General features: G+C 37.3%; 3 protein-coding genes, 1 long non-coding RNA gene and 2 other non-coding genes across 9 annotated transcripts; 4 read left to right on the top strand and 2 right to left on the bottom strand.

Moving 5' to 3' along the window:
- Nucleotides 1-5139: 5139 nt before the first annotated feature.
- LOC127108323 (protein RALF-like 19) lies at nucleotides 5140-5699 on the top strand. Its single transcript, XM_051045785.1, has one exon. It carries the CDS (start codon nucleotides 5250-5252, stop codon nucleotides 5586-5588), a length of 339 nt encoding a protein of 112 aa, XP_050901742.1. The 5' UTR covers nucleotides 5140-5249; the 3' UTR covers nucleotides 5589-5699.
- Nucleotides 5700-15912: 10213 nt separating this feature from the next.
- LOC127102886 (uncharacterized) lies at nucleotides 15913-21029 on the bottom strand. Its single transcript, XM_051040207.1, has 3 exons — nucleotides 20645-21029; nucleotides 20132-20417; nucleotides 15913-16681 (listed from the first exon to the last, which is right to left on the bottom strand). Exons 1-3 carry the CDS (start codon nucleotides 21027-21029, stop codon nucleotides 15913-15915), a joined length of 1440 nt encoding a protein of 479 aa, XP_050896164.1.
- An 865-nt stretch (nucleotides 21030-21894) lies between these two features.
- LOC127108860 (small nucleolar RNA R71) lies at nucleotides 21895-22001 on the top strand. Its single transcript, XR_007796363.1, has one exon. It is a non-coding gene; the product is annotated as a small nucleolar RNA R71 (small nucleolar RNA).
- Nucleotides 22002-30903: 8902 nt separating this feature from the next.
- LOC127102885 (uncharacterized) lies at nucleotides 30904-31434 on the bottom strand. Its single transcript, XM_051040206.1, has one exon. It carries the CDS (start codon nucleotides 31432-31434, stop codon nucleotides 30904-30906), a length of 531 nt encoding a protein of 176 aa, XP_050896163.1.
- An 871-nt stretch (nucleotides 31435-32305) lies between these two features.
- On the top strand, nucleotides 32306-32412 carry LOC127108568 (small nucleolar RNA R71). Its single transcript, XR_007796098.1, has one exon. It is a non-coding gene; the product is annotated as a small nucleolar RNA R71 (small nucleolar RNA).
- Nucleotides 32413-47638: 15226 nt separating this feature from the next.
- Nucleotides 47639-50635, top strand: LOC127108321 (uncharacterized). Of its 4 annotated transcripts, XR_007796002.1 has the most exons (6): nucleotides 47639-48395; nucleotides 48563-48717; nucleotides 48949-49013; nucleotides 49115-49219; nucleotides 49367-49482; nucleotides 49628-50635. It is a non-coding gene; the product is annotated as an uncharacterized LOC127108321 (long non-coding RNA). The 4 variants fall into 4 exon arrangements; XR_007796000.1 differs by having other exon boundaries at nucleotides 49367-50635; XR_007796001.1 differs by having other exon boundaries at nucleotides 49115-49482.
- Nucleotides 50636-60948: the final 10313 nt, after the last annotated feature.

Below are 60948 nucleotides of genomic sequence, written 5' to 3'. Positions count from 1 at the left end.
TGGTTCAGAGCTTGGAAATCTTCAGAGCCAGAATCTGTTTCCAATTTTTAGCACACTCAACAAAATGGTTAGAGTACGGAATTATTCTCTACAATTAGTTATCATCAAAACTTAAGGATAGTTTTAGAATCAAACTTGTTCCAACAATAGAAGGTACCGAGGCAGATGGTTATATAGAAGAAATCTGAGCTTTAAAAATACATGATAAAGTTGTCAAATGATTAAGGGAGGGTAAATCAATTGTTCAACCATGAATTAAAAGGAAATGCCTCCAAAATATTATTAAAGTTTGTAAAGTGGATGCGTGTTTAGTTTTAGAATCAAAATCAAGGCAGTAGAAGAGCTCAGAGTTTCAACCTTATAGAGAAGCTCTCAAGTGGATTGGACAACAAAATGGGCAGTTAGGAGGTCAGGTGGTAATCTTATTTTGTGAAGGTCAGAGGAAGATATGTAATGAGTTGGTTGAGTTTAAATGTAGGAAACCTAAGGGAGAGTGGTGTATAAAGGGCGACTTCAATGCCATTAAAAACCATTGTAAGAGGAAAGGGAATTCACTATATGTAAATAGAAGTGAATTACTATAGCTTTCCCCATTTATTGAACCTTCAAGTGGTGGATTTTCCTTTGAGGGGAAACTCTTTTACCCTGATTAATTTAGAGGGGGTGTTATGATTAGATTAGATAGGTTTCTTCTATCAAAAGGTTTAGTAGACAAGTGGAAGATTGTATATCAATTGGTTGGTGAGAGGGAAGTTTCCGACCATAGACATATATGGATTAAAGAAAACAATGTAAATTAGGGGCTTAAACCGTTTAAGATCTTCAATTGTTAGTTTGACCATCCAGATTTTGAATCCTTTGTGGAGAGCGTTTGAAAATATAATCTTGTGCACGGTAAGTGTGCTTATGTGATGGAGGAAAAAATGAAAAATTCGAGATAGAAGTTTAGATGGTGTAATGTAGAGGTGTTTGGGGTGATTAACTTAAATGTGGAGGAAGATTTTAAAGAGCTCAATGTGTTAGAATTGAGGAATCTTTTCATTTTGGTGAGGATGATGGAGATAGCTTGGTTCACAAGAGAATGGAAGCGTCAAAAATATTTTGGTCTAATTGGAAAACTAAGGAGAGTATGTTAAGAAAAAACAAGGTTTAGATTAGAGAAGAAGATGCAAATATTAGGTTCTTCCATTAGTTCATGAAGCATATATTTAGGAAGAATGACATCATGTTTCTCTCTACTCCCCAGGGTATGTTAACTCAAGTTTAAGATATCAAGGAAGAAATCAAAGATCATTTCTTGGATAGATTTAAAGAATCTAGTAGCAGGTTTCAAAGTTTTGAGTGATGAAGAGGTATGTTTATTGGAAGTTCTTTTTTATGTAGAGGAAATTAAAGAAGCTATTTGGGAGAATGAGTTCGATAAGAGTCAGAGGCCCGACAAATTCAATATGGGGTTCTTCAAAGTATATTGGAATACTATCAAAGAGGATTTAGTAGCCTATGTGAATGAATTTTATTCATCACATAAGTTACCGAAAGCGATTTTAGCAAGTTTTTTAACTTTGATCCCTAAGAAGGAGAGAATCCTCAAGAAGCTGATGGTTTTTGTCCCATTTGTCTGGTATCAAGTTTGTATACAGTTGTGGTGAATATTTTAGCATCTAGACTAAAAAAGGTTATGCCTTCTTTAATTGCTAGAAATTAATCATCTTTTGTCGAGAATAGACAAACGCTCGATGGTGTGTTAGTGATTAATGAGGTGGTGGATTATGCTAAGAGGTTTAGAAAAGAGTATTTTATTCTCAAAATTGATTTTGAGAAGACCTACAATACGGTTTCTTGGAATTATCTCAGATGTATCATGGGATTGATGATGGGCTTTGGGGCTAGGTGGTTGAAGTGGATGGAGAAATGTGTGTTTAATAGTAGTTTTTAATTTTAGTTAATGGTAGTCTTACCAAAGACTTTGAAGCAAGTAGATGTTTAAGACAAGGGGATCCCTTGTGCCCTTTTTTTTATTTCTCTTGGCAGCAGAAGGTTTGATAGGTCTGATTAAGAATGCTATAAATAAGGGAGACTTTCGTCCTTTCAAAATTAATAAAGAGAGACATTTCGAGTTAGTACAATTTGGCGATGATACGCCGATTCTCGGGGAGGTTACTTGGTCTAACTTATGGAGCATCAAAGGTTTTATGAGGGGGTTTCAAATTCGTGTATGATTTGAGTGTTAATTTTCACAAAAGCAAACTTTATGGGATCAATGTAAATGGGTCCTTCTTAGAAGCAACTTCTGCCTTTCATTCTTCAAGTATAGTCTAACTCCCTTTTATGTTTTTAGGAGTTCCCGTAGGTGCCAATCCTAGGAGGAAAGATACTTGTAACACCATTTGGATCAATTTCATAGCAAGCTAGCGTTATGGAGAGAGAGAAACTTATCCATTGGGGATAGGGTAACTTTGTCGAATTCAGTTAGTTTAACAATTCACTTATTCTCATTCTTTAAGGTGCCAAGAGTGGCTATTAATGAAATCATCAAAATCCAAAGGGCTTTCTTATGGAGGGAGAAGAAGGAAAGAGGATGATTAATTGGACTAGTTGGCATAAGGTGTGTGTTGGGGGATTTTTTCACTAGAGAACATTGAACATTGTGAGAGTTCTTCTTTTTAGAGCAACACATTTGTGAGATACAAACCACATATTCATCCAAAACCTTAAGGTGATAGGTGAATGTATTTTTTTATTTATAAATGCTTAAGTCTCCACATTTCCAACCAATGTGGGACTATTATCCACACTACTCACACTTGCTACATTCTCAACACTCCCCCTCAAGTGTGAGTCCACAATGCTCCCCCTCAAGTGAAAGGTCTTCTTACTTCCACAAACTCTTGTACCGCACAAAACGTTTCTTATTCACCACCCTGATGCCGTTGACACTCTTCAACGGAATGTTTTCATACTCACCACCCTTGTGGCGTCGTTGACTTTTGATACAAGTAAGTCGATCCCTTTCGGGAACCAAAGGCTCATGATACCATTTGTTGGAGGAGTTTTTCACTTGGGAGCATTGAACATTGTGGGACTTCTTCTTTTTAGAGCAACACCTTTGTGAGAGACACATCACATATTTACCCAAAACCTTAAGATAATAGATGAGTGGGTTCTGTCACTTATAAATGCTCAAGTCTTCACATTTCCAACTAATGTGAGACTATTACTCACACTACTCAGACTTGCTACATTCTCAATAGTGTGTATGAATAAGACCAAGTGTCGGTTAGGAATCAAACATTGTGAGCTTTTTTAATTTATCTCTTTTGTCTAAATGGAAATGGAGAATCCTTAAAGAAAAGGATGCTATATGGCAAGGTTTATTTTCTTTCAAATATGGAGATATCATAGCCCAACTTAGTGAGGATATTACTAGGGTAGTAGATGTGAAAGATTCTCTGTGGTGGAGAGATTTAAAAATCCTTGGCTTGACTCATTTGGTGGTTCTTAGTTCTTTTGCTAGATGTATCAAAGAAAAATTGGGAAAAGACGAGTATATAGGATTTTCGAAAATCTAGTTGGATTGGTAGAGAGGTTCTGAGTGTTCAATTTCAAAAGTAAATTTGATCGGTGAAGTTTGGAAATGGGATTTGCAGCTGTTACATATTAATTTGGACAATCTGACTGATGCAGGGAGAACTCAGTTTTCTGAATTGGCATTAATTATTCATGGTATGTCTTTGAATAATTCGGTTGAAGATTCGTTCATGTGGTGGAGGGATCGACATGTTCAGTAAAATCTTGTTACATGTGGCTGTCCAATTAATTGAATGCAGGTACCTCAGTTCCAGGGCCGACCCAAAACATTTCGAGGCCCTGATCTAATCTTTCATGTTGAACTCTAATAAAAAAAATATTGAAAAAAAGAAACTAAAATTTTATTTAAATTGTAAATAATATTAAAAGATATAGTAAAAAATGATTATAAAAATAAAATTCAACAATAATACATCTTTAGAAAAATTATATTTCTTTTTATATAAAAAACTCGAGTCATAAATAATATTGTATGATAGTTTATCATAAAATTTTAATAATAAATGAATGAGTTATATGATTGATCTTTAATATTATCTAAAAGTTATTATTTAAAAATTTTAAAATAATTAAAATAGTGACTATTCTCTTTGTTCTGGAGTTCGTATAATGAAAAAATTTATATAATTTATTCACGATATATAACAATAAGGTATAGAGTTGAGAGCTAATAACAAAATATTTATTATATAAATTAAGGTTTCCCAATTATTCATACAGTGGAAGGTGGTGTAGTGGTTAAACTATATAATATTTTAGTTTGAATAATTATGTTCGATTCCGCTGGGCCACTACATAAACATTAAACATATGTTTAATAAACTATATATATAATAAGTATTTAATGTATTTTTAATATTTGAGGCCCCCTAATTTTTGAGGCCCTATGCGGTGGCACACCTCGCACACCCACATAGCCTGCCATGCTCAGTTCCAGCATAGATTCAACATGCTTTGGATAGGATTTGTTTCATGTTCAGTTGCAAAATTTTTGTGGAGTATTGTATTTAATTGTTTGGAGATTGAGTTGCCTGCTTCTATATAAACACTTGAGGCATTCTTTAGGTTGTTTATAAAGCTGCTAGTGCTCAAAGTCAAGACTTCTAAGGCTCAAGGTGGTTTAAGATTTCTCTCTATTTTCCTAGAAAATCATTTATTGAATCCCTCTCTTCCCTCACCGGTGATTTAAATTGTACCATACAATTTTAAATCTCACTTAAATTTATCAATTTTAATCATTAATTAACATATTTATTTTAATATTTTTAATATAATAATAATCAAATAAACTTCCTTTGATTGAATTAGATGAATGGTTTTGAAGGTGTTTTGAGCCTATATTAGTAATTGGAGTATGCCACTTTTAGAGTCAAAAGACAAATTTAGCATCTTACATTGCAAAATTAGTTATGCATTGGTAATACCATTACCACATTCACCAAATATAAGAGAAAACTTAGGAGCAATAAACGGGACATTACCCAAAATCACGTTAAATCACAAATAAAACACCAACAACAAACACTATTTTTTAACTTGTATACTATTTTATCCTCCTATTTCCCACATCTACCTAGAAGAGAAGGAACAAAGGCAATAAACACAAGAGATTTTCTCTTCTCTCTTTCTCTCAAAGAAACAAAAAAGTCATATTATCTATCATGAAAAACATAAGGCCATGGCTTGCTCTCTTCGTGCTAGCCATGGCGATCACCATGGTAGCCGCTGAAGCTTCTAAAGTTCACGAATTTAGCTTTCACCACGGCGTCAGCGTGGGTGACCTCATCGGCGAAGACAACGAGATGATGATGGATTCTGAGTCAAATCGTCGATCCCTTGCCGGGAGGAAAAAATACATTAGCTATGGTGCACTAAGGGCTAACCGAATCCCATGTGGTCGTCGTGGACAATCTTACTATGATTGCCAGAAGAGACAACGGGCAAACCCTTATCGTCGTGGTTGCAATAGAATCACACATTGTGCCAGAAACACTGGTTAACTGATGCCAAACAAATCATGGAACATATATATGCATTTATTGGTACAATATATAATAATAATTATATAATAATATTATGGCTATTTCATTTTTTTTCAAGGATGAGTTGATTCTTGAAGAATAATAATAATAACATATTTCTTGCTACATTTTCTTAAGTATCCATTCAACAAAACTTACAGTTTTCATATGGTTTTTTTATTTTATTTTATTTGTTGAAATGTTGCACAATAATTTGTGATAATTTCATGGGATGTCAATGTATTAAGGGAACACAATGGTTTGTTCTCGTTTATATATGTGTGTAATTTAATATTAAGTATATAATTATTTCCCTTCTTTTTGTTATGTATATGAAAGAGTGAAAATGGAAAAGCTCCTATTTTTCTCTTTGTTTTCTGTTTATTCGTTCCATGTTATACATGTACATTCTGCGCATTAGTTATAGATTCGTGCAATACATCGTAAATCCTTGGCTTGACTCATTTGGTGGTTCTTAGTTCTTTTGCTAGATGTATCAAAGAAAAATTGGGAAAAGACGAGTATATAGGATTTTTAAAAATCTAGTTGGATTGGTAGAGAGGTTCTGAGTGTTCAATTTCAAAAGTAAATTTGATCGGTGAAGTTTGGAAATGGGATTTGCAGCTGTTACATATTAATTTGGACAATCTGACTGATGCAGGGAGAACTCAGTTTTCTGAATTGGCATTAATTATTCATGGTATGTCTTTGAGTAATTCGGTTGAAGATTCGTTCGTGTGGTGGAGGGATCAACATGGTTTTTCAGTAAAATCTTGTTACATGTGGTTGTCCAATTAATTGAATGCAGGTACCTCAGTTCCAGGGCCGACCCAAAACATTTCGAGGCCCTGATCTAATCTTTCATGTTGAACTCTAATAAAAAAAATATTGAAAAAAAGAAACTAAAATTTTATTTAAATTGTAAATAATATTAAAAGATATAGTAAAAAATGATTATAAAAATAAAATTCAACAATAATACATCTTTAGAAAAATTATATTTCTTTTTATATAAAAAACTCGAGTCATAAATAATATTGTATGATAGTTTATCATAAAAATTTAATAATAAATGAATGAGTTATATGATTGATCTTTAATATTATCTAAAAGTTATTATTTAAAAATTTTAAAATAATTAAAATAGTGACTATTCTCTTTGTTCTAGAGTTCATATAATGAAAAAATTTATATCATTTATTCACGATATATAACAATAAGGTATAGAGTTGAGAGTTAATAACAAAATATTTATTATATAAATTAAGGTTTCCCAATTATGCATACAGTGGAAGGTGGTGTAGTGGTTAAACTATATAATATTTTAGTTTGAATAACGATATTTGATTCCGCTGGGCCACTACATAAAGATTAAACATATGTTTAATAAACTATATATATAATAAGTATTTAATGTATTTTTAATATTTGAGGCCCCCTAATTTTTGAGGCCCTGTGCGGTGTCACACCTCGCACACCCACATAGCCAGCCATGCTCAGTTCCAGCATAGATTCAGCATGCTTTGGAAAGGATTTGTTTCATGTTCAGTTGCAAAATCTTTGTGGAGTATTGTATTTAATTGTTTGGAGATTGAGTTGCCTGCTTCTATATAAACACTTGAGGCATTCTTTAGGTTGTTTACAAAGCTGCTAGTGCTCAAAGTCAAGACTCCTAAGGCTCAAGATGGTTTAAGATTTCTCTCTATTTTTCTAGAAAATCATTTATTGAATCCCTCTCTTCCCTCACCGGTGATTTGAGTTGTACCATACAATTTTAAATCTCACTTAAATTATCAATTTTAATCATTAATTAACATATTTATTTTAATATTTTTAATATAATAATAATCAAATAAACTTCCTTTGATTGAATTAGATGAATGGTTTTGAAGGTGTTTTGAGCCTATATTAGTAATTGGAGTATGCCACTTTTAGAGTCGAAAGACAAATTTACATTGCAAAATTAGTTATGCATTGGTAATACCATTATCACATTCACCAAATATAAGAGAAAACTTAGGAGCAATAAACGGGACATTACCCAAAATCACGTTAAATCACAAATAAAATACCAACAACAAACACTATTTTTTAACTTGTATACTATTTTATCCTCCTATTTCCCATATCTACCTAGAAGAGAAGGAACAAAGGCTATAAACACAAGAGATTTTCTCTTCTCTCTTTCTCTTTAAGAAACAAAAAACTCATATTATCTATCATGAGAAACATAAGGCCATCGCTTGCTCTCTTCGTGCTAGCCATGGCGATCACCATGGTAGCCGCTGAAGCTTCTAAAGTTCACCAATTTAGTTTTCACCACGGCGTCAGCGTGGGTGACCTCATCGGCGAGGACAACGAGATGATGATGGATTCTGAGTCAAATCGTCGATCCCTTGCCGGGAGGAAAAAATACATTAGCTATGGTGCACTAAGGGCTAACCAAATCCCATGTGGTCGTCGTGGACAATCTTACTATGATTGCCAGAAGAGACAGCGGGCAAACCCTTATCATCGTGGTTGCAATAGAATCACACATTGTGCTAGAAACACTGGTTAACTAATGTCATACAAATCATGGAACATATATATGCATTTATTGGTACAATATATAATAATAATTATATAATAATAATTATATAATAATATTATGGCTATTTCCTTTTTTTTTTCAAGGATGAGTTGATTCTTGAAGAATAATAATAATAACATATTTCTTGCCACATTTTCTGAAGTATCCATTCAACAAAACTTACAGTTTTCATATGGTTTTTTTATTTTATTTTATTTGTTGAAATGTTGTATAATAAATTGTGATAATTTCATGGGATGTCAATGCATTAAGGGAACACAATGGTTTGTTCTCGTTTATATATGTGTGTAATTTAATATTAAGTATATAATTATTTCCCTTCTTTTTGTTATGTATATGAAAGAGTGAAAATGGAAAAGTTCCTATTTTTCTCTTTGTTTTCTGTTTATTCGTTCCATGTTATACATGTACATTCTGCGCATTAGTTATAGATTCGTGCAATACATCGTAATATTGGATTTGGATTGTTATTAACGTAAATCAAATGCTAGATTTTACAACGCTATGGACATAGTTCCTAACGTAGTTTGATTCCACTTCAATCTTTGTGAAGCAACAATCTATGGCAAGGATTATTGCATACAACATCGCACTAGCCTCAGCAACGATGGCATTATTGAACTTGAAACCAAGGATCTTCTCAATTGCCGCTACAACCACAAAGTCATCTACATCTCTAATCACCGTGCCTAGAGGCAGATCCATGGATTGATGATTTTTTTTGAAAGACAAACAGAAAAATGATATAAATAAAGGAGAGACGTTAAGGGCAAAATTACAAGAAAGTTCTAGGAAAAGGTATAAGGAGTACCAAAACCCAAACAAAAAGCAACAATAGCAAAGAATAGAAAGAAAATACCTCAAGCAAACAACAACCTCCACCATCTCAAAAAGATCAACTACGAGCAAAGAGAAAAACCCATCAAAACACAAGGTTAGAGCTAATCAATACAAGAGTACTTGAAGTACCAACAAGCCACAAAAGGAGCTAACAAGAACACAATTGATAGAGGTCGAAACCGCTCACCCCTATTAATTAAGAAACATGATAGGATTCTCCACTCAGGTTAAGAAAACACAAAAGTTGTTTGCTGACCTACTAAGATACCATTTTCGAGCCAAGAAGATGCACATATCCTCCCCTTCTTTATGAGTTACCGAAGATCCAGAAAAAACTATAGCGTTTAGGAATTTCCAAATCGACCAAACCACGACATGCCAAACCATCGTCAACCTCCCTATAATCCTAAGGACACTAAAAGAAGAGATAAACATCTAAAAAAGAGTGAGGAGATGACCAGGCAAAACGACACACCACACCCTAACCAACTAAAGATCTTATACCATACGGAATACGCAAACTCACAAGTCACAAAAAGATGAGAGGCAGACTCAATATGCAAGGAACACAATGGACATGAAATAGTCCCGGAGATCAGTGGGGCACCCCTCTTAAGTAAATTAACTATGGTTGGAATACGGTCCTAAAGTCGTTTACATCTCTAATCACCGTGCCCAGAGGCAGATACATGGATTGGTGATTTTTTTTGAAAGACAAACAGAAAAATGATATAAATAAAGGAGATACGTTAAGGCCAAAACTACAAGAAAGTTCTAGAAAAAGGCATAAGGAGTACCAAAACCCAAACAAAAAGCGACAATAGCAAAGAATAGAAAGAAAATATCTCAAGCAAATAGAAACCCCCACCATTTCAAAAAGATCAACTACGAGGAAAAAAGCAACCAAAAAAATCCATCAAAACACAAGGTTAGAACTAATCAATATAAGAGCATTTGAAGTACCAACAAGCCACAAAAGGAGTTAACAAGAACACAACTGATAGAGGTCGAAACCGCTCACCCCTATTAATTAAGAAACATGATAGGATTCTCCAGTTAGACCAAAAAAACACAAAAGTTGTCTGATGACCTACTAAGATACCATTTTCAAACCAAGAAGATGCACATATCCTTAACTTCTTTATGAGTTACTGAAGATCCAGAAAAACTATAGCGTTCAGGAATTTCTAAATCGACCAAACTACGATATGCCAAACCATCGTCAACCTCTCTGTAATCCTAAGGACACCAAAAGAAGAGCTAAACATCTGAAAAAGAGTGAGGAGATGACCAGGAAAAACGACACACCACCCTAACCACCTAAAGATCTTATACCATACAGAAAATGCAAACTCACAAGTTACAAAAAGATGAGAGGAAAATCAATTATACCAAAATGACGGTCAGGGAGGAAAGCACGAACTAGAAGGCGAGAATAAGCCCAATAAAAGTAAATAACACTTCAACATGGTATTAAACATAAACATGCATTTCATGGTAATGAAAGTTAACATCAACATTGCAAGCAAATAAATTTCAAAAAAATAGAAATAAATTAAAGCAATTATATAAAGAACCTGAAAAACTGGAATTAATGCGGAAATAACTTCGAGTATAAAGAACGGGACGAAAAATAACTTCTAATGCCGACACGATTACTTTGATCCAAGCTTACAATAAAAATCTTAAGAACTATGGTGTGATAGTCCTCCAGTGCAAGAGCTCTATCACTTTTGAATGTAATTTCTGCTGAAAACTAAGAATAAAACTTATGCGTAACAACTCCAACCCAAAATCTGATGAAAGCTACCAATATATAGTCATATGCTATTGGAAAATATCCATAAGCCGTGTGTAAATCGTGAAGAAAAAGTAGGGAAGTTGGTGGAGACTGAGCAAGTTGGTTTCCTTATTTTTCTGAACTACGCGTTCATGGCGAACGCCATGGTCTTACAAAGTGGAATAAGTGACTGATGAGATGCATGACAAACGCCATGCACCAAAATATGATGATTTATGTGCTTTTTCTTCATTTCTTTCTCTTTTTCCCAGTTTTCTTGTACGGGCTTCGATAAATACATGAAACAATTAAATAATACCGGCATAATACTAAAAAAGCATATGAAAATGACACTAAATTGCATGCGAATTGAGTCGAAATATGTATGAACTTTCACGTTATCAAACTCCCACAGACTTAAACATTTGCTTGTTCTCAAGCAATCAAACAACACAATAAACAGAATTAAGTCTGGTTTAAAACAATGGCACAATAAGACTTTTAATCATACACGGCTTCTTTGCTAATGTTAGATCAATAGGTACTAATTATCAATACCAAGGATATAGTAAAGATACAATTCCGTATTTCACGGTCAAAAACTCCCTCCTTATGCAACCCAGTCTGAATCATGCCATTATAACTTAACTTAGATCTCTTGTTCCTTTTCACCCCATTTCATTCTAGCGCAATTACATTAAGCTTGTTATCCGTATATACTCATGGTAAGTAAGCCTGTTATCCATACATACTCATGGTAAGTAAGCCTATTAGTGAATATGATCTCATCGTTATTTTATTTTTCTTTTCTTGGCGAATTGGCTTAAGTATCAATTGAGCTTTAAAGAGTTTGCACAGTTGGGCTAAGTGATCGGGCGAGGATCACCTAACTTAGAAGGAACATTTCTTTTAGTTCACTTTTTCTTCTTAATTTTTCATTTTAAGCCTGAGATCATACACTTATTTGCATCGGCCTCTTACTTAGTGTGTGCTAGATGGTGTTGACTGCTTAAATAAACTACTTAGGGGTTACTTTAAAAACTGAAGTTAAGGTTTTGGCATAATGGATACTCAAATTGATTTGCATATTTAGGGGGTTTAGGGTGTCGGGACGGAATTGATTTTATTAAAACTTTCCCAAGTCTCTCTAACATAGCCTAAATTGCAATAACTTATATACTTTCAGAGTGTTCTGCCATGAATCAAAAAGATTTTTTTTATTGGGGGTCCAATTTTTAGGAAAATCCAATAATCAACTGAAAATCATGCATAAAGACTCGACAACACATGCAATGACTCGACTAAACACTAGAAACAGATAAAACCCTAAAAACATGAAATAAACTAGAAAGTAATAAATATACCTAGAAAGTGATGAATGGAAGCGATAAAGTTCCTCCCCCATACTTAAACCAAACATTGTCCCCAATATTTTGGTAAAAGGTGGAAAATGAAAAAATAGAACCTGTGCGGAGAGCTCTGTAATTGCCACGAGCTCGTTCTCGTCCATATCCACCCCTACCATATTGAGGGGGTTGCACACCCATATATTGCATATACTCTAGCAGATCATCCATCCCTACTTGCAATCCTGTCATTTGTTCACTTAGGTCCGTTATGCCAAGATCGATACGTCCTGCGTAATCGTGTTGCTGCTTCTGTATCTTCCGGATGTGGGTCATCATGTCGATATGCTATCTCCGCATATCTCTAAATAGATGGTCACGCTCAGCATGTATATCATTACGGTGTCGTAGTTTGCAAAGGACATCATCAAGTAAGCTCCTAATACCATCATAGTCATATTCCTCTCGGGACTGGTGTCCGGAAGATGTACCTGCAAAAGTGTTAGAAGGATCAGGTGTGGTGTTTGCACGTGTAACAGGTTCAGAAAAACCGGAAGCATCATGCTCCATCTGATCATACTCATCATGAATCAGACCACCCTCATTATCCTGACAGGTATGTCAGTAGGGGCAGGGTGACCAGGCTCTGGGGCAGTCAGATCATAAATCCAATTGTTCTTGTATTTCACATAAGTATATGCAGAACAAGGCAAAATAATACTTATAACTGCACGGTTTCTAGTCATTAATTAATACCTATCATCTTGCCTAGCTCTAACCAGGCGCATGTTACAGCAAGCATCCATATCAAGGAAAGGTATATCAAGGGGCTGAAGGGTTGATATTTCATTATTTAAGCCCAATTCATGAGCTATGAAGGTCATTAGTCCTCCAATGCAAATGGGACCAGTTCCTCGGGTGCAAAAAGATTTCATGTGTGCAAGCATAAATGGAGTCGCATTTACTCGTGTCTGTGTGAGTGCACTGCACAAAAAGAATAACTTCTTAGAGTTCACTCTTCCATTGTTCACCTGACCAAAAATGGTGTTTGCTAAAATACAGTGTAAGTATCTAATAGCCAGGTTATGGATAAATGCAAATTTCAGGCCTTCCCAATCAGATGTGGCCTCACCAGTTAGTAGTTCCCAAAAGTGGAACGCTTCAATTTTCCATTCTCCTTCTAAGGGACCTTCCCAAGTTATACCTTCCCCATGGGGAAAGTGCAGCAGGCCAACAATGTGATTCTGGCTAAATTCATATTCCCTGTTGAACATCGTAAATTTCACTGTGCCTACGGTGTTGCGACTTACCATCGGCGTGTAGTAACTGAAAGAGCTAAAAAATTAAAGAGTTAGATTAACATACGTAGGATCACTCAAGGCATAAAAATGAATTAGTTCTAACTTATTTAACATCCAACACACTTTACTAAGTAGGACTAAACTACGTAAACAAGATTCATCGGCATACCTAGTTAGAATGACCAAACGGTTGACCAACTTGACTTATTTACTCCCCTGCCTCGGGACATCTTCTCCCTCTCTGAAAATGATGTTCATGTAATCCACTTATGCTCTTACTTCTCTTGGAGACATTATGAGAGTATTGGAAAGGAATGAGGTTTTTGGTTGAATGAAAAAAATGGAATTGAGGGATGAATGAGAGGTGAAAAGGATTTTAATAGAGTAATATGGTGGTGGAGTGGAAGTTTGAAAGCTTGGGTTGTGGATTGGAGAGGTTAAGAGAGTTAATGGAGATAATGACTTTGGGTAGTGGGAGAAAATGAAAATTCGTATGGAAAATAAAAACGTTCAGGGTCACGTTTTTGCCTTTGATATGCCCATGGAAAACGCCATGGACCTTAGTGCTCGTTTTGTATCTGATATGGCCATGGAGAACGCCATGGGCCTTATGGAGAACGCCAACAACATTTGACACATGATTTTTATACTTCAGGGCTAGAAAATGAATGTTTTATGTCTTTAAGTGATTTTCAAGGCCAACTTTTTGTGCAAGTAGATCGTTTAAGTGCTTGGCCTTAAAATAATCAATCAAGTTTGTGAATTAAATAAAATGAAATGCAAAATAAATCAAAATTAAATTGGAATAAAAATTGAAAGACAAAAATTGAAATGACATTAGAAAAATCAAAATTATGGGTTGCCTCCCACACAGTACTATGTTTTACGTCGATAGCTCAACAAATTTTTTAAAAACTAATCATAAACTAAAAAGCATAACAAATGCTGATTAAAAAATGGGGAAATCCTAAACTAGAAAAATCAGAAATAATATCCTCCCCCACACTTAAATGAAGTAGTGTCCTCACTGTTCAAATGGAAGGTAGGAATACAGTAATACTCAAACAAAGAATCAACCACTTTGTCCAACATTGGGATGTAAGAATTCACGGATAGAGTAGATCTCATGATAAATATGATCGAACTTCTCATGTGTCACATCCATAAAATCGTGGAAATCCAGGTGAATGTTAGCAATATCATCTCGAAAAGTATCAACATCAGTCCTAAGGGCGTCGAGTACACTAGCATGATTGACGGGAGGAATGGTACAAGTAACAGAGGCATGCGAAGGAGCGTCAGAGAGGGGGGTTAGATGGTATTCATAGGTAGGAGGGGTCTTAGGAGGAATGGGTGATTCATTATGACCTTCTAAATCATATATCCAATTATCTCGATTGTGCACACCGATCCTCTCATGGTTAGGCAAAGTAAAATGGCGTACCACCTCATTTCTAATCAGAAACTCATGCTCATTGGGTCATAGGTTTCTTATAAGCCCGTGGTTAAAATATAATACCATGTTGGAGTCCATGTAAAAATATATGATAGATGGGTTGTAGACACTGTTGGAGTCCATGGAGTTGGGTTCATGATGTGAGTTCTCAGAGATGCTACCCCAAAATTAATCATGTTCATTGTCCATAAGCTTATCCTCTCGTTCTTCAGTAAAAACGTCAGGGCCACTAGGGAATCCTAAAAGGTCAGCCATCTCACGGTGGTTAAAGAGGTAGGTACATTCGAACAACCTAAAAGTGGTTAAGCCTATATTAAATCCCATCCCATGATTTGGATCATAGAAGAAGGAACTCAAAAACTCAAGGGTTAGTTTGTGGTAGGTACAAAATCTCCTCGTTACAACAAAATTGTCCCAACCAATTTGGCTAAGCATAAAACAGACACTCTCTCTAATACCTAGGGTTAACATAGTCAGGCCATCAGGGTACTTAGTTAGTGCCATTTCTCTCTGAAATAGAACCTCATAACGCTGCCTCTGGGCCTTGTTTATGAAAGTTATCTCCATATTATCGATGTTTTACATCTCTAAAAGTTAGTAGGAAAATTAGATTGGCATGAATGTAGCCTGAAAGGAGACATGAGTCAAGTTAGTATTGATCAATAAAATATACCGCTTATTATATCAGGGAAAAAATAAGATTCAAAAACCGTGGGTTGCCTCCCACACAGTGCTTCATTTAATGTTGGTTGCTCGACACAATTTCGAAATGACTAATTTTGTGAAAGAGCGGGCATCTCTTTTAGCTGTAAACAAGTATAGTAACCTCTGTTATCGACACAATGATAGTTTTAAAGTCTCTTCCCATTCACAATTAATGCCTAATTAGATTTATCTATTATCTCAATAACTCCATTTTGGAAAACTTTGATAACCTCAAAAGGTTCAGACCATCTAGAACTGAGTTTTCCTGGAAAAAAAATTTAATCAAGAGTTGAAAAGAAGAACTAATTCACCCTTTTTGAACTCTCTCCTCGCTATACGCTTGTCATGCCACTTTTTAGTTCGGTCCTTATAGATTTGGGTATTCTCATAGGCATTTAATCTTAATTCTTCTAATTCATGGATGTATAATATTCGCTTTTCGCCTGCGGCATCGTAGTCCATGTTTAAGGCCTTAATGACCCAATAGGCTTTATGCTCTAGCTCGATCGGCAGATGGCAGGATTTATGATATACTAACTTAAAGGGTGTGATTCCTATGGGATTTTTGTAAGCCGTTCTATAGGCCCATAGAGCATCGTGAAGTTTAGAAGACCAATCTTTCCTAGATGTTGCAACAGTCTTCTCTAATATTTTCTTTATTTCCCTGTTATAATTTTCAACTTGACCACTTATTTGTGGGTGGTAAGGTGTTGTTATTCGGTGTCGGACTCCGTATTTAAGCAATAGTTTTTCAAAGATTTTTGAAATGAAATAAGATCCACTGTCACTAATGACGAGTCTAGGCACACCGAATCTAGGGAAGATAATGTTGTTGAAAAGTTTAACCACGACTTGTGTGTCAGTTGTAGGAGAAGATATAGCCTCGATCCGTTTCGACACATAGTCAATCATAACGAGTATAAATTTGTTTCCTAATGAGGATGGGAAAAGGCCCATAAAATCAATACCCCACACGTCGAAGATTTCCACTTCTAATATGTTTTTTAATGGCATTTTGTCGCGTCTAGAAATGTTTCCAGTGCATTGGCACCTGTCACATTTGATAGTTGAGGTATGGACATCCTTCCATAGGCTAGGCCATTAGAGGCCAGATTGTAGGAGCTTTGCACAGGTCTTGGACGTGCTTGTGTGCCCTTCATATGGTGCAACATGGTAATGGGTTATAATATTATATATCTCTTCTTCAGGGACACATCGACAGAAAATACCATCGGCGCCTCTGTTGAATATGAGGGGTTCATCCCAATAATATTGTGTTAGGTCTTGGAAAAACTTTTTCTTTTGTTGGTAAGTTAATTCAGATGGAAGTATTATGGCCGCTAGGCAGTTGACAAAGTCAACATACCAAAGGCTTTTGGATTGAGCAAATACGACTTTCACGACTTCTTTATTTTCAATTCTGGAGTTTCCTTTTTCGCAAGGATTATATTTTTAAGAGAATTGAGATGTGTTACTTTCTAACTGGGAGATAAGTTGGTCATATGGGAAGTCATCATTGATGGGCACTTGGTCAACTTTTACATTATCGAGTCTAGAGAGGTGATCTGCTACAATGTTTCAGTTCCTTTCTTATCTTTGATTTATAAATCAAACTCTTGTAGCAGCATAATCCATCTTAACAACCTTGGTTTAGCATCCCTTTTACTTAATAAGTATCGAATAAAGACATGGTCAGTATAGATAATTATTTTAGCTTCCATTAGGTAAGAGCATAATTTATCTAATGCAAACACTACAACTAAGAGTTCCTTTTCTGTGGTGGCATAATTCATTTTATCCTCATCCAAGGTTTTACTCGCATAATAAATGACATGGAGCTTCTTATCTTTTAGTTGCCCCAAGACATCACCTACGACGTAATCACTTGCATCACACATTATTTCAAAGGGTTCATTCCAATCTGGAGGTTGTATAACGGGTGCAGAGATCAAAGATGGTTTGAGTAGTTGAAATGCTTCTAAGTATTTGTCATTGAAGATTAATTCAACTTCTTTCATCAATAGACCAGTTAAGGGTTTAGTTATTTTAGAGAAGTCCTTGATGAAACGTCGGTAAAAGCCGACATGTTCTAAGAAACTTCGTATTTCTCTAACAGTTTTGGGTGGTTGAAGGTTTTCTATTACTTCTTTCTTACCTTATCAATTTCAATCCCCTTGTCTGACGCTATGTGTCCAAGTACGATTCCCTCTTGAACCATGAAGTAGCATTTTTCCCAGTTGAGTACAAGGTTGACTTTTACACACCTTTCTAGTACCATTTCCAAGTTCACAAGACATTCTTCAAAACTTTGCCCACAATTTGATAAGTCATCCATAAACATTTCCATGATGTTATCCAGAAAATCTACAAAGATTGCCATCATGCATCGTTGAACTGTTCCGGGAGCATTACATAATCCTAACGATATTCGTCGATAGGAGAATGTGCCATAGGGACATGTGAAAGTGGTCTTCTCTTGGTCATCAGGGTGAATTGGGATTTGGAAAAATCTTGAGTAGCCATCCAAATGACAGAAGTGAGAATGCATAGCCAGTTGATAAAGGGTAAAGGGAAATGATCTTTCAGATGGCTTTGTTCAATCTTATCTAGTCTATGCATATTCTCCACCCTGTCTCAACAAACTTTTCTACAACTTCGCCTTTGTCATTCTTGACTACTGCAACACCTCCCTTTTTAGGTACCACATGTACTGGGATGACCCACTTACTGTCGGATATTGGGTATATAATCCATTTCTCTAGTAGCTTTAGTACCTCCCTCTTAACTACATCACTCATAATGGGGTTTATTCTCCTCTGGTGTTCTCTTGAGGTTTTTGAGTCTTCCTTTAAGATAATTCGATGCATGTACACAGAGGGACTGATCCCTTTGATATCAGAGATGTTGTATCCTAGGTATGTAGGATACTTCCTTAAAACATCCAATAACTGCTCAGTTTCTTTTTGACCTAAGTCGACATTGACTATTACTGGACTTCAAACTCTTTATCTAGGAATTCATACCTTAAGTTTTTGGGAAGCGTCTTAATTTCTACAAAAGGTTTCTTTAGGCACGACATCGGATTGGCAGTTAGTATGAGGCATTATCTCAATCTGGCATCTACATATGGTATACGTCATTCATCATCTTCTAATATAGGAGGTGTTGGTGTAAGCCCTATAGGCCAATACTTTTGGTACTTGTATCGAATTATTTATTAATAATAAAAGGCTTTTTCTTTATTATGTTTGTCTAATAAAGTCCCTAGAATAGATAGTCCGTTTAATGTATCAAGTGTGACTTAATCATGAGATCACATTAAACATAATGACACTATTCTTAAAGTATCCATAGTCGAGCTTTATTGTGAAGTGGGATAACATTAAAGTATTAAGACTATTATGTATATAGATTGATGATCACATCTCATGGATCATGGATAAGGAGTTATCAAGTCTTAAACATAGGTATGAATATTAAGAGTAATATTTATATTGGATTGACCCACTATGAGAATACTATATAGAATGTTATGCAAAGTGTCATAAGTTATTCTCATGGTGATAATGGTGTATACCACCCTTCGACCTTAAACCACTATGGACCCTAGATGTAGAGTTGAGTGCCTTATTGCTGATCAAACATTGTCCGTAACTGGATGACCATAAAGACAGTTGATGGGTACTCCACGAAGCGTGCTAAGGGACATGAGTGACCTAAATGGAATTTGCCCATCCTGCATAACAGGATAAATGTCTATGGGCCCAATATTGAACTGGACAAGGATGACACGGTCTATGCCTTGTGTTCAATATAGACATAAGGTAAAAAGGGTAATTGTACATATAAGTATTATCACAAAAGGATTTGTCAGATCACATGATATTTTCGTGTCTTGGGTAGCAGTGATGTGTTGCTAGATACCGCTCACTGTTTATTATGTTACATACGTGATTTAATATAATTGCCAATGCCGCGAAAACCTACAGGGTCACACACAAAAGGACAAATTGATGAGAGATAGAGTAACTAAGGAATACCGTAATGTACGGTGCCCTTAAGTGAATTATAGAACATCGTAAGGTACGGTGTACTTAAGTAGAATACGAAATATGGTAAGGTACCACGCGCTTAAGTGATTTTGGCATATTATAAGATATGGGCCACATACACTTGAGTGGGCTTTTTAGCTTGCAGCCCACACAAGTGGTTCTATAAATAGAACCCTTGTGTAGAAGCATGTGTGTAGTTGCAATTTCGTTTCTCTCTCTCTCTCTCACTCACTCAAAGTCTTCATTCGTAGCAGCTAGCACTAAGATTGAAGGAATCCGTTTGTGTGGATTGAGTAGAGACGTTGTCATCGTTCAACATTCGTGATCGCTCCGTAGATATGCATCAAGGGTTACAATCGCCACAAGAGATAACAATTCTATCACTGATCATGCCCATTCGTGAGGATCACTAAAGGAGAAATTTTAAATTCCGCTGCATTTTGGATCGCCCTTCTCCAACAGGAGGTGCTGGAATTTTTAGGACTTCAATATCCTTATATGGTTCCATCTTTATTTCCTTAATACATTCTTCAATGATGTCTATGAAACAACAAGTATCATCTATAGTAGGTGCCTTTTGGAATTGTGAAAGAATGAATTCGATTTTCTCCTCACCGACCTTAAAGGTTAGTTTTCCTCGTTTCACATTTATAATGGCACCTGCAATGGCCAAAAAGGGTCCTCCTAATATGATTGGAATGTTGGAATCTTCCTTTATGTCCATTATTATGAAGTCTGTGGGAATGTAAAATTGATCAAGTCATATAGGAATGTTTTCTAGCACACCTACAAGAAATTTAAAAGAGCGGTGGCTAGTTAGAGAGACATTCTCATAGGTCTTAGTTCGCCTAATTTGAGTTTTTCACAAATCGAAAGGGGAATTAAACTGACACTAGCTCCTAAGTCCCAAAGATCTCTGTCTATGACAAATTTTCCGATTACACAAGATATGGAAAAACTACCTGGGTCCTTTAACTTAGGAGGCATGTTATTTTGAAAGAGGGCACTACATTTTGTAGTAAGCATCAATGTCTCATTATCCTCAAGTTTCTTCTTATTAGATAGGATCTCTTTAAGGAATTTGGCATAGGAAGACATTTGTGTAATATGTTTTGTAAAGGGTATTGTAATATTAAGTTTTTTCAGAAGCTCTACAAATTTCTTAAACTGACCTTCGGTTTTGGATTTAGCCAGTCTTTGAGGATAAGGAATGAGTGGCTTATATATTGGTGAAGGCACGTACCATTTCTCTTTCTCGACTACCTTTTTGGTTTCATTATCCCTCCCATCTTCATTTGGTTCATTGTTTGTTACCTTTTTGGTTTCTTTTCCATTTTGTTGAGACATGGGCGAATTTTGAATTTTTGGATCCACTGGCCAATCTAATTTTATCCCACTTCGTAGTGTGATAGCATTAGCATGACCATTCGGGTTAGGTTATGGTTGCGCAGAAAATATTCCAGCCGAGGCTGCTATTGCTTCTTGTTGTTGGGCTACTTGATAAATTTGGGTTTCTAGCATTTTATTATGGGTGACCATAGAGTCAACCTTACTCGCCAATTGCTTAATTAACTCACTCGTGTGAATGTTCTGGTTAGTAAACTCTTTGTTATGTTGGCTTTGGGCCGCGATAAAGTTCTCCATCATTAGTTTGAGGTTTTACTTTTTAGGTGTTTGAGGACCAGTGTGGGCTCCTTTTTGATAACCTAGAGGAACAACAGGTGTTGGGGTTGGAGCAAACAACATCTTGTTGCTCTTATAGGAAATATTTTGATGGTTTCTCCAGCCAAGGTTATAAGTATTGGAGTATGGGTTCCCTTGGGAATAGTTTACTTGGTAGAATTGCAACCAATACGTGGTATTCGAGAGTGTTGTGTCAAGGGGTTCCACATAACTCGCAATTAGATGTTTCAGCAGCTATGGTAGTTGCTGGAGTTATAGTCAAACTCTCGATCTTCTTAGTGAAGGCGTCCACTTTAGCATTGTCATGGTCTATTCCATTAACTTCGTACATTCAACACTTTATCCGTGGTTTCTCTGCAGAAATTCACTCACCTCCCCATTGATAGTGGGTTTGCACCATATTTTCTATGAGTTGATAGGCATTTTCGTAGGGTGTATCCATTAGAGCGCTGCCAGCTGCAACATCAAGGTTAGGTTGGTGTTGTACAAGATACCATTATAGAAATTATGTATAATCATCCATGGCACAAGTCCATGATGTGGGCAAAACCTTAAAATATCCTTGTATCTCTCTCATGCTTCAAAAATAGATTCTTTGTCTTTTCTCCTAAATATGTTGATTTGGCTTCTTAGCATAGTCGTTTTGCTAGGTGGAAAGTATCGTGCTAAGAAAACTTTCTTCAATTTGTTCCATTTAGTTATGGAATTACATGGTAGATATTGGATCCAAGCTTTGGCTCTATCTCTCAAAGAAAAGGGAAAGAAATGTAATCTTATGGCTTCAAGATGGACACCATTAGCTTTCAACGTATCTACGTACTTCACAAACACTGACAAATAGAGGTTCGGGTCTTCTATAGGGCTACCAGATTAATGGTTATGTTGCACAGCTTGCAACAGTTAAGGTTTTAACTCGAAATTATTTGTCTAAATGGCAGAAGATGCAATCTCGAGTGTGGCTCTTCCTCAAACGGAGCAGCATAGTCATGGAGAGGACGGTTTTGATTTGTATCCATATAAGGAGTTGGGATATTATATTCTAAATGAAGTTGTCTAACTCGGCGTCTTAGAGTTGGGAACCCCCTTCCCGCTGATCGGGCAGCGGACCTCCGAAATTTAATTTGGTTTTAATTAATTAAAAGAATTAAAATTAATAATAATAATGTGTTTATTATTATTGTCTTGTGGTGATCGGTTATGGCCTTAGTTTTCCTTTATTTTGTTTTGGGTTTTTAAAATACGACCTGCGTGTCGTGCCTCTCTTTTAATCTCTTAATGTAACTTCTTTTCTCATCTCACTCCCTCGTATGTAAAACGAGTTTCTTTTATGTAATTTAATGTTATGAAGAAAGAGAATAATTCAATATCAAAGGAGGACAACCTTGAAGATCTTGCTTGGAGAAGCTTAGATCGTTATTAGGTTAGCTTAGGTTCTCTCATTGGCTTGGGAGAACAATTGTGCTAGGGGCCATAACTGTTTCATTATGTATGTTGATGCATGTGAATGTATGTTGATGCATGTGAGAGACGATTTATATGATAAATAAGCCGGTGAGATCAGAATAATTGCAAATTCCCTCATATTAAATATTAAGTTTATGCTTTCCAAGTTTTAACACTCATCAAGACTAGTATCGGATAATGTAGGTTTCGCCTACGCGAGGTGCATGTTCTATATTAGTAAGGTGCGATGGGATAATTGTAATATCCAATTGCTAAAACAATGGGTCAAACTTAACTAAACAAATTATAATAAGATTATATATGTTTAGAAGCAAGAGTTGGAAATGATCCATCTGATGGATTGGAATAAGGAGTTATTCACCCAACTAAAATATTCGAGAGTTGTATTAGATACAATTGCAGGAGTTCCTGTAACACCCCGAATAAAATAAGAGAATTATTTAAATTAAGTTAATAATATATTTATTAATTTAATTAAATAAATTGAATTATTGGATTATTATTATTATTATTATTTGGAATAATAATTAGTGGAAAATATATAAGTTGGAATAAGAGAAAAGGGTTTTCATTTTGGTAAAGAGTTTTCACGTGAAACAGAGAAGCGGCTGAAAAGTGGAAAGTGGAGAAAGGGCAAAGAGGAAGAGCTAGAGAGCAAAGGTTGAAGAACGGAAAAGCTTGAAGCTTAGAGATTGCCGGATTATCTCAGGTAAGGGGGGTTTATCGTCGTTTAATGGGTATTATAGATTAACATGTCATGGGTAGTGATAAACCGTTGAAGTGACCCTAATTGGGATGTTGAATGCTGAAATATTGTGATGAATAAGTTGTATTAAAGCTGTAATTGAGTCCGTAATTGTGTGAGTCGCGTTCCCCCGAACGTATAGCTTTTTACGGAAATTGAATCGGAGGTCCGGAAGTCCTCCAACGGCGGAAAATGCGGAGAACTCTGCATTCTGCCTTGTGTTAGCGCAGGAACTGCTGTTTTGTCTGCGTTAACCGGTTAACCCAGGGCGTTAACCGGTTAACACTGTTATATTTTGTGAAAATGTGCTGTTTTGCCTGCGTTAACCGGTTAACCCAGGGCGTTAACCGGTTAACACTGTTGCGTTTTGCCAGAAAGTGTGTTTTGTCCTGCGTTAACCGGTTAACCCAGGGCGTTAACCGGTTAACACTGTTGGAAATTTGAAAAATTGATATTTTTAATGTTGTGAACCTAATTGGTGATTGGCCTATTATAGTTAATTGTGATGAGTAATTTTGTTGGATTTATGTTATGAAGTGTTGATACAAGTATGTTGCTGAGTTGTTCCGTGTACGGAAAGTTGTTGAAAATACTGAGTTGTAGGCTAGGTGAGCCAAAGTTGATTATAAGTTGATGTTGTTGAAAACATTGTTGTATTGCTATTATTATTATGTTGTCGACAGTTTAAAGTCGTGTATGCCATGTACATTCATATGCATTAAGTCGGAGCTTTGCTCACACCACGTTGGCCTGGATTGGCAAATTTTAAGTTGAAAGTTGAAGGCTTATGCCTTGATGCCCAATAAAATGGCAATGATTTTAAGTTGGGAGTTTTACTCCGAATGGTACCACATGCATGACGAGTCGAGTCTCATTAGAGTTGCATTTTGTTGGCTTGTTGTATGGATATTTAATTTAATTGAGGAGTGGAATTGTGTTGATATTAAGTATGATGTTTGAGTTGATGTGCCGTTACTGGATGTATGTTACGATTAGGGTGATGAAATGTGTGGATTTACTTAGCATTACATGATGATTTATAATGCTTATTATATCGATTGAGGAACTCACCCTTACAACTATTTTTCAGGTAACGAACAAATGAGTTGAGTGGAAGCTAGTGCTTGGAGTCTAGTGTAGTCTACTTAGAGGGTCGTGCTCTGATAGATGTAACATCGGGACGGGATGTTTTAATTGTTTTATTGTTGGTTGTTGAACCTTTTTACCTGTAATATGTTATATGTTTTGAATGGTTAGTTGATTTCTATCCGCTGCGAATTATGCAAGAAAATGTTTATTTTGATTAAATGAAGAGCATGACAGTTATTATGGTGTGAAGTAGTTGTGTGACACCCTTGGTGCATAATTACTCTGATATATATTTGTTGTTTTTATTAAATAATTGGGGTATTTTAGAAGGGTGTTACAGTTCCTACCTAAATAACATGGTTTTGTGTAATCCGCCTACGCGGACTTAAAACAAAGTGAAATGTGGATCTCGACCCACTAGAAAATCTTCCAACGGAATTTTTCGAATCAAATGGTGAGGGTCATTTGTTTTGAGTAAAATAGTGGGAACATATTTAATTAAAAGCCTAATTAAAAATGTTATTGATACTTATATTTTCATTATTTTCATGTAGATTACCATGAAAACAAACACCTCTAACAACATTTTGCGATCAATCCTTGACAAGGAAATATTGTCTGGGACAAATTTTCTGGATTGGCACCGAAATCTGAGGATTGTCCTCAAACATGATAGAAAGCTGTATGTCTTGGAGAAACCTGTTCCTGAAGAGGAACCTCCTAGTTCTGCACCTAAGGCAGAAAGAGATGTTTATAAGAAGCATGTCGATGAAGCCAATGAAACTGCTTGTCTCATGCTAGCTACCATGAACTTAGAGTTGCAAAAGCAACATGAGAATATGGCAGCGTTCGATATGATCGAACACCTGAAGATGCTCTATCAAGAGCAAGCAAGGCATGAAAGGTTTGAAGTTTCAAAATCCTTTTTTCAAGGCAAGTTAGCTGAGGGAGCCCCTGTAGGTCCCCATGTGCTCAATATGATTGGGTATATGGAGAACCTTGAGAGGTTGGGTTTTCCCCTCGGAAAGGAACTTGCGACTGATTTAATCTTGCAATCGTTGCCAGATAGATTCAGTCAATTTGCCCTAAATTTCAATATGAATGATATGGAAAAATCTCTTCCTGAACTTCTAGCCATGTTAAGAACTGCTGAGCAGAATCTGAAGACAAAAGGGAAGTCCATTCTGATGATCGGAAATGGAAAGAGACAGAACAAAAGACCCATCAAGCAGGGTGATAAAGGGAAAGGCAAGGAAGTTGCCAAACCCAAACCCACTGTTGCTGCTTTGAAGCCTAGTGGAGGCATAACAAAGGAAGGCACCTGCTTCCATTGCGGTAAGACCGGACACTGGAAGAGAAACTGCCAAAAGTACCTGGAAGATAAGAAGAATGGAATAAAGACTTCAACTTCAGGTATTTTTGTTATTGAAATTAATTTATCTACTTCTGCATCATGGGTATTAGATACTGGATGCGGTTCTCACATTTGTACCAATGTGCAAGGGCTAAAAAGGAGTAGAGATTTTGCAAAAGGTGAAGTTGACCTACGAGTTGGCAATGGAGCAAAGGTTGCTGCTTTAGCCGTAGGAACTTATGTATTGACTTTACCTAGTGGTTTAATAATTCAGTTAGAGAACTGTTATTATGTACCTGTAATTAGCAGGAATATTATTTCCGTTTCTTGTTTGGACAAGTTTGGTTTTTCATTTATAATAAAGAACAATTGTTGCTCAATTTATTTGAATGATATACTCTATGCTACTACACAAATGAACAATGGATTATATGTCCTTGATCTTGAAATGCCTATTTATAACATTAATACTAAAATGATGAAATCTAATGAGTTAAATCCAACTTACCTTTGGCATTGTCGATTAGGCCACATAAATGAGAAACACATTTCCAAACTCCATAAAGATGGACTCTTGGACTCTTTTGATTTTGAATCATATGAGACATGCAGATCTTGTTTAATTGGAAAGATGACAAAGTCTCCATTCATTGGAAAAGGTGAAAGAGCTAATGATCTTTTGGCCTTCATACATACTGATGTATGTGGACCACTGAACATACCAGCCATAGGAGGTTTTCAGTACTTTATCATATTTACTGATGATTTCAGTAGATATGGTTATGTGTATTTAATGAAACACAAATCAGAATCCTTTGAAAAGTTCAAGGAATTCAAGAATGAAGTACAAAACCAACTAGGTAAGAATATTAAAACTCTTCGATCAGATCGAGGTCGTGAGTATTTAAGCCTAGAGTTTGATGACCATCTGAAAGAGTGTGGGATCCTATCCCAACTTACTCCTCCTGGAACACCCCAATGGAATGGTGTATCTGAGAGAAGAAATCGAACCCTGTTAGACATGGTCCGATCCATGATGAGTCACGCCGATCTTCCAAACTCCTTTTGGGGACATGCACTATTGACAACAACTTACACACTTAACCATGTTCCATCCAAAAAGGTTGAGAAGACACCATATGAGATATGGAGCGGTAAGAAACCACATATGTCTTACATGAAGATTTGGGGTTGCGAAGTTTATGTGAAACGAAAAATTTCAACTAAGCTTGAGCCCAAATCTGACAAATGCTTATTTATGGGGTATCCTAAAGAAATAAGAGGGTATTACTTCTACAATCCTTCTGAGGGCAAAGTGTTTGTCGCTCGAACTGGAGTTTTCCTAGAAAGGGATTTTATTTCCAAAGGAATCAGTGGGAGGAAAGTAGAGCTTGAAGAAATTCAAGAATCACAAAGCATCGATACACCTATGGAGGAATTAGAGCAGGAAACACAAGTAGTCGTGGAAGAGCAACCTGCTCAAGTAGAACAAGACCAACGTAGGTCAATCAGGATACGTCACCAACCTGAGAGATATGGATATCTCATAATTGATCAAGGTGATGTATTACTCATGGATCAAGATGAGCCTGTGACCTACCAAGAGGCCATAACTGGTCCCGAGTATGAGAAGTGGCTAGAAGCCATGAAATCTAAAATGGACTCCATGTACACAAACCAAGTTTGGACCTTGGTAGAGCCTCTTGTAGGAGTTAACCCTATAGGAGGCAAGTGGGTCTTCAAAAAGAAGACTGACATGGATGGTAAGGTACATACCTATAAGACAAGACTGGTTGCAAAAGGATATAAACAAATTCATGGGGTTGACTATGATGAAACCTTTTCACCAGTTGCAATGCTTAAATCTGTTCGGATTTTACTTGCTATCGCTGCATATCATGATTATGAAATATGGCAGATGGATGTCAAAACTGCTTTCCTTAATGGGAATCTTCTTGAGGATGTGTACATGACACAGCCTGAAGGATTTGACATACCAGAAGAAGCCCAAAAGATATGTAAGTTACAAAGATTAATCTATGGATTTAAGCAAGCTTCCAGAAGCTGGAATCTTCGTTTTGATGAAACGGTAAAACAATATGGATTCATCAAGAACGAAGATAAGCCTTGTGTCTACAAGAAGGTTAGTGGGAGCATGATCGTTTTCCTGGTATTATATGTAGATGACATATTACTCATTGGAAACAATGTCCCTACCCTGCAACAAGTAAAGTCTTGGTTGGGGAAATGATTTTCTATGAAGGACCTAGGTGAAGCAGCCTATATATTAGGAATCAGAATCTATAGAGATAGATCACAAAAATTGCTTGGCCTAAGTCAGAGTACGTACATAGACAAAGTGTTGAGATGCTTTAATATGCATGATTCCAAGAAAGGATTCATACCTATGCAACATGGTCTGTGTCTATCAAAAACACAATCCCCTTCAACTAAGGAAGAAAGGGATCGCATGAATAAGATTCCATATGCATCTGCAATAGGATCTATCATGTATGCCATGTTATGTACTCGACCAGATGTCTCGTATGCTTTAAGTGCAACGAGTAGGTACCAATCTGATCCCGGTGATGCTCATTGGGTAGCTGTCAAGAATATACTTAAGTATTTGAGAAGGACTAAGGACTCATTCTTGATATATGGAGGTCAGGAAGAGCTAGTTGTAATTGGATACACCGATGCTAGTTTCCAGATTAATAAGGATGACTTTAGATCGCAATCTGGTTATGTATTTTGCTTAAACGGTGGCCCTGTGAGCTAGAAAAGTTCAAAGCAAGACACAGTTGCTGATTCTACAACCGAGGCCGAGTATATTGTTGCCTCAAATGCAGTAAAGGAATTTGTTTGGATCAAAAAGTTCATTAGTGAACTTGGCATAGTTCCTAGCATTATGGATCCCATTAGTCTCTATTGTGATAACAATGGTGCCATCTTACAAGCTAAGGAGCCTAGATCTCACCAACGATCCAAACACATACTTAGGCGTTATAACCTTATTCGAGAGATAATAGATAAAGGAGATGTGAAAATATGCAGAGTACCTACACTTGACAATATTGCTGACCCACTAACAAAGCCTCTTGCACAGCAGAAGCATGATGGCCATACTAGATCTATGGGCATTAGGGGTATGCCTGATTGGCTCTAGTTCTAGTGGGAGATTGTTGGTGTAAGCCCTAGAGGCCAATACTTTTGGTACTTGTATCGAATTATTTATTAATAATAAAAGGCTTTTTCTTTATTATGTTTGTCTAATAAAGTCCCTAGAATAGATAGTCCGTTTAATGTATCAGTGTGACTTAATCATGAGATCACATTAAACATAAGGAAATTATTCTTAAAGTATCCATAGTCGAGCTTTATTATGAAGTGGGATAATATTAAAGCATTAAGACTATTATGTATATAGACTGATGATCACATCTCATGGATCATAGATAAGGAGTTATCAAGTCTTAAACATAGGTATGAATATTAAGAGTAATACTTATACTGGATTGACCCGCTATGAGAATACTATATAGAATATTATGCAAAGTGTCATAAGTTATTCTCGTGGTGATAATGGTGTATACCACCCTTCGACCTGAAACCACTATGGACCCTAGATATAAAGTCGAGTGCCTTATTGCTGATCAAACATTGTTCGTAACTGGATGACCATAAAGACAGTTGATGGGTACTCCACGAAGCATGCTAAGGGACATGAGTGACCTATATGGAATTTGCCCATCCTGCGTAACATGATAAATGTCTATGGGCCCAATATTGAACTAGACAAGGATGACACGGTCTATGCCTTGTGTTCAGTATAGACATAAGGGCAAAAGAGTAATTGTACATATAAGTATTATCACAAGGATTTTTCAGATCACATGACATTTTCGTATCTTGGGTAGCAGTGATGTGTTGCTAGATACCGCTCACTTTTTATTATGATAAATACGTGATTTAATATAATTGCCAATGCCGCGAAAACCTATAGGCTCACGCGCAAAAGGACGGATTGATAAGAGATAGAGTAACTAAGGAATATCGTAATGTACGATGCCCTTAAGTGAATTGTAGAATATCGTAAGGTACAGTGTACTTAAGTAGAATACGAAATATGGTAAGGTACCACACGCTTAAGTGATTTTGGCATATTATAAGATATGGGCCACATACACTTGAGTGGGCTTTTTAGCTTGCAGCCCACACAAGTGGTTCTATAAATAGAACCCTTGTGTAGAAGCATGTGTGTAGTTGCAATTTCATTTCTCTCTCTCTCTCTCTCTGACTCACTCAAAGCCTTCATTCGTAGCAGCTAGCACTGAGATTGAAGGAATCCATTCGTGTGGATTGAGTAGAGGCGTTGTCATCGTTCAACGGTCGTGATCGGTCCGTAGATATGCATCAAAACTTACAATCGCCAGAAGAGGTAACAATTCTATCACTGATCATGCCCATTCGTGAGGATCACTAAAGGAGAAATTTTAAATTTCGCTGCGTTTTGGATCGCCCTTCTCCAATAGGAGGTGCTGGAATTTTTAGGACTTCAATATCCTTATATGGTTCCATCTTCATTTCCTTAATACATTCGTCGATGATGTCTATGAAACAACAAGTATCATCTATAGTAGGTGCCTTTAGGAATTGTGAAAGAATGAATTCGATTTTCTCCTCACCGACCTTAAAGGTTAGTTTTCCTCGTTTCACATTTATAATGACACCTGCAATGGCCAAAAAGGGTCCTCCTAATATGATTGGAATGTTGGAATCTTCCTTTATGTCCATTATTATGAAGTCTGTGGGAATGTAAAATTGATCAAGTCATATAGGAATGTTTTCTAGCACACCTACAAGAAATTTAACAGAGTGGTGGCTAGTTAGAGAGACATTCTCATAGGTCTTAGTTCGCCTAATTTGAGTTTTTCACAAATCGAAAGGGGAATTAAACTGACACTAGCTCCTAAGTCACAAAGATCTCTGTCTATGACAAATTTTCCGATTACACAAGATATGGAAAAACTACCTGGGTCCTTTAACTTAGGAGGCATGTTATTTTGAAAGAGGGCACTACATTTTGTAGTAAGCATCAATGTCTCATTATCCTCAAGTTTCTTCTTATTAGATAGGATCTCTTTAAGGAATTTGGCATAGGAAGACATTTGTGTAATATGTTTTGTAAAGGGTATTGTAATATTAAGTTTTTTCAGAAGCTCTACAAATTTCTTAAACTGACCTTCGGTTTTGGATTTAGCCAGTCTTTGAGGATAAGGATTGAGTGGCTTATATATTGGTGAAGGCACGTACCATTTCTCTTTCTCGACTACCTCTTTGGTTTCATTATCCCGCCCATCGTCATTTGGTTCATTGTTTGTTACCTTTTCGGTTTCTTTTCCATTTTGTTGAGACATGGGCGAATTTTGAATTTTTGGATCCACTGGCCCATCTAATTTTATCCCACTTCGTAGTGTGATAGCATTACCATGACCTTTCGGGTTAGGTTATGGTTGCGCAGAAAATATTCCAGCCGAGGCTGCTATTGCTGCTTGTTGTTGGGCTACTTGATAAATTTGGGTTTCTAGCATTTTATTATTGGTGACCATAGAGTCAACCTTACTCGCCAATTGCTTAATCGACTCACTCGTGTGAATGTTCCAGTTAGTAAACTCTTTGTTATGTTGGCTTTGGGTCGCGATAAAGTTCTCCATCATTAGTTTGAGGTTTGACTTTTTAGGTGTTTAAGGACCAGCGTGGGCTCCTTTTTGATAACCTAGAGGAACAACAGGTGTTGGGGTTGGAGCAAACAACATCTTGTTGCTCTTATAGGAAATATTTTGATGGTTTCTCTAGCCAAGGTTATAAGTATTGGAGTATGGGTTCCCTTGGGAATAGTTTACTTGGTCGGACGGAATTACAACCAATACGTGGTATTCGAGAGTGTTGTGTCAAGGGGTTCCACATAACTCGCAATTAGATGTTGCAGCAGCTATGGTAGTTGCTGGAGTTACAATCAAACTCTCGATCTTCTTAGTGAAGGCGTCCACTTTAGCATTGTCATGGTCTATTCCATTAACTTCGTACATTCCACACTTTATCCGTGGTTTCTCTGTAGAAATTCACTCACCTCCCCATTGATAGTGGGTTTGCACCATATTTTCTATGAGTTGATAGGCATCTTCGTAGGGTTTATCCATTAGAGCGCTGCCAGCTGCAACATCTAAGGTTAGTTTGGTGTTGTACAAGATACCATTATAGAAATTATGTATAATCATCCATGGCATAAGTCCATGATGTGGGCAAAACCTTAAAATATCCTTGTATCTCTCTCATGCTTCAAAAATAGATTCTTTGTCTTTTTTCCTAAATATGTTGATTTGGCTTCTTAGCATAGTCGTTTTGCTAGGTGGAAAGTATCGTGCTAAGAAAACTTTCTTCAATTTGTTCCATTTAGTTATGGAATTACATGGTAGAGATTGGAGCCAAGCTCTGGCTCTATCTCTCAAAGAAAAGGGAAAGAAATGTAATCTTATGGCTTCAGGATCGACACCATTAGCTTTCAACGTATCTACGTACTTCACAAACACTGACAAATAAAGGTTCGGGTCTTCTATAGGGCTACCAGATAAATGGTTATGTTGCACAACTTGCAACAGTTAAGGTTTTAACTCGAAATTATTTGTCTCAATGGAAGAAGATGCAATCTCGAGTGTGGCTCTTCCTCAAACGGAGCAGCATAGTCCTTGAGAGGACGGTTTTGATTTGTATCCATATAAGTGTCGCATTACGCGAAAAAACCGGCAGGAAACAAGAACAACAGAGCCGCCACCGTGCGTTATTTATCCCAAAAGAGGGAAAGGAAACGCTCAGAGTAAACCTGGAAAAGACATGGTCTCGCGATCAAAGAGAATGGGATCGGGAGTCGGTTATGCGAAGGGAAGGTATTAGCACCCCTACGCATCCGTCGTACTCGACGGGATCCACGCACAAAAGGAAGGAAAATGGTTGCTAAAACACTGCTCAAATAAACATCAAACGCAGGCTGAAAGAGACACAAGAATACAAACGAAACTGACTCGGCAGGATATCGCATCCTGGGCCTACTTAGTCTATCAGGCATAGACATCAGAGTCGAAGTAGTTCGGACCGGGGAAAACATGCTCGCTAGGATATCGCATCCTATGCATACGTATCTTCTTGGACAAAGAAGAATCAGAGCATCCGTAGCTCGGCTCACGCACACAAACAAAACAGACACAGGCAAACGTGGAATCCGAATGCCAATCACTGGACTTACATCAGATTCCGGACCAAAACACACCCACACTAGAAACCAGATGCCACTTAATGGACTTATATCGGACTCCAAGCACACAACAAGAAGAAGGGGTCTCGATTGCAACTAAGGCAAGAGAAAGGGAAGGTCTCAATCGCAACGAGGGCGAGAGAAAAGAAGTTAGTGTTAGTTGTCAGTCAAACTCGACAAGATATCGCATCTCGTGCCTACGTATCTCATCTGGACATGAGAATCAGAGTTGCCATAGTTCGGCTAAACTATTCATGTTGGTTTGTATTTTTTAAGTGGACAACGTCACTACGCAATCTACCGGATGCTCGACCTTTGGAGACTTACTCACCTGTAGTAGAAGGAGTTGACGTGTCCTTAAGAGGGGATAATGTCTGTTTGTGTTTTAGGAAAGCTCAAGCAAGAAAGGAAGTCCTATACGAAGGAACCGTGCTACCTTAATTGACATGCAAACGAGACTACGCAGAGTCTAGCAAACCTAGGGGATACAATCACACCGCACAAACACATACAGCATGAAGTAAACACACCAACAAGGGGCTCAAACATCAAGGCTAGGCTTTAGTCGAGGGGTCATGTCAACCTCGACAAACAAGCCTCTGTATCAGGGTGAGGTTAGCTCTTAACCCTAACATTGAGAGTTAGGGTGAAGCTGATGAAAGGTGAGTGAAGATGAGACTTCACAGCTCTTATCCCTGGCCTGGGAGAGCTTTCAGACAAATAAAGTGTGGGTTCAGAAAGTGGGAACCCTTCTACACTTATGACACTGACTCAACTGTACAACTGTACAAGGATCTTGGGTTAATGTCCACAATGCATCAACACTAGTTGTGTGAGCAAAGGGACGACTCAACAGAATAGCAGGAGATGGATTGCACATCTCTTGTGTCTGCCAATTGCCTTATCAAAGGTCTTTACCTACTTTGGGGACAAAAATAAATAAGCACAAACGTTGCCTCTTAAGGAGGACTTCAGACAGGTGCCTGGCCAAGTAACAGGCCAGGTCTTCCAGACTACATGGAGAAGAGATCATTATACCTCAATGCTCAAGCTAGCCAGCAAAGCAAACACAAGTTCACAGGGGAACTATAGCAACTAAGGTACCTGAAATCAATCCAACATAATCAGTATACCAGACAACCAAAAAGCAAACAGACAATTACAAGTCCACAGCACAAACAGATAACAAGCATCAGTGCACAAAAGTGCAAGCCACAAGGCATAAGCACAAGTCTCAATGCCTACAAAACAAACTCAAGGTTAGTCATAAACAATCAATAAGCCAACTCCAATTGAGTGCACATCATCAAGCATAAGAAATTGTGCTCTTAACCTGAAACAAAGCTCAAATGTGAGAGCACAAACCACTAGTACAAGACTAGGGTCAAAATGAGAGCAAAAAGTCAAAACAGAACATGAAACTTATCAAAAATCAAGATCAATCAAATAAGAAACAAATCCAAGTGGTTTCACATTCATATCATCAACCATTATCATTTCATGAAGCAAAGAGTACAAAACATGCAATTTGAAGCTCATAGAACCAAACAGAAAGATTCAACTCAAATCAACTCACAAACATTTCAATAAATCCTCAAAATATTCATGGTCAAACAACATTCATAACATGACAATCATACCAAATTTCAACTCATTTGGACCAAGGGAAGCAAGTCAATTAAATTCAACAAGTCAACACAAGTTCAAACAAGCTCATACAAGGCATCAAAACATGCATCAACTTCAAGCAAGCATAAAACAGAGACCAAGCATGATAAATGAATGAAATCAAAGCCATGGCAAACTTCAAGATGTCTATAATATACATGCCAAATTTCAAGTCCATCCAATAAACCACAAGAATTTCACAAATCATATAAAATCATGTCTCACAAGAAGTCTACAATTGGTCAAACAGGGGAGAAAATCTCAATCAAATTGGAAATGTACTCAAAAAATCCACAAAAATTCACATTCAAACTTAACATCCAGAAGATTCCACATGCAAAAATTCAGGTCATTTAGAGTTCATATGGCATGGTAACAAAAATCATGAAGTTGCACAAGAAATGGTGTGACACAAATTGTCACACCTCTAATGATCATAGCATATCTCACAATCCAGGAACTCAAAAATCACAAACCACATATCAAAATGCTCCCCAAGGTGTCTAGAATATGCATACAAAATTTCAGGAATTTCCAATTAAGCATCATCATTTCATGATCAAAATGGTAAACAAGGTGTAACAAATGGCATGTGAAAACAAACCCTAGGCAATTATTTTTTCCAACCGTGCACAAATTTATTAAAAATCATCAGAAAAAAGTAGACATCTTAATGATCATGGCATAAAAAACCTCATGTTGATTGGATTATTATTGAGAGAGTTGTGATTTCTTGAATGTGGAAAGAAAATAAAAAATGTGAATCAAGGCAAGGTGAATCATGGAAGAATATGAAGAAAATAATGCAAAGCCAAAAGAGAAAATGCTATCAGGCGGAATCGAACCACATCAAACTTCAAATCTGGCGCGCGCTGTTTGAAACGCCGCGTTTCAATAAATGACGTGGCGAGTTTTTACTGGCTTCATGGTTCATAAACAAGAAAAGCATGCAAAAACACACGGGCAATGGATCTACACGAGTTCTGGGCAAAGTTCTTGAGCGCCTTCAACATGTTCTTCACCAGAAATCACTCAAGAACAAATGTTCATGAAAACTTGCAAACTATACATCATTGAACTCGTCTCACTTCATAGATCACTAATCTAACAAAGATTTAGCCTAATTATAACCACATGAAGCGAATCGATCAAAATAAGTTTTTGCATCAAAGATTCAAATCCAGATATCTTCCTCAAATCTCAATGAAACTTCGTGATTCAAGTTGCAGTGTGATCTATGAACTAAGATCTACCAGAACCACATCATAAACGCAAGAATTGGCATAGTCGAATTTTACCTCTTTGAAGATGCAAATCTTGATTTTGTTGGATTCAAGGCTTGGACATGTGAAACAGATCTCCTACAACACTTGTATAGCTGAATGGATGCTGCAGAATAGCTCAATCGTGCTTCCTTGCTCCAGAAATTTCAAATGCCATGGATGCTCATCAACTTCAACAGCTGCAAATCTCAATGATTCTTCCACAATTCTTCTTCAACAGATCTTCAACAACCTCTGCAGATGAAGATTAGCACAAGAGAAAACCAAAAGAATGATGAAATTTGATGAAAGAAAGTGAAAAAAGTTTGAGCAAATTTGAGAGAATTTGAGAGATTTCAATTTTGGATCTGAGATTGTGATTGTTGATCATGAATTCTGTTACAATTAGGTTTAAATACCCCTTGTTAATCAGCATTGTTAATCATGATTAGCAAAAATGAATTGGATTAGTGAATTGCACATGTTATGTAAAAATGCCAAAATGCCCTTTTTCAAATAGAACCAATGGAACAGTAAAAATTCATTTGAGGCAAGTCACAAATTCTGTTTAGAAGCAATTGCAATTGGTTTGGCATGAAAATTGTATGTAGTTTTCAAAATGACCTTTTTTCCCACCAAAATTCAAATGAAGTCAAGTGAAAAATGGACTTTTTATGTGATGATTTTTGATGAAATGTAATGATGGATTATGATAAAGCATGTCAAATGGAGTTTGCTCAAAAAAGAATCACATGAATTGGCCTTTCGGTTCAAGAGTTATGCCTCCTTGAAGTTCAACTTTTCTTGACAATGATTTGATCACAACTTGCCAACCACACATGAGAAATGAATGTTCTTGGACTTTTTGGAAAGGTGAGAGCAAGATCTTCAACTTTCATGTTGGACAAAATTCCATTTGAAGCTTGTATGATGATGTAAATTTGAGGAGAAGACCTTTCCATTTTTGGCAGTTTGAAATTAGAGGTCACTTACTATTTTTGGAAACTTTTCATCTGACCTCAAATTCTTCAATCTTGATCTTTGAAATGTCAAATGAGACTTGTATGGACATGAATGAGGCCTTTCAAACCATCTCCCACCTTCAAATCCATGATTTCAAGCACATTTGACCACAGTTGACTTTCTAGGGTTTCAGATGAAATTCAGCTTGACTGTTGAGCTTTGATCATCCAATCCTTGGCCAAATCACTCCAAAATGATCCTTGAATCATGTGAACTCGTTGAACCAACCCTAGGGCTTTGTCTCAATAGGAATTGCACATGCTTGCTTGCTCAACTGATCCTCCTAACCAGTCTTGACCTAATCTTGTCTGATGACTTGCACTTGGGCAAAGGACAATGCAATGCTATGCAGTGGACTATGTAATGTTAATGACCTAATATGAAGATGAATGTACAAAACAGGAGGTGCAAATTTGAGGTGCTACAATAAGGAGTTGGGATATTATATTCTAAATGAAGTTGTCTAACTCGGCGTCTTAGAATAAAATGCTCGATTTCGTTCATGGGTCGTATTAGCTTGTCCCCCGAGGAACGAGTGTTTGGCATGCAACCGATGAATAAAAGGGAAAATAGATGCCTTAGTCTATACTGCGTAACAATGGAGTTACAATATTGACTAAATTGGTCCCCGGTGTGCATCTCAAAAAATACGATTCCTCATGATGGTCGCGAAAAAAATTTAGTTCGAACAGAGTCGCCACCGAACTTTATTTATCCCAATGAAGGAATAGGAAAATATCGATAAAACCTTTTAAAACAGAATAATGGCCGTCGCAACCATATTCGGGTTCGGGAGTCGATTACGCAAGGGGAAGGTATTAGCACCCTTCACGTCCATTTTATCCATCGGGAACCTTTTAATTAAATTTGCGATTTGAATGTTAGCTAATGATGTCGGTTTTCTTTGAGTAATAAAAATATCGAAAAGAGATGGGTGGAAACCTTAGAAGGCGGAAAAGGGAGGTTTTTTATTAGTGTGCTCGTGAAGATCTAGCAATCTCCTGCCTACGTATCCTTATGGTGCAATAAGGAAATCAGAGCATTTGTAGTTCGGGGAACTACGATTTGTTGGTGTCTTTTAGTGAACGAGTGTTTAGATCGTGTTCTAAAGGTTAGACGCGGGCTTGTATACTCTTGACGGAGGCTTAAGCATTAGTTTGTTGTGCACATTAGAAAAGATTAAACAATGTTCTTTCTGAAAAGAGTTTTGTTACTGGTCGCACGGGGCGAGGAATTAAGTTTAATGTGTTTAGTATTTTTTAGAAGAACGATAAAAGATTGAGCAATGTGGCGCACACCAATCGTTCAATTCTTTCGAAGAATAAAAAGGTGAACACCTTCTACTCCCTTTTCATTTAAGTTATTATTAAAAGCTATTTGCAGAAATTGAATATGCACGGTAGTGAGGCGTGCGCCTCCCACTTGCTCATTCAAGGAACGATGAGGCGTGCACCCCCATTCCTTTATCCAAGTTCATTTAGTGTATTTTCGGCAGACGGAAAAATTGAGCAATATGGCGAGCGCCAATCATTCAATTATTCGAGAGATGGTGAGGCGAACGCCTCCCATTCTTTTTCATCCACAGTGTAAATTATAAAAGAGAGTCTTTACGGGTTTATATTGATTTAGAGAAAATAATTTGGATTTGTACGATTGAAGTTTTAGTCGGGTGACAAGAATTCGAGCAATGTGGCGTGCACCAATCATTCAAATACTCGAGAGATAGCGAGGCGAATGCCTCCTATACATTTTTCATCCCAAGTTTAAATATTTTATAAATATTATATTAATTTAAAAAAATGATTCGAATCTTGTAAATTAAGGTCTTAATTTAGACAACGAGAATTCGAGCAATATGGCGAACGCCAATTATTTGAACACTCGAGAGATAGTGAAGCGTGCACTTACTATACTTTTTTTCGTCCAAAATTTAAATGAAATTCTGGTATCAGATATAAGATGTCGAAGGTAATGTCACGACACTAATATCTGTTAACACACAATGGATAAAGATACAGAATGGTAAAGCAAATAACACAAGCAATTGTTAACCCAGTTCGGTGCAACTCACCTACGTCTGGGGGCTACCAAGCCAGGAAGGAAATTCACTAAAATAGAATTAGTTCAAAGACTCTCCGTACACTTCAACAAGTTACAGTCTTTCTCACCTAATCTCTACCCGTGCAATTTCTACCTAAGCACTCTTAGATATGAGAACCCACTCACTTCCCTACAATCACACACCAGTGATTTTAAACAACAATCCCTTGAGAAAAGAAAATACTTTTCTATTACACACTCTTGATTTTACTTCACAGTTTCAATCAAGAAGACACACTCTTGATCTTGCTTCACAACTTTGATCAAGAAGACACACACTCTTGCTTAACAGCTTTAGAGTGACAAATTACAAACACAAATCAGTCCAATTCAATCATCAATGGATGACTTTAATGACCTACAAGTCTCACGACTAAATAGACACAAACCCTAGCTCTCTCTCTATATTTCGCTCAGTATTGGTTGTGTGTTCAAACAGGTTTTCTAAGTCCCTTTTTATAGAAGCATCCAGCTGGGCTTGGACATCTTGAAAACCCTAAATCTATCTTCCAATCAAATCTTTTTATAACAGCTGGTTAGATCTCCTTGGAAAATAAGTAAATCTGGTTGTAATCCATGATTGAATGCGCCAGCTAATCAGATCTTCAATCATACAAAGATTGCCATTAATTGTGCAATCATAAAACACCAGACATTCACACTGAATGTTCTGTGTACAGGATGTCATGACATCGGGTCTGACATCCTGGAAAAATCCTGCATAATCCAATAATTCCTTTTATAACTTCCAGCAGGTACAACCATATCAGATTCCATGACCTTATGTATGTCATCTGAAACAATCCTGCATGAACATGTCTTTCATTTAAGCTCCAGCAGGTACATCCAATATCAGAAGCCATGACATTGTATGTGGCATTCTGAAACAATCCTGCATGAACATGTTCTTGAACTCCAGCAGGTACATATGATATCTCATGTTAAGACATCACACATAACATCTTGTGAACACTCTTTGTTTTACCAAAATTGCTGCCAACACTTAGAATCAACAAAACAATTACTAGTTATGGCTACTAGTAATGCACACATGCACAAGGGTACTTCTCCTCCCCCTAAATTTGTGCAACAAAAATAGTCTCCATGAACATAACAGTTACTATAACTCCAGCACCTGTACCAGCTAGAATGTCATTCTGACATCTGCTTCAACACCACCACCTGTGCACCATGTCAGACATCCTCTTTGACATCTATAAACAGAACAACATTCTGTTTTAACACTTGTGCACTTCCTTTAATAATAGCTGTCCTCCAGCTATATACATCTCACAACTTCCACAACAACTTCCATATCAGCACTTCTCCCCCTTTTTAGTCAAAATTGACCAAAGGTGACCAATCAGACAAAATAAATGTCTATTAGCCTAGCAGAGAAAGTTAGATCAAATGTTATAACATTAAGCATGTTAAAACATAATATTCAGGAAGTACAAACCATCATTATACACAGCTGTGGTAGCTGAGATAATGAACAAATCCAAGGAACTCTTTAAGAGCCCTAAATATTAAACAACAAGCATCAATGCGGACTGCCACAAAATACATTTTCCAAAAAAACAATAAAAACATCAGCCTTCCAAACAGCAGACCGGCTTCCATCAATCTTTCCAGCACACCTCACAGAATTCACCTTACCAGTCTTCAACACAGGCAGGAACCATTAATCAGAAGAAGAAGTATCACTTTCACCTTCACCTGTATCTTCACCTTCACCTTCAGAGTCTTCAGAGCTTCCAGAGCTGCCACTGGATTGGGATTTTGATCTAGCATTTGAATCCTTACCAGCCTTCTCCACTTCTTCCTTTTCCAGGATACAAATAAGAACTTCTAAAGCTTCTTTTCTAGCCTTGGCCACCCTTATACCATTATCCAATTCCTTGCAGGTTTCTTTTAGTTGATCAACCAAGCTCCCTTGAGATGTAGGCCCCCTTTTGGCAGATGTCATGGCATCATTGACATGATTTCCCTCAAACAACTTATAATGAATGGATAGAGGGGACTTTCTCCTGCTTGGAATGTCACTTGTACTCAGGATGCCTGGTTATTGGCTCAGGATAATGCCACAAATAAGGGAGGGGAAGGCAATGGGTAACTTCACAGCATTTGTAGAAGCATGTCTGATGGTTTGATCAAATATGAACTTGCCAAAATCATAGTTAACCCTTGTCCCAATTGCATGAATGATTCTTCCAAGACTAATGGAGATGGTAAAGACATGATTAGTAGGCACCCAATTAGCTGAACCAATCTTGTGTAAGATGGCATATTTAACAGTGAGCTTCCCAGCTGATAAGTGATTCCTACTAGGCCATTCCTTAACTTGGCCAGCTGTGATAACCCTACAGACCTCATTGTCTGTAGTCTCTAGGTCCACTCCTCCATCAGTTCCTCTTCCTAGGAACTTGTTGATAATACTTGGTGAGAATTTCACACATTTCCCCCTTACAAACACCTTGCAGAACTCCCTGCTGCTCTTTTCATAAATATCCTTAGGGATATTAACAATAAACTCTTTTACCAACCTCTCATAACATTGGGGTAGAGCTACCACAGTCTTCATTAGTCCAACATTTTTGATCAAATCGATTACTTCCTTTACCTCTACAGCCTCTTTTCCAAGCTCTCTTTCAATAGCTACTCTCCTCTAAATGATAAATTTCCATTTTGCTGCACCATCCTCTAAATGAAAGGAGATATTGTCTAGGTGCACAGCAACAGCCTTGCCAGGAGACTTCTGAACAGCCTACCTTTTTGCAGGGGAGATGTCTGGGACATCGTCTTTGACATCTTCCTCAGAGTCATAGCTATCTCTTTCTTTCCATTTCCTAACCTCAACTTTGCTCCAAGATTTTGAGGGTCCTATACCAGCAGTCTTTTTCACTCTTCCTGTTCTCATTTTAGCCACACTTTTCCCTTTCCTAGTTCTCAGTTTCTCAGCTACACTAGGTTTTACAAGATTAACCAAAGGATCATCCTCTTCTTCAGAGCTTTCTTTCTCTAGGTCAATAACCTTCTCCTGAGACATATTCGCTGGTTTCGTGCTAGGTAGGGTTTTACCTAGAGAGCATAGCCCTTCAGCAGCAACTTCCTTTTCTGATCTAGATGAGTCATCATCTTTACCAGCATGAGGTTCCTCCTCAGAAGAGGGGTCCCTTCTGGACAGAGGAGTAGAAACCCCTTTGACTTCATGCCCTTCACTTAGAATCCCAGTGACTAGGTTCCTTATGGCACGATCAACATAATACATGTCTTTTGGAAGAGAGGAGTTACCAGAGGTATTACCTTGCTTATCTCCAGCCTTGGAGGAGGGACCTGGGGTGTCGCCTGGTATCATGCAAAGTGGAGTAACGTCCATCACGTCTTCATCTACAAACTCCATGGAGGGAGTCTTTGCATGGTGAGAGGATTTTGAACCAGATGATGATGGATGTTGAGACATGTTGTAGAACTTTTGAGAAAAGTTTCTTTGCCCTAGCTGAGCTTCTCTAAGAAGTTGAATGGAAATGGAGGTTGCTGTGTTTAGGTAGCGTGTGCTAAGGGAATAGATACTATTTTCAATGCTAGGGAATGATTTGTCATTAATGTGGCTCTTTCTTTTAAAAGGGCAGACACTATTTTAATTTCTTTTATTTTTCCATTTTAATTGCCATAATTTCACAAGAGTCCTAATCCCTAATTTTCCTCCGTCATATTTAATTTGAATTTCACCTAACTTCCTTGCAACCCTGTCTGCTAGTTCCAGTCCATGCTTTAGACCTCTGAATTTGTCTTCCATGAATTTTCTAATGAAGTGATAATGGCAAAAATAGTACTTTGTCCATCTGTGCTGAGTCTGATTTTTGGACCTAGTTTCAACATTCAGGTTGTCATAATACAATGTCATAACATCGTGTGTGACACTGTATGCAATCATCAATAGTTTCATCCAACCCAGTTGAGCCCAACTACTTCCATCTTCTATACCTTTCATATGTGTAGAAGCAGGTGTAATTCCAATCTTCTCCACATTGTTCTTGGCCTTTTTGTTTCTAGATAAACATAAAGTCCCCTGTGGCCTAGTCCCAGCAGTTCCATTCTGCCTATGACTGGTCATATGTCCACCTATTTGATCTAACCTCTCATTTTTTTGAGCCATCATAACCTTTTCACCTCTGAGCTTCTGGTGTGACATCTTTGTCTGACATTTCCCACAGACTTGTTTTTCATCACTCTTGAGAGCATCTATACTCATCCAATACTTTAAGGGATAATCCATTTGAGAGCTCCACCTATAGCAGTTGTCTTTGGTCCTGATTCCTTTCATAATCACTTCACTATTTTTGTTAAAGATTAGAAATTCAGTTTTGGTGAAGTTAACATTCAGACCTTGATCACATAGTTGACTGATGCTTATTAGATTTGCAGTCAAGCCCTTAACTAGTAGAACCTTGTCAAGTTTAGGAACTCCAAGACAATCAAGCTTACTTGTTCCCTTGATTTCACCTTTTGCTCCATCTCCAAAGGTTACATGGCTTATGGTATGATGATGAAGATCAGTTAGCAGGTCTTAGTTTCCAGTCATGTGTCTGGAACATCCACTATCAAAGTACCATTCTTCTTTGGATGAGATTCTGAGGGGAATGTGAGCTATCAGACTAGTAACATTAGTCTTAGGAATCCATTGTTTCTTAATTATAGGTCTGTGTTGTTTGGGTCTAGGTTGATAGTGATTCTGATGATGAGTATGCCTAGGATAACCATACAGTTAATAGCAGAACGACTTCAGATGACCAAACTTCCCACAGTGATGGCATCTCCATCTCTGGTGTTTCCCTTTCTGTTGTTTTCTCCTCTGATGTTGGAACATATGATGTGACATCACATGTTTACTTTTATTATGGATGCACTTAGGTTTGGCTTGAGATTTGGCACCAGTGTAACTGCTCTCAGGTTTTGAGTCGTTATACCCAATTCCAGATTTGTCTCCTATTACTTGTCCAGTTTGGAGAATCTTGTCTAAGGAGTCAGATCCATTGCTTAACATCCTTACATACTTGGTCATCTCTTCTAGTTTAGAATTTAGAAACATGACTTCAGTTTTAAACTTAGAGATGGTTTTCACATGGTCTGCCTTCTTTCTTTCCAGATGTGTTATCTTCTGACTTTCAGCTTGTGGATTTTCAACTAGCTTGGCATTCAGACCCACTCCTTCTGTTTGTAACTTGGAGATGGTTTCCAAGTATTCTACCTTCTCATTCTCAAGTTGAGTTATTTCTTTCTTCTGGTTTAAAACCTGTTTGCTCAGCTCTACACTTTTATGACACAACTCTCTATAGGTAGAGGCCAATTCTTCAAAGGTTACTTCCCCATCACTTGAGTCTTCATCAGATCCCCATCTTCCTGTCAAAACAGTCATAAGATTTGCAACCTCCTCTGTATCACTCTCATCTGACCAGGTGGCAGCAAGACTCATCTTCTGCTTCTTGAGGTAGGTTCCACATTCAGTTCTAATGTGTCCATACCCATCACATTCATAGCACTTTACTTCTTTTCCTTCTTTGGGCTTCTCCTCTGACCTTACTCTTCTTCTATTGCTGATGTCAGGTGAGATGTTCTTGACATTTGCCTTGGATCTTACATCCATTTTCTTTAACAATCTGTTGAACTGTCTCCCCAACATTGCAACTTCATTGGCCCACTCTTCATCCACATCTTGACTGTTTTCCTCTTCTGTGTTTGATATGAAGGCAATGCTTTTGGTTTTCTTTTCAGCTACATCATTCAAACCCATCCTAAAGGTTTGGAGGGAACCAATTAGCTCATCTACCCTCATGTTGGAAATGTCTTGAGACTCTTCTATGGCAGTCACCTTCATTGCAAATCTCTTAGGAAGTGACCTGAGTATTTTCCTTACCAGTTTTTCATCTGTCATCTTCTCTCCTAGGGCTCCTGAAGCATTAGCAATTTCAAGGATACTCATGTGAAATTCATGAATGTTTTCATCTTCTTTCATTCTTAAGTTTTCAAACTTGGAGGTAAGCAGCTGAAGTCTAGACATCTTTACCCTAGAGGTGCCTTCATGAGTGGTCTTGAGAATGTCCCAAGCATCTTTGGCCACTTCAAAGTTGTTTACCAGCCTAAAAATATTCTTGTCTACCCTATTGAATATTGCATTCAATGCTTTATAGTTTCCAAGAGCAAGATCATCCTCTTCCTTGGACCATTGTTCTTCAGGCTTCTTCTCAGTAGTGGCTTCTCCTTCTTTAGTAATGATAGGATGTACCCAACCTGTTAACACAACTTTCCAAGCCTTGTTATCAAGGGATTTCAGAAACGCTACCATTCGAGGTTTCCAATAGTCATAGTTAGAACCATCCAAAATTGGTGGCCTATGAACAGGTCCTCCATCTCTCTCCATTGTACCAGAAAGTATTGTCCCTAGATCTCACCCAGAACCAGAGCAGGATGCCTGCTCTAATACCAATTGAAATTTTGGTATCAGATATAATATGTCGAAGGTAATGTCACGACACTAATATCTGTTAACACACAATGGATAAAGATACAGAATGGTAAAGCAAATAACACAAGTAATTGTTAACCCAGTTCGGTGCAACTCACCTACGTCTGGGGGATACCAAGCCAGGAAGGAAATTCACTAAAATAGAATTAGTTCAAACACTCTCTGTACACTTCAACAAGTTACAGTCTTTCTCACCTAATCTCTACCCGTGCAATTTCTACCTAAGCATTCTTAGATATGAGAACCCACTCACTTCCCTACAATCACACACCAGTGATTTTAAACAACAATCCCTTGAGAAAAGAAAATACTTTTCAATTACACACTCTTGATTTTACTTCACAGTTTCAATCAAGAAGACACACTCTTGATCTTGCTTCACAGCTTTGATCAAGAAGACACATACTCTTGCTTAACAGCTTTAGAGTGACAAATTACAACCATAAATCAGTCTAATTCAATCATCAATGGATGACTTGAATGACCTACAAGTCTCACGACTAAACAGACACAAACCCTAGCTCTCTCTCTATATTTCGCTCAGTATTGGTTGTGTGTTCAAACAGGTTTTCTAAGTCCCTTTTTATAGAAGCATCCAGCTGGGCTTGGACATCTTGAAAACCCTAAATCTATTTTCCAATCAAATCTTTTTATAACAGCTGGTTAGATCTCCTTGGAAAATAAGTAAATCTGGTTGTAATCCATGATTGAATGCGCCAACTAATCAGATCTTCAATCATACAAAGATTGCCATTGATTGTGCAATCACAAAACACCAGACATTCACACTGAATGTTCTCTGTACAGGATGTCATGACATTGGGTCTGACATCCTGGAAAAATCCTGCATAATCCAATAATTCCTTTTATAACTTCCAGCAGGTACAGCCATATCAGATGCCATGATCTTATGTATGTCATCTGAAACAATCCTGCATGAACATGTCTTTCATTTAAGCTCCAGCAGGTACATCCAATAGTAGAAGCCATGGCATTGTATGTGGCATTCTGAAACAATCCTGCATGAACATGTTCTTGAACTCCAGCAGGTACATAGGATATCTCATGTTAAGACATCACACATAACATCTTGTGAACACTCTTTGTTTTACCAAAATTGCTTCCAACACTTATAATCAACATTAAATTATAAAAATAAAGCGTTTAGATATTATACCTAATTTGGGAAAGTGATTTGAATTTATGCGGGTTAGGGTTTTAATTGGACGACGAGAATTTGAGCAATATGGCGAACGCCAATTATTCGAATACTCGAGAGATAATGAAACAGACGCTTACCATACTCCTTTTCATCCAAAGTTATAAGAAGGTTTTCAGAAGTGTACCAAAAAAATTCAAATTTTAATTCATTAGAATTAATCATGTTTAGATAGAAATACTTGGTGTTGGATCAAAGTCGAATTAATTTTAGAAACAAAAACAAATTATTTGTTGGTATTAATAGTTAACCCACTATTTAATTAATTGTAATGTTCCAAATTTGATTGAAAATAATAATCAAAATTAAGCTAATAAATATTTCTACTTTTATTAATTAGTTATAGTTGTCTTGATATTAAAGTATTTGAATTAACATAACAAATGAAATAAGAAGCTGTATGGAAAGTAAAAAGGAGGTGAATCCCCAAAATGTTTATCCAAAAGGCCCAAAAGGAGGCTCTTAAACAAATAAGAATTTGTAATGGGCCCTAAGGCCCAAAACCCTACTTCATCCAAGTGTGGTCCAAAAATTGTTAAAAGGTTGGGGTGGGCCTTAGGCCCGAACCCTTATGTGTCCGGTCACTAGCGAAATCGCAGGCAGCTGTACAGCTGCCCCACACCCACGTTTCCCTAAGTGGCCCTTGGCCTTCCCCAAAGCGTAACTTGTAATATGACAAGTTCGAGGCGTCGCTTATGGACTTTGTACCATCCAAATGCCAACGGTAGCATTGGATAACACAATGGTTTTAAAGATAACCCCTTTCCCATTAAAGCTAATTAAATGCTATCTTAATTAAAACGTAAAGAAACAAACAAATTTTAAAACGCTTTTTTTAAGGCCAAAGCAAAGCAAACACACACACCTTTCTTCTTCTCCATCTAAACTCTCAGCTCACCAAATTTATTAAAACAGGACGAATTTAGCAGTGTTTAATAAGAGGATTTGAGGAACATTCGATGGTATGCGTCTACTGAAACCAAAAGGAAACTACAAATCGATATTCAATCTGCACTAAGGAGTTCGAGTGGAAGCGTGTAGTCTAGATCTCGCATCAAACTTGGAGCAACAGGCCTCAAACGCTCACATAACTAACGTGTCATGTGTTAAGTTCAATCACTATCTAACTACAACAAATCATACAACCTGTACGAGATTTTTCTCACTGAGTAGAAATGGAGAAAGAAAATAAACCCTTGGAGTGAAGACGAAGATGCTTCGCGAGAACCTCAGGAATTCGGCAACGACTTTGGCAACGGTAGCGACTTCGGGTATTTATCTCTTCCTTGTTTTTGCGTCTGCTCTTCTCGTCCTAGGCTTCACGTCAAAAATCTTAAACATTGGTCTAGTTCAACTAACCCAACTTTCCAATGAGGAATTCTGGGTAGCTTTCAATAGTATTGACTTCTGGTGAATGGTTTGGTGTATGTTTCGACAGGGTAACGACGCAATCCCCTTTTCATACGACTCAAGCCACTTATTTATAGGGTCTCCTTTTGATATCTCCAAATCATGAGCTGGAAAATCTAAGAGGAATCATTCCGTTAGGGAGAAAAATCCTTTTGGATTTGGTGGGGACCGATTTCCATACAGGTTGGTTAGGGAAAAATTCGTCTTTTGTCTGTAGTGAGCAAAAGGTCCTCTTTTACGTTTCTTTGTGGTCCCATTAATCTATGTGATCTCACTGTGTTTTTATCACTGTAAACTATGAATCTTGTTGCTGGTGAAAAAAATGGTTACTGCTGTGAAATTTAGCTGTACCTGATGTATGATTTCAATTCTTTTTTTGATTCAAAATATTTCCTTATGACCTGCTTTTAACAGGTTGTGATTGGCATTCCATTTACAAGGATGATACAAAGGATTTTTGGTATTTTGGTTGCTTTGAGGTGAGCCACATAAATGAATTAATTCCTTTGAATTCTAATGAGTTTCTACACTTTTGTAGCAGAACATATTTAGCTTTCACCAATGTTTTGACTTTCTGTAGGGCTTTCTCAAGAAGAAGAGTGAGTTGTATGTCGAATTGACATCAACTGCGGTTGCTTGAAATGAGCAGGGGCCTATAAGGAAGCGTCCATGGCAAGGTGTTTTGGTAAGATGTTTGTGATTCTATTGTGGAAAGATTCTGCAACAGGTTTTCTGCTTTATGGAATTGAACCATGTATCATTCAATTCATACTTCATTTAATGTAACTTTTGATGGTGGTTGGCATTCTGGCTTGTAATTCCATCTTGGCAGGTTCATTCATCATGGAATTGTCCAATATTATTGGTGATGGCTATGTGCACGACAACAATGTCTCTACTTGACAATGGTTTGTCTTGCTACTAGTGAACTGGCTTCCTTCAAGAAGAGTAAGATGAATCAACTATTGCCCTTCTAGTTTTAAATGGAAAAGTGTTCAACATAAGAGTTGTTCCTCTTGATCTATGCTTTCCAAAGAGTCATAATTCAATCATTTTGGACAAAGTTTAATGGGTTTGCGCATGGCTTAAACAGGTCTGTATCAGTTGGTAAGATTCATGATTCAAATGTTCAAACAACTTTGCCTTGCCATCCAAGCTTCATGCAGACCTCATTTCAGTTGATTGTGGACCTAATTGGAATGCCTCATGGGCCTACACACGCCCATGCAAGCATGTGCATTGCATTGCCATTTTTGGATAATTTTTCAAGTGTGTAAATAACACTTCTCATTGCTATAAATAGAGGTCCAATGCCTCAGTTCAAAGGACCTTATGCGCCAACTTTGCCCCCAACCTTCCAAACCCTCTCAATTCAAAAGAAAACCTGAGAAATTTCAATTGAAATTTGAGTTTGAATCTCACAGTTTGGAGATTCAAAAACTCCAGGATCCAAAGCTTTGCATTACTCTTAAGCCACTTCCACAAGCTCCATAAGCAAGATCAAGCACGAATTGAAGTAAGAGAGAACCAGTTCTGCACAACATTGAAGGTATTTTTCCAGATTTTTCTTCTCTTCGATTCTCTCTCAATTCTCATCAATTCTCTTGGATCCTTGGTTGTCTGAAGTCCTACCAATGTAGGCAAGAAGATTGAGTTGCTTTGAGGTCAAATCGAAGCAACTCAGTTGACACACCTTAAAATTCAACTCCACGTATCTCTATATATTTGGAGTTAGTTAAAATTGAGGTGATATTCGTGATCTACGCCATTTTTTCTTTAAGATCATGTCCTCTTTTTTCATTTATGATATGGTGATGATTGAACCATTCCGGCCAGGGTCATCGGAGAAGATGACCGACCTTTGGCTCCGGCGATGCGTTGGAAGTGTTCAGAGCCATTAGATGAGTTTAAAATGTTTTAATCAGGAGCGTACATTATGATTACCCAGCGTGTGATCAGTTGACTCAAGCGCATCATGGAACACGCGCTCTCCACCACTTGATATGCCATCTCAATTAATGAGGGAGATCAAGCAGTCCATGTTTTTTTGATTATCTGATTTTTATTTTTATTCCTTTGATTTTCATTAATTCATATTAATTTTAATATTGATCCAAAAAATATGAGAGTTTCACCAATTTTTTAAAAATAAAATCCTCTTTCATTTTCTGAATTTAAATTATTTTTTGGATCATTATTAATATTTTTCATGATTTAATTGATTTTGTGATTATTTTTAATTGTTTAAAAATACTTTTAAGTTTTCAAAAATTCTAAATTTTTTCTCCAAGGTCCTTTGACCTTGTTTGACCTATGATAAATCTCATGGCCATTTCTTTGGTGTTTTGATGAGGTTTTAGCAATTTTTCCAACCATATTTAATTTAATGCATTATTTTTAATATTTTTAATTGTTTAAACGCCAAATTAATTGTGTTGAGCCATTTTAATTGACTTCGTGAGTTTAACTTGTATTGTTGGGCCTTGGTCAAGGTTGATTTGACTTTGTTAGGTTAAGATCATTGGATTTAGGGGATTGATGGAATGTACATTCCATCTCCCAAAATGAATGAATGATCTTAACTTGGTAAAAGTCTTCCTTTGTCCAATTTGAGTTTGATCCATTTCCCCTCCCTCTTCATCTCATTCCCCTTCTTTATGCATTCATGTCATGGACCTATAATATCTCTATATCCTAAGGCTAGTTGATTGCAAAATCAACATAAGTATGGATGAGATTAGGTTCCCCACTTTGCATATTCTTTTTGTGTGTGCTATGTTTCATGAGCATAGTTCATCATACTATGTCTCTAACATGCATTAACACCAAAATTCTATTGTTCGGCCTCAAATAGTTGTGACTTCTACATAAGTCCAATTACGGTTGCTTAACATAGCGCTAAGTTTTGACCCAAAAGGCATATCATTCTAGTTAGTGAGATTGTAAGTCTCCCCTCTTTCATGGTATTGTGTGGAAACTTGGCCTTTTTTCCTTTCTTTGGAAGATGTTTTGGTTCAAGGATCCATGCTTGTGATAAGTGGGTTGAGTGTTCTCCAAAGAATGACTTAAACAAAAGAAAAGCAAAAGCAATACTAACTTCTAACTCATTAACAACTAACATTTAATTTCAAGTCATTTACTTTTAATGCAATTTAACTTTTGAGCTTTATTCATTTGCCATTATTCATATCATTCTAATTGTTTATGTTAATGTCATTTTCACTTTGTCCATTTGGACCATATTTTTGTGATATATTTTATTTGTGTATTGTTTTTGTGGTCTTTGACCATTAATGTACATAATAAGAACAAATACCCTAAAAAAATATCTTGTGTGGATTGTTGGTTGATCTGAGACAACTGGACTTAGAATTTAGGCAACATTCCCTTTGCAAAGGACTTGGCCAATGCCAACTTTCATGTAACCAAGTGCTTGTAATTTGAAGCTTCATCTGATACATCATTGAAGATCCATTTGAGTTCATCTGCAACATGATCATTGTGAAGCTGTTATTTTAAACCTGTAATTTATGCATTATGGAATTCATCTGCTACATGGGCAAATTTGAAGAAGATCATGGAGTTGCTAAGCTTGGATGTGGATATATTTATTTGATGCCTTGCTCTTCAAGTTGATATTTTGTGCATTGTTTGTTGCTTGATTCTAAAAGTCCAAGGGAATTTGGGTTTCTATATGTCATTCTTGTCTATTGGATTGCAATCCACTAGTCAGATCTTTTCAACTCTTAACTTTTAATTTTGTGCTTAGGATTGGTCTCTTCATCTCTTCCCCACTTCTTTAATTTCAAAATCTCTCCCTCCTTTCAAAAATCTTCTTTGCTTGTGTTTGTTGATTTTTAAACTTTGACCACTTTGGCAAATTAGAAACTTTGGCCTTATGCCATTGCATTTTCAAACTCATTTTCTTAATCAAACTTGTAAATAAACTTAACTATACTTGACTTAAAATTTCAAAAGACAAAAAGAATTAACTCATTCAAACCATTTTTAGGCCTTTGTGCCTTTCAAACTAAATTTTTGTTAAAAACAATGCATCCACTTTGAAATTGATACCACGAACTACGAGGTTTTGATCCCTCACTTTTATGTTGGTACGTAGGCACAAGTCCGAAGGTCTTGTCAAACACAAAAATATAATTAATGAATTCTTTTCTCATCCCCCAATTCTATTTGTTTGCAAACATCATTTGTACAAAAACACTTATGCACACAAAAAAGGGCTCCCTAGGAGTACCTAGGACACTTTGGGTGTTAACACCTTCCCTCTGTGTAACCAACCCCCTTACCTTTAATCTCTGGCATTTTATTAGTTTTGATTTGAAAACTTCTTATTTTTGGGTTTTATTCGTACTTTTCCCTTTTCCCTTGGAAACAATAAAAGCGCGGTGGCGACTCTTGTTTATTTGATGTCTAGCTTATCCATAGCTTGATGATCATGAATTTACATCTGCAGAAATTAAGTGGCGACTCTGCTGGGGAGTAGTCTCTAGTGGATTTAGCCTACTTTTGTGTGTGTATATAACTGTATATCTGATGTATGTATATTTGTTTGTGTGATATACACTGCTTGTTATGCTTGGTGATCTCTAAGTGGTGAGATAAGTTCTAACCTTAAATTGAGTGCAATTAAGATAGGAGGATGGTATAGTGATGTTCGACTTGTGTGGAGTAGTCCTTAACAAGTTGGCTTGAGACCTATCTGCTCAATGGAGACTCTTTTGGATTTGGAAATGTCACACAAGTATTTATGGTTAGACATTACTATCTCTGATTTGGGGTCCGAGAAGCTGAGGACCGTAGAACATTTAACCCCTCTTGGCCTATTTAGGACGTAGTGCGGAGACTGTTCAACTGTAGACTTGATAACAGTTGTTACACGATACTACACTTAGACGAATTTCTCTTGAGAATATTATGGGTTGATGAGTCAATCATCCTAACCTGTAATATCCGGTAGATGGAATTAAGACTATGGGAACTTTTTAGAACATGATCTACAGGTTTTTATCCATCGTTCACTCCTTTGGGATGGTTCTTACCCAGACTCCATGCTCGTGACTCACAACAAACCCTTGATTCTGTAGCGGTAAATTCATGATCATCAAGCTATGGATAAGCTAGAGATCAAATAATAAGAGTCGCCACCGCGCTTTTATTGTTTCCAAGGGAAAAGGGAAAAAGTACGAACAAAACCCAAAAGTAAGAAGTTTTCAAATCAAAACTAATAAAATGCCATAGATTACAGGTAAGGGGGTTGGTTACACAGAGGGAAGGTGTTAGCACCCAAAGTGTCCTAGGTACTCCTAGGGGGTCCTTTTTGTGTGCATATGTACTTGGTATAAAGTGATGTTTACAAACAAATAAAATGGGGGGGATGAGAAAAGAATTCCTTAATTATATTTTTGTGTTTGGCAAGACCTTCGGTCTTGTGCCTACGTACCAACATAAAAATGAGGGATCAAAACCTCGTAGTTCGGGATACATATATCAAAGTGGATGCATTGCTTTTAACAAAAATTTAGTTTAAAAGGCACAAGGGCCCAGAAGTGGTTTGAATGAGTTAGTTCTTTTTGGCTTTTTGAAAGTTTAAGTCAAGTATAGTTAAGGTTTATTTACAAGTTTGATTTAAGAAAAGAAGTTTGAAAATGCAATGGCGTAAGGCCAAAGTTTCTATCCTTTTTTGCAAAAGTGGTCAAAGTTTAGAACAAAATAAGTTCAATCAAAGAAGGTTTTGAAAAAGAGAGGGAGAGATTTTGAAATTAAAGAAATGGGGAGAAGATGAAGAGACTATCCTATGTACAAAATTAAAAGTTTAGAGTTGAAAAGATCTGACCAAATGGGTAGCAATCCAATAGACAAGAATGTCAATAGAAACCCAGAATTACCTTGGTCTTTTAGAATCAAGCAACACACAAATGCATAATTATATTATCTTGAAGAGCAAGGTATCAAATAAAGATAGCCACATCCAAGCTTATCCATTCCACGATCTTCCTCAAAGTAGCCCATGTAACAAATGAATTTCATAAGTCACAAGTTCAAAATAACAACTTCACAATGATCATGTTGCAGATGAACTCAGAGATATCTTGAATGATGTATCAGATGAAGTTTCAAATTGCAAACACTAGGTCTCTCAATAAGTTGGCATTTGCCATATCCTTTAGCATAGGAATGTTGCCTAAATTCTAAGTCCATTTGTCCAAGATCAAGCCAATAGTCTACATAAAAGTTTTTTAGGGTTTTTTGTTGTTGTTATGTACATTAATGGTCAAAGACCACATAAACAAGCAAAGCATACACAAACAAAATATATCACACAATATGGTCCAAGTGGACAAAGTGAAAATTGCATTAACATAAACAATTAGAATGATATGAACAATGGAAAATGTATAAAAGCTAGAATTAAATGACATTAAAGTAAAGGGCTTGAAATTAAAAGTTAGTAGTTAATAGGTTAAAAAATAGTATAATTTTGCTTTTGCTTTTCATTTTTAGACATTCTTTGGAGAACACTCAATCCACTTATCACAAGCATGGATCCTTGAACCAAGACATCTTCCAAAGGAAGGAAAAAAGACCAAGTTTCCACATAATACCATGAAAGAGGGGAGACTTACAATCTCACTAACTAGAATGCTATGCCTTTTGTATCACAAATTTAGAGCTATGTTAAGAAATCGTAATTGGACTTATGTAGAAGTCACAACTATTTGAGGTCGGGCAATAGAATTTCGGTGTTAATGCATGTTAGAGATATAGTATTATGGACTATGCTCATGAAACATACCACACACAAAAAGAATATGCAAAAGGTGTGGCCTAATCTCATCCATACTCATGTTAATTTTTCAATCAACTAGCATTAGGACTTTGAGATATCATAGGCCAAATGAGATGAATGTATAAAGAAAGGGGAATGAGATGATGAGGGATGGGAATGGATCAAAACTCAAATTGATCAAAGGAGGACTTTTACCAAATTAATATCATTCATTCATTTTGGAAGATGGAATATTGTCATACCCCAAAATTTGCCCGTTAATATTACAAGGCATTTCTAAGGCACTCCAATTTATTTTTCAAGGCGTTGATCTTAAAAGAACAAAGACCCAGCACACAGATGGCCAAATCCAGAAAATGGCCTAAACTGGCTTGCTCGCTAGGCGAGCTACTCCTTCGCCTAGCGAACCCTTCGCTACGCCATTCGCCTAGCGAAGCTTGCAAATACCAGAAAATTCTGGGCTTCATTCTGAGCCCATTAGGTCATAAAAAGAGCATTATAAATATCACAACTTCAGTCAGAAAAAGGGAGGACGAAAAGGGAACGAAAACAGGAGATAGAAAGAAGGCACAGCAAACCCTGGAGGCTAACCCAGAGAATTCAGAGCAACCCTAAAGGAAACCCTGAGGGAAACTCATCTGCACCAAGGTTACCTCCGCCCAACTCAATCCGACTTGCCAATTCAAGGTTGCAAGTAAATTGCAAACAGGTTTGCATTACTATTACCGCTTTATGTTCTTAACTTGTATGTGGCATTACGATTGAATTTATAAAAATATCTTAAGTTTTGCATGTGAATTTAAGTATCATGAATATCTTGAATGTTTAACCATGTAATCTCTGTAATGGATGCCATAGGGTGTGAAGCTTGCTGAAATTATACTGTTATCAAAACCAGAACCCGCAGCCGCTCGCTAGCCCATCGCTAAGCGAGCATGTAGCGAGTATTCGCTAAGCCTTCGCTAGGTGAGGCAGGAGCGAACGTGACAGTCGCTGACTTTTCTGTTCTGATTTTTGCTCATCTGACATGTTTTATCATAGCCATGCATTGTTTACCTGACCCTATTACTGTTGTGATTTATTTTGTGGTGTAATTCTCGATTGCACCCTGATTTGGTATTCTGACCTGTTTGCTGAATTTTTTAAGGGTTCATATACTCCCGGAAAAGGGCAGCTTGCTAGGTATTCCACTTTATTTGTGGGATACCCTTGTGGAGATTCATCCTAATTACTTAATCGATTTTAATGTGGAGATTCATCCTAATTATTTAATTGATTATAATATGGACCTAATTACCTAATTGATTACAACTACCTAATTGATTGTAAAATATTGCCTTTGAATATGTGATCTTGGACCTCTCTTTGTTGCCTTACGATATTACGGTATTACGGTCATGTCCCGCGAATGTGGGGATACACTTAGCAAAGACCCTTCGATTAAATCACCATGTCCCTATAAAATAAATCATTGTCCCTCGGATGTTGCCTTCGAATATATGATTTTGTCCCTCGATGACCCTTCGTTGTAGCCTACGGTTAAATGATGATCGTCCCTTCGAATGCTAAGGTATCCTTACAAATGTTGCCTTCAATGACCAATCGCTGACCCTACGATGACCCTTTTACATCCAAAGGGATAAAACTACTTACTTCTCAATAGTAAGGACAGTTTTACCCTCATAAGGATAGGAAATGCCCATAAAAACCTTGGATAGGTATAACTCTTAATTGCTGGCTCACCTAAAATATTTTTCATACCTCACACTTTGCAAATACTAGAAAATCACCACTTGGTATACATTCGTACTAGAATCATTGCCAAGTTATATTTTTCTAAACCGATTTCAAAATTAAACGAGATAAATACTTTGTATACATTCGCACAAGAACCATTACAAAGTTAAACTCTCTTTTCAAAACATTTTTTAAGCAATTCACAAACACTTTTTCAGACAAACATAAGTGATCCAGCAATTAAGAGCCCATGGATAACCATGGATACAAAGGGTGCTAACACCTTCCCTTTGTATAATGTACCTCCCGAACCCAAAATCTAATTAAGGTCTTTCCTGTTCTTTTCCACCTTTCCTTATTGGATAAAAGAAAAGTCGGTGGCGACTCTTGCTATCCGCGACATTTGCTTTCCAAAGCAAAACACACAAAGTCAGTTCACCGTATGACAGAACTGGCGACTCTGCTGGGGACTTAAAAAGAGAGGTTACCTTAAAAAACAAGATCACTTATTCAAATTGTCTGATTTACTTTTAAGGGGTTGCTTGGGTATTTTATGCTTGAGTGAAAGATCCTACACCCGGATCTAGTGTACCTTAGGTAAGTAGCAATAGATCATCGCGACTATCCGGCGTATACTGGAATGGTCAAAATGATGGCTACGGTTAATGTGACACTTTGGATGTCCTGATGTTCCTCATGTTTACTTGAGGAAAAATTTGGCTTCCGCGTGGTGTCATCAAAGCATTAACCAGACCTTTAGAACCCTAATTGACTCATCCTAGCCATTAGAAAGTAGTGAGATAACTGACTTCGGTTCCGACTGAGGTTGGTTGAGACTCGATACTACACTCTTTGAGATTGGACTTTAGGGAAGCTTCGGTCAACCACTTGGTGTTGCACTGAGGTGGACTTAAAGGAAGGTCAATGATTTGAGATCCTTCTAGAACCCGGTTACTATTCTAGGACAGGTTGAACCAACCAAACTTCAGTGGGGAGGGTACTTACCTATGGAACGCATGCAAGCCTTAAAACCTAAGAATGATTGTTGTGTGACTTGTTTGTGCTTGTTACTTATTTAACATCATAACATCATAACATCATAACATCATAACATCATAACATCATAACATCATGGCATTGTACTAACCATTTCAAGGACTTTAAACATTGAAAACATTTCATACATTGCATAGCATAACATAACATTGCATAACAGGTATTCTAAGGGATCAATGTTCTCACGGTTTTCCTGCAAACAGAAAAATGGACCTCGAACAAACTGTCAAAGATCTCCAGGCTCAGAATGCTCAATTCCAGGAGATGATCTTGAACTTATCCAAGGGGCAGGAGGAACTGAAGGCTCTCTTGCTCGAGAAAAAGAAAGACAAGAAACCTGTGAGTTACATCAACCCGGGAAGAAGGCTCAAATGACAGGCTGCAGGAGTCAAGATTAGGATTCCGAAGGATCGAGAAGAGGGGACAGAAAATGATTCGGAAGATGAGAATGCTGATCCTCTCAACCAGGAGGACGACGATGAAGATTATGAAGATGAACAGTACTCTCCAAAAGAGGATAAGTATAAGTTGCTGGAAGAACGTATGCTAGCTATGGAGGGTCAGAAGGCACCCAGTCTGGATTTCGAAAGCTTGGGTCTGGTCTCTGATGTGATCATTCCCCGCAAATTCAAGGTCCCCGCTTTCACTAAGTATGATGGGGCATCTTGTCCTCAGATGCATCTGAGAGCTTACGTGAGAAAGATTCAGCCGTATACCACTGATAGGAAGCTATGGATCCATTTCTTCCAAGAGAGTCTGTCTGGCACACAGTTGGAGTGGTATTATCAGCTCGAGAGCTCTAACATCCACACCTGGACTGACTTAGCGACAACTTTCTACAAGCACTACCAGTATAATTCTGAATTGGCGCCTACTCGGCTACAGTTGCAGAATATGACTATGGGATCTAAAGAAAGCTTCAAAGAATATGCTCAAATATGGAGAGATTTGGCTGGCAGAGTCAAACCCCCATGACTGATTGAGAATTAGTGGACATGTTCATGAGCACATTGACTGGCCCATTCTACAGCCATCTATTGGGAAGTTCATCATCGGGTTTCACTAAACTTATATTAACAGGTGAGCATGTTGAACGCGGCATTCGAAGTGGAAAGATACAGGCGGCTACCTCTGATCCTCCGGAGACTCCTAATGACATCACTGCCCCTCTGCCTAACCATGACGAGACTGTCAATGTTGTGGAAGATGCTGATAACAATTGGTGACGGACTCAATAATTGGAAGGCTGAAGACACTATCCTGATTTCCTTTAGTCAGGAGTAATTGTTATTGCTTATTTTAATGTATTAAATTTTGTTAAAGGTTTTGTCATTTTTATAAGCATATTCACATTCAATAAATCAATGGACCTTTTTGCATTCAAATATTGCGCTCTTTATCTTTCCTGTCATCTTTCAAATAAGTTATGTTTTCTTGCACACACTCACGTAACAATTTGCCGATCCATATCCACTCTGGATCCTGTTGGTAATAACTTTGCTACTGTTCATTATGACTTTGAAATTCCGATCTACCAAGCCAAGGATGGAAGTGAGGAAGATTGTGAAGTACCTGAGAACTTGCCAGACTGTTACTGCAAGAAGAAAAGACCATACAGCCGCAGGAATAATCAATTGAAACTGTGAATCTGGGTACTGAAGTAGACAAGAACATTACTGAGGAAAAATCAAGAGACAATATGGAATGATGAATGTCAAGAAGCTTTTGACAAAATCAAGAAGTATCTCCAAGAACCTCCAATTCTGATGCCACCAGTTGAAGGAAGACCTCTAATCATGTATTTGACCGTGTTAGAAAATTCAATGGGGTGTGTTGGGGCAACATGACGAGTCTGGTCGAAAAGAGCATGCAATATACTACCTTAGCAAAAGGTACCGACTGTGAAACAAGATACTCACAGCTCGAGAAAGCTTGCTGTGCTTTGGCTTAGGCTGCTCGCCGACTAAGACAGTATATGTTGAATCATACCACTTTATTGATTTCTAAGATGGATCTTATCAAATATACATTTGGAAAACCTGCTCTCTCCAATTCGAACAACAAAATGATTACTGAACTCTGCACGCAGTTCAAAATAAAACACCATAACTCTTCTCCGTACCGGCCAAAGATGAATGGCGCCGTAGAAGCTGCTAATAAGAATATTAAGAAGGTCATACAAAAGATGACAGTAACATACAAAGACTGGCATGAGATGTTATCGTTTGATCTTCATGGTTATCGCACTTCAGTACGAACTTCGACAGGGGCAACTCCTTTCTCTTTAGTCTACGGAATGGAAGCCGTCTTACCGGTGGAAGTTCAGATTCCCTCGCTAAGAATCATGAAAGAGACAGGTTTAGACGAGGATGAATGGATTCAGACTCGACTTGATCAGATAAATTTGATTGATGAAAAGAGACTTGCGGCTGTTTGTCATGGGCAGATATATCAGAAGCGCATGACCTAGGCATTCAATAAAAAGGTCAAGAGACGGGTGTATCAAATCGGCGACTTGGTGATCAAGCGTATCATTCTGCCACAAAGTGATCCCAGGGGAAAATGGACTCCCACATACGAAGGGCCATTTGTAGTTAAGAAAGTATTCTCTGGTGGAGGCATGATACTTGCTACGATGGATGGCGAAGACTTCCCACACCCCGTGAACGCAGACATAGTCAAAAAATACTACGCATAAAAGAGACCTGCTAGGTCGACGTACCTAGGCAAAAGTAAGGGCATCCCGGCGAACCAAAAGGGTTCGGGCAAAAATTAGGGATAAACATATAAAAATGTACACCCGACAAGTCGAA

The sequence above is a fragment of the Lathyrus oleraceus genome, chromosome 7 (genome assembly GCF_024323335.1).
Source record: "Lathyrus oleraceus cultivar Zhongwan6 chromosome 7, CAAS_Psat_ZW6_1.0, whole genome shotgun sequence".
Taxonomy (NCBI): Eukaryota; Viridiplantae; Streptophyta; class Magnoliopsida; order Fabales; family Fabaceae; genus Lathyrus; species Lathyrus oleraceus.
This window is presented reverse-complemented; position numbering and strand designations above follow the sequence as displayed.

Bases quoted from the DNA above. Each gene is read 5' to 3' on its own strand.
- LOC127102886 (XM_051040207.1), bottom strand. From the start codon at position 21,029: ATGTCTCAACAAAATGGAAAAGAAACCAAAAAGGTAACAAACAATGAA. The intron at 20,418-20,644 runs GTAGTTTTTCCA...ACATTCCCACAG, and splicing joins TCCTAAGTTAAAGGACCCAG to ACTTCATAATAATGGACATA. The intron at 16,682-20,131 runs GCGATCCAAAAT...CAAATGTGACAG, and splicing joins GCACCTCCTGTTGGAGAAGG to GTGCCAATGCACTGGAAACA.
- LOC127108323 (XM_051045785.1), top strand. From the start codon at position 5,250: ATGAAAAACATAAGGCCATGGCTTGCTCTCTTCGTGCTAGCCATGGCG.
- LOC127102885 (XM_051040206.1), bottom strand. From the start codon at position 31,434: ATGTCTCAACAAAATGGAAAAGAAACCGAAAAGGTAACAAACAATGAA.